Source organism: Lampetra planeri, chromosome 31 (assembly GCF_965212315.1).
Source record: "Lampetra planeri chromosome 31, kcLamPlan1.2.h2, whole genome shotgun sequence".
In the NCBI taxonomy this organism is placed as follows: Eukaryota; Metazoa; Chordata; class Hyperoartia; order Petromyzontiformes; family Petromyzontidae; genus Lampetra; species Lampetra planeri.
The window spans coordinates 986,082-1,058,170 of NC_136137.1; the positions used below are offsets into that span (position 1 = coordinate 986,082).

Sequence of the window (72,089 nt, forward strand, 5' to 3'; positions counted from 1 at the left end):
TACACACGGCTGTAGAGTATTAGGTTAAAATTTGTATGTACATCACGTTTTTTTTCAAGAGCAGTAGAAAAATGCATTCTTTTGGCAAGTGATACAGCTTTAAAGGTCTAACGTAACAGCAACGCTGTCAGCGTTCACCGTTTAAATACAGCCCAAAACTATTCATACAAATCAACGACGGTGTCACACCAACGCATCATTTGAAACCGGCGTTTTACAATTTTACCCATAAAGCAAATATCGTGAGTTCTGAAGGTTTCCTGCCCCAAACAAGTGGCGAATCAAAATATACTTAAATGTGTATATGTTGGACGATTATTGAAATTGAAAAAAAATTCGTTGTTTATAATTCAATGGTGTCATTGCCTACACTCGACTAAGCCAACATTAATAGACCATGACACCAAACATCGTCAAAGCATTCTTCGTCTAAACGTCAGCTGTTAAAACAGCCGTTAATGTGTCCACGAATTTATGAAATTAGTCACTTTGCCATCTGCGTAGACCTTTAAATCCTCTAACAGGTGGTTGTGGTCACACACACACGCTCACCTTAAACAATATCACATTCAATATAAAATGGAAAATATACATGGGGTTTTTTTTGGTAATTTTTTTCTTTAACGACGAAATCTGATTATTTTTGTTGTCCTGTGCAAAAATGCCTCGATATACGTTGTACGATGGTTTGATTATTGCGCATTCCACGGTAGCAAGCTTTGCGATCACACGAATAAATAAACATGAAAGGCAAAAGCGTTTCCCACTTTCATTCACCAAAAGCTGCTCATCCGAGCCGCGGTCCGGATCTATAGGAAGTGATCATCGGTTGGATCTGTACGCAGGAGAGCAGCATCAATGGATTTCAACTCCAATGCATATGCTATGGATGCATTGGAATGCAGACTTTGCAGTGCGGTCCTACTTAGAGTGTGAAAAGTAGGGAAAGAAGACGACACTTGGGTGAATAAAGTTGTGCTGTGAACATCGTTGTCCAATTTTTTTAAAATTTTGCCCGCGGGAGGGAAAGTGGTGCGTCGATAGGAACTGTACAAAATACAGTCCGGCTGTCTTCCACATCCTGCCTGATATGTTACAAAGTTGATAATCTTCATTAGTCGTCGACCAAAAACGTAAGCGTATAAACATCGGCGGTTACATTCAAAGCCCGAAAGACAGAAGAACGTTTTAAAAATATATATACATGCAATCTTCTACCAAGACTTCCTTACAAAAATTATAAGCCAGATTTTTCAAAAACACTGAAGATGCAACTTTGCTCACGACAGCCAGATGCTGAAGTCGTCTCCAGGCTACATTGCTGTGAAGTAGCGAGGGAATATTGTTTGACCGTGCCACAATAGTGCACTCACACACGCACGGTGCAGCGTCGCTTCGTGCCGTCCCTTGACCCTGTGCAGACACGGACACGTGTGGAATTACGACGTCGCTAATCCCACAAGCCACGCCTGTTATGTTGGTAAGTGCCATCGTATATATATATAATGTATAAAATAAAACTTTTACAGCTAACCGAGTTTTACATAATTTAACAACGCCTCTCTTATTAACCCTTTCACAGCCCACGTATTACCCTGCAGCCAGACACATTTTAAATGTGCAAACCTGGTCAGTTTGATTTTTGGTATTTTTAAAAATAATTGTCCATAATAGGGGCATGACCCTGATCCGTGTGCAATATTTATTCTTAAACAAATTCTGCTACTGAGTTGGCAGCGGCAGACGCGTCACCTGTGTGTGTGTGACCAGCAAACACAAAGCTACATTCTGTCACGTGCAATATCTGGACCTACCACGGGAGGGCCTCGGTAGCTCCCGCAGAATCGACAGGCCTGGCCGTGAAAGGCTTAAGAAGCAATCTGCATCTGCTAAAACAAAAATAATTAGAAATTATGAAAATGTGAATGAGACACGGAAGTTATTTTTAAAAATAACAATTTATAATATTTGCAAATTGACCAACTGGGACATTTAATATTTGCAAATATTGCAAATAGTCTCTCGGACTGCAGCAGGTTTTGCAGCCTTGATACTGATGTGGGTAAGGCTTCAGGGTTCTGGACATTTTGCTGTCCGATTCCGCTTCACCCATCTGTGGTTTAGGATGGGTTCACGTTTGCTGCTGTCTGACGGGCAGCTCCGAGCCGTGGTGTTCCCTCTGCCAGCGGCGGTGGCGCAGTTCTCGAGTGCGTAGGAAGTGCAACTGCACAGGACGGCTCACAGGGGTCCTGGTGCCAGGCTACGAAAGGAGGAGGGGGGGGGCGTAGATTTACCGGTTTCACTTCACAGGGCGGCGACAGTCGCGACACGGCAGAGCGGTCGCGCATTTGCCACTTGAGCCCCGCAGGCGCCCTGGTTAATACTGCCCGTGTATACTGCATGCCGTCTGCTTCACAGTGGACATTCAAGATAACGTGACGTTATTCATTAAAAGAGCAGGTCACGTGTGTCGGCATCATGGTCCAATTTTGCCAAATGTTAAATTTACCCATAAATCACAAAGTGTGGAAAACAACTAAATTGCCCCCCCCCCACCCCCCGCGAGGTAGCATACGCCTGCAGACTTTGTGATCCTTGCGCTATAAGAATGGTGCCACAATCCCAACATACTCATGGTTTAATGATTTATTTTCTTTTCTGGCACCAGAGCCCATGCCACTCATGCTGCGCCCACTGCCCAGCAGAGACGTCCCCTGCACATCCCAGGCTGTGATCATCGCGTACCCCCAAGCATGGCGGTTTGTGCCGCCCGCTGTTTGTGGAAGGCAGCCCGCTCCGCATTTCACTCGGCACCCGTGCCACATGGGGAGACAAATCAAAGTGGGGCCGACACGGAGAGGAAATTGCTCTGCGTTGACGGAGTTGGAACGCGGTCACGTGGCGCGGGGTCGTGAATCGCGGAGCGGAAGCCTCCATTTGACCGTGGCAAGGAGAACGCTTCTCACGAACACCGCGTCCGTCCTGCCGTGCGCTACATCTATGTGGCTTGGTGTGTGCTTTTCAAAATCTTTGGTGCGTCCTGGTGGCACACTCCACCTCTATGCAACTTGCACGAAAAAAGTTAACGACTAACAACACTAAAGTGGGTTAAGTCCAATCAGCAGTTGTCAAAAGCAGCTTGACGATAGTAACGTGGAGTCAATATTGGGTGGCAGCCCTGGACTCGAATCCAGCGGCTCAGTGCTCTGACACGGCCCCATACTTTTGTGAGCAACCTAGAAATGTTTACGTCATATACTCGAATGATATGGCCATTGTGACCGGCTACAAAACGACAATCACGGGGGAAGAAACATCTATTTTAAGCAATCCCTTCCGCTCGTCTTCTTGCATCCATGACCGTGATTCAAGTGAACAGGCTTTCGTGTCAACAAAAACTCCCCCCTGTCCCTTGTGCAGGCATTCACATTGTAGTTGCGCTATGTACACATCTAGACGTGGGCGACGTTTTTTGTTGTGGCGTGTCAAACGCGACATTTAAAAACGTGTCTCTTGCTTCGCTTCATTTGCCGACGTCGTTTTGCAGCGGCGGTCCAGAAGCACCCCCCCCCCACCCCCGAGTTGACCGGCTTCCGAAGTTGACCGCTGGCGGCAGAGTCACGACGAGTCGGCGCTTTCGCTCGTGCCTGGAAGACTCGGGACGGACTGCCAGCGCGACGGATTGGAGCGGTCCGAGCGAGCGCCGTCCGCGTGCCGGAACGACACGGAAGAGCGGCGGGCGGAGCGCGCCGGCGACGCCTCCTGCCGCCCCGCGACCCCCGCGACCCGTACGGGACCGGCGAGCGCTCGGGGGGCGAACGTGCACGGCGTGAGCGGCCAGGGCGGGCAGGTCGCGGCGACGGAGCCTGGGCTCCAGGCGCCGTCCGCCGGGAGATCCAGGGGGTGCGGCGGGGCCCTAGCGGGGGGCGGCGGAGGGGCAGGGGGAGGGGAGGAGGCGGGGGAGTCGGGGGACGGCGGCGTGGGCCCCGGCGACGTGGGGCTGTAGGCGGGCGGCACCGGAGCCACGCGCCGCTGCAGCAGCTGGATGATGGAGCCGAAGTCGGTGGCGATGCGAGACTCCAGCCTGCAGGGACGAGGAGGAGGCACGCGGCACCGAGTCATGCACGTGCACGGCCCTTGTTGTCAATCCAATGCCCACACTTAACCACCCTGGTCAGTGTGGGTTGGGTGAAGTCACGGAGCACGGACGTGGAAGCACAGAAGTAGAGAACAGCTGTGGATTTTGCTACACTGCACCTCGACTGCCCGTCCCGCAGCCACGCGGCAGCCTATGGACAATGGGTTTGTGCGTGGTGGGCACCCATCCCTCCAGCGTCCAGGCTGCAGCATGCTTTAGCTTCCTAGGCCCGGTGGTGTGGCCACATGCTCGTGCATACACAGGCGCGCACACGCAACAATGCACGCACCGCTACACGTGCGAACATGCACACGTGCAATATACACGTATGTTTACACGCACACATAAACTCACCCATCCACACATACATACATGCACACATACATTCTATACATGTATACACAGAATTATTTATAAACACATACACACGTACCCATATCGTGCATGCTAACACACACATGTGCAAGGTGATACATATACCAGCCCCACGTAAGGGGGAGCCAATGACCACGCCCAGCTTCCGTTACAATTAATTTCCCACACACACTCTGCTATTTACTTCTGAGCTAAATCCAACCCATGCAGGTTGATAATTAATTGACCGCACCTGTTGATGTGCGTCTGCAGGAGCTCGATCCGGTCCTCTATAGGCAGCAGTCCGATCCGTAAATCCGCTCCAGTCTCCGTGTCCAACAGCCCAGTCCGCTTCTCCCCAAGATCCGCTCCGCCGGTCGCCCAGAAGTTGTAAACCTCCGGGACATCTGCGTGCGACCAGGGTAACAGGTGAAGCGGAGCGAGCTAGAATCCATCTGAGAGGCTCTCTGCACCGACTGGCTTGTCCAGTTGTAGCCTAGGAATCAACGGGGTTTGTGTCCAGAGGACAACCACCGTTGACTTCCAGCGGCATGGTCACCCAAACCCACGCTGACCAGCGCGGCGAAGTATGGCCAAACTACCCCCGCGGCGTGGGGCGGCCTTCGCCAAGCAGTGCCTTGACAGAGGGCTGTCAATTATCATTCATCGATGATACAATTTCCGACCGTGTAATGTGACACTCTCGTTGACACCGATGCTGAAGGTGACGATGGCGCACCGGCAAGGAGGTTGCAGCGGCTGCCCGAGATGGCCCCGCTGGAGAAGGGGTCCTTGCTGGCGGGCGTCGAGAAGCCGTCTGCGTTGCCGTTGACGGTGCCCGTCTTGGGCGACGGCGACAGCTCCAGGAGCTGCGTGGACGCCCGCGCCACCCTCTGCGCCCGGCTGCTGGACCTGGCGGCGAGCGCGCAGCCCCGATACACAGCCGCAGCCACCGCGGGCTCGTCACACTGAGCTCGTGCTGCAGCACCACCGTCGTCACGCTCGCGAAATACAGCGGCTCTAAGAAGCACACCCAATCTCCCGTGCACGCTTGCTTTTGATGCCCACAATGACCCCCATGAACCTAAATGAAATAGTTCAACATAACGATCAAACACCAACAGTAAACAAATCACAATGTCTCTCTATTCAAATGAGCAAAGGGACTCTGCGGCCCTGATCCAGTCGTTGAAATCCCACGTTCCCGTGGAGGATGGCAGTCTCTCAACGAGATATCCGTGCTGCCGAATTGCCGCAAGGCGTCGTTCGTTTGATCACACCCTGGAATGTAATGGAACGAGTTGGCCGATGAGGAGGCTTTCAACTTCCAACCTTCCCATTGCGGGCCAAGGGGTCTGACCGCAGCCGTGGGAAGCCTCGCCGTGGCCCAAGACTTGTTCCCCCAGAGGGTCCTGCATGGGGCGCTTGAGCGAGTAGGTGACGGGCGGTGGACCGCTTTGCCCGGGGCTTCATTTCCACACCCAGCAGGCCACATCTGGTGTACCTCTCGCTATGGCTATGAGTCGCGTGCCACTCAATTACAGTCTACCGGCAATGCAGGAAATATTCAATCAACCAGAACATCCTGCAGCGCAGGACGATTGGGAAGGCGCTGCGCTTCACAGAAGGAGCGGGGTGTTGTTGCTCCGATGTGATTCCTACCCAGTTAAGTACGGCATCACACCGTGTACGCCCTCCCGCTCTAGGCACTTTCGCTGCAACGTATTCAACCTACCGATGCCCAGTCCTGGCGAAGGCACTGTGTACTATCTCGCCATCACGTACTTGAGAGGTAGAGAGCCATTAAAAACCAACATTGTTTACGTTGCACAGTGAACATTCAGGCGCCATATGATGCCCAAGTGTTAGCGTCCCTGACTGGCTGAAGTGTTTTTCATGGCTACTCCATTAATGTTTATTTCCCAACATACCGTACCTATGGTGACTATTTTTATGCAAGTGTAAAGTATTTTTTACGTGATAAACAACTAACAAAAATACATATAGTATAACAGACAAGATAATATATCTTAACATATCAATAATAATGACTTTATTTTCACACCGATGGTTGTGCAGTGTTGACGCGCACATTACCATCCACCATCCCATCTCGAGTAGGAGTTTAACACGTGGGCTTTCGCCACCAATATTATCCATAATAGAGGTTTCTTTAGGTGAGATCGTGTAAATATAAATGTGTGGTTAAACCCGCCACCACCAGACACAGCCAATTATTAAGGTTTGTCACGTAACCAAACGTGACAATTCGTGACTAGTATGAACCGCGTCAATGCCTCTCATCGTCGAAAGATTGTGGCGCAAAAAACTGCTGCTGTTACCCGGGCGAGGAGAAGCTCACGTCCCCGACCTCCGTGCGCTTCCCCCGGGCCTGCTGTGCTTTGGGCCGGTGGTTACAGTTCCGCGTCTGGCCGTCCGTCCGCGATGTCACGTCGCTATCGTCATCCTCGATCCGCTTCTTTTGTTTCCCTGCGGACACGGGACGGGCGCGGATCCATGATTAAAACCAACGGTGGCGGCGCGATGGGTGGCTCAGGGCGAGAGTGCTCGGAGATAAACCGCAGCGGGCCAAGAGGGAGTTATCGACGGCCATTTATTCGTGCAGAAAGGCCTCAACGAGTCTCGACTCTTTTTCAGGAGGGTGCTGCATTGGTTAACGAGTTGTTGGCCTCATCCTAGAGGAAACCGGAGAAAACCCAAACTCGGCGTAGATCCACCACACTTGGAATGTAACCGGGCTCCACCGACCCATGACGGGAACCTTGCCTCGAGCACAGGCACGTGACTTGGACGCACCCCGGTCCCTCGGCTGTTTCCGTGGCGATGCCTCAGAAGCACACCAGGCAGGGGGTGGCAGTCGCACCGATAGCCTCCCAGATATGTTCAGACTAAGATTTTTCTTAAATTATGTCGAATTGTAAAAAAGTAACAAGAATAGTCAATACTTCTTGATGGATATTTAACTTAAGATACAATCAGTGTCACAATTTGACAATCTGATGATACATTTTCTTTGGCGGAACGAGTGCCTTTATAGACACTAGAAACCGCGTGGCACAATTGGGAGCCCTGGGTGTGTGCCAAGGCAACCCCACGCGACCCCACATGACCCCACACGAACCCACACGACCCCACACGAACCCACGCGGCCACACGCGGCCACACGCGGCACCACGTGACCCCACGTGGCCCCACATTGCCCCACGTGTGGCTCCATGCGGCCGGCCGTACCGAGGCCGACTTTGTTCCACAGCGACGGCCGCCGTCTCCTTCGCCGTGACGCCGCACCCTCCCCGCTGTCGCCCGAGTCCTCGCTGGAAGAGTCGGGGATCATGTCCACCTTTGGCCGGGGGGGAGAGGGTCGTGGGATTAATGTGACGCCAATACACGACACAGACGCACCGCGCCTAATCACATCACGAATATGATGCTTGTAAACGCAGGAAAGTCTGACAGCTGAGCCTCATGAATCTGTTTCAGGAGGATCGCTGTGTAGATTCTAAACGATTGAATTGTAGATAATTTTTTTCTAATTTGGCCTGTGACACTGGCACATGGCGTCTTTAACGTCCATTGTGAAGCAAACGGCACGTGGTTTGTTATGGTTGTATGTATGTTGAACTTGTGATCTCGTCAAGGAGCATAAACCATCACAGGAACTCCGGTCATCCTCGCAGCGGCCTTTGGCTGACCATCGAACAAAGACGGTCACCGCATCGCGTGCTTTCAGATGCGCTTCTGCGGCCGTCTGGAATGTTCTTCCTTCCGATATTATGAAGCCACTGGAGCTGTACACTTTTAAATCTAGATCGAAAACTATTTTCTTTCTGAACGCTTTTTGTGTTTAGTTTGTTGTCCTTCCCCCGCACCTCCATTTGATACTGTTGGATACGTATGGTACGAAAGAAGTTCAACATACACACATCGCATACATGCTTCCGTACATACATACATGCACACATACAAACATGCAAACCCCGAGACCCGAGCTGCCCGTACGTCGCGCAGGTTGAAGGTGATCTCCAGGTTGCGCCAGAAGCACTCGGAGAACTCGGGGTACATCTCCAGCACCTCGCACAGGTCCTCACGCAGGATCTTGTGGAGGTCGCAGTACGTGAGCGCCCGCACGTCCGCGTTGGACTTGCCGGGTTTGCTGCACACATCCAGCGGCTCGCCGAAGATGTCGTTCTTGCCTGGAAGAGAGGCGACCATCGACGCACAAACGCGTTGGTCCAACAAGCCGTCGATCCAGCGGTTAACACGCCAATCGATCAATCCATCAATGTAGCAAGCCAGCAAGTCAACAACCAACCATTCACTCATCCCATTAATACGTAAAGCCATTAACCAATCAATCCATCGTTCAATGAACCATGCATACATTTACCCAACAACATAACCATCAGCCAATTAAACCATTAACCCATTCAACCTTCATCTCAGCAACTCATAATTCCATCAACCCATCAGTAACCAATTCAGCAATGCATTGACTCATCAACTTATTAAGCCATGAATAAATCAATGCATCAGACATCTACTCATCAACTCAAAGTGAGCATTTCCTGGGTAAACAAGCGTAATAATAACTATAATTATTATATATCGGCTGATTACGGATTTTCCCACATCTCCCCTCTGCATCTCAAACTAAACTAAAACAAAATTATTTGATTTGAGCAGGTAAGGCCCACGAAGCTATACAGCTCTTTTTCAGAAGTGACCTGGCACAAATGATAGCTCAACAAAGTGGCTCATCATCACGTGGACATTTATAGCAGCCAAAATACTCTAAACGTCTGATGTTGATTCTAAATGTGGAGGGAAATAACGGAGGAACCGGAGAAAAATCCACGCGACCACGGAGAGACAAAGAACACGCAAACTCCAAATATACAGCAGGTGTCAGGGTCGGGATCGAACCCACAACCTCCTGCATACCAGGCGAGGGAGTTAACATCTCCTAGCCACGTGGCACCCCCATCTCCCCCCCGCATCTCCTAGGAGCGGACGTCCGCCCTGCGCCGCGCACCGAGGATAGCGACGACGATGTCCTCCCGCATGATCTCGATGGAGCCGCGTGAGATGAAGTAGAGCGCTCGCAGGACGTCCCCTGCATGCACTAGCGTGTCGCCGGGGGGAGCGTGCGTCGTCTTGAACTTGAGCGCGAGGGCACGCAGGCAGCCCTTGCTGGCGCCCTGTGGGGGGCACGCAGCACGGAGGGGGGGGGGTCATGGAAGGACGTGGTGAATGAGGAGGAAAGAGGGAGTTAACCCAATGATCACGCGAACTCCGGTCATCCTCACAGCAGCGGCTTTTGAATCGCCATCGAACAAAGACAGTCATTCATAATAGAGTTTTTTTTTGGGTTATATCGCGTAAATATATAAATCTGTCGTTAAAACCCGCCACCACCCGACACAGCCAATTAGTAAGGGTTGTCACGTAAACAGAACGTGCCAATTCGTCATGAGTACAGCACACCGGTGTGTTGGAGAGCCAAGCAACAACATTTACAATCTGAGTACGACGTTTCTCCAATAATTACAACTAGCTTCATCAGGCGACAGCCAGATTGATAAGTTTATGAATGTCTGTTTAGTTTGTTATCCATCCCCCGCACCTCTGATTAGCACGGTAGGCTACGTACGGTGCGAATGGAATTCAGCACACAAACACGTGCATACTCACAGCCCTGTGTTGTTCAACTGTACATCAGACTGCAAGCCAGCCACTTTTTTATCAATTCCGTAAACTTTGTCGGATTGTACTTTTGGTAAAAGTTTTTAGAATGATTGGGGAGCGACCCTGGTCCACGCGCCTCATTCGTCTGCGACAGATGTCGCCACCAGACGGCAGCAGACATCGCGCCGCGCGTGGCCCACGGGTCTCAACCTGCAGGGGCAACGTCGAGAGCGGCCACAGGAGGGACGATGGCCCCGGTCGTGAAAGGTTTAAATGTCGCTTTCTATGCCGAATCGGGAGAACCACTTCATCACAGCCACGAACCCACGCGTCGCCGCCGCCGTCACTCAATATCGGGGCTGCGCTTCCCATGCAGTGCGTCACGAGGCACCCTCAGGGGACCAAGGGGACCCTCCCCCGCCGTGACAGCTGTCCCTGCGAGCGACGAAGTGGACGCGGCACTGGGAGCGATGTTGCGCCGTGGCTGCCAGGTCAAATTCGGCAAAGAGTTTGTGCCGGGCAGCCAGCCCACACGGAGCACTCTTTGAGAAGAAAGCCACGGGATCTTTGGCGTCCACTGCGGATTTGACGGAGCGCTGCCACGTGGACGCGGTGCCCCACGCACCTTGAAGGCCCTGCAGTTTTCCAGAAGCGTCCGGTTGAGATGCAGGCAGATGTCGGCCTGCAGGCAGTCCGGGAAGCCCTTGAGCACCTGTCGCGGCACGCACACAAAGATAAAGGTCCCCGCACAGCCTTAGCAAACTTTTGAGGCAAGTGCTGTTAGCGAGTAATTATAAAGACGAGGGGGTGGGTGGTCAGCACCACGTCCTGCCGCCTTTGTCTCCCTTGTAGGGATCATGACACACCACGACAGTTTAGGCTGAGTCGACCTAGGCGCAGGACCGGTTTAGACTATCGTCACTGGTGTTGGCCGTGAGTGTTCATCGAACTTGGGTCGCTGGTTTCGTAGAGCATCGCGCTAACCGATGCACCGCTGCTCCCCACATACACACACACACGTGTGGGCGACTACGATCCACTCTGTGCATCGTCTAACAGCGGGATTTCAGCTGCTCGCAGAGCCTGACGGTCCACTCCGCGGTGTGCAGCCCCGGGGAGATGGATGCCGTGCGGAGCCCGTGTGTGTGTGCACGTGTGTGTGTGTGTGTACGTGCGTGTGTGTACGTGTGTGTGTACGTGTGTGTGTACGTGCGTGTGTGTACGTGCATGTACCTGTGTGTGTACGTGTGTGTGTGTACGTGTGTGTGTGTACGTGTGTGTGTGTACGTGTGTGTGTACGTGTGTGTGTGTACGTGTGTGTGTGTGTACGTGTGTGTACGTGTGTGTGTACGTGTGTGTGTACATGCGTGTACGTGTGTGTGTACGTGTGTGGCGATGAACACGCACGGCTTTTTGAAAGTCAGCTGCTAGATGAAGGCCTCTCTGCGTCGCGCGTGGGTGTCGTGCGGGTTATTTGAGGTGGGTGGCACAATACGCGGGAGCGTGATAATCACGGTGCGGCAGTGACTTGGCAGCACTGCCCGATGCTGCCGACAATGCAGCATAGCGCAACAGTCCCCTGTGTTATGGTGGTTGCCCATCCGGGCACCTTACCCACTCACTCAGCAGCCCAACCTCTTCTCCCACACAGCCCACCCTCACCCATCCACGCACCCACCCAACCTTCTCATTTACCCATCCACAACTCGCCCACCAACCAACCAACCTCACCTGACCATCTACCTCCTCACAGACCGACCCCCCCATCGATCACCCAGGCAACCCACGAGTCGTCACCCATCCGCCATCCTTCCCCACCCACTCAGTCACCAACCTGTCGACTTGCCCAGACACCAACACACTTCTGGTTGTCTTCTGAGCAAAAGTAAAGCGTTCCAAAGCTTGGAAGCATTTATGCTCCTGTTTACACGTAGGCTTTCGTGACAAATATCATCCATAACACAGGTTTTTTTTGGGGTTATATTGCGTAACTATAAATGTGTTGTTAAACCTTCCACCACCCGACACAGCCAATTAGTAAGGCTTGTTTTGTTGTTTTCGTGACAAACCTTACTAATTGGCTGTGTCGGGTGGTGGCAGGTTTAACGACGCATTTATATTTACGCGATCTAACCCAAAAAAAAACCTCTATTATGGATCGTTGCCCCTGTACAGTTCCCTTTCTGCCATAACGTGCACCGATGCCTTCTTTCTATATTGAGGGCGATGTTGACACGTAAAATAAAGATCGATCGATGGAACCGCGGCGGCGCCCCTGCGCTCACCATGTTCATGTCGATGCCGTTGGTGTAGGACCACGCGTGCTGGAAGTACTCCTCGAGGCGCTGCCGCAGGGGGTTGGGGATCTGGTGGAAGCGGATGAACTCCTTGACGCGCAGCATCTGCGTGTGGTAGCGCGCCGTGCCGGTGTACAGCCGCTGGATGATGGCCGACACGTTGCCGAAGATGCTGGCGTACATCAGCGCTGCGGCGGACAAGTGGGGCGGCGGTTAGCGGTGATTGGCGATGGTTGGCGCGACGGTTTGCGACGGTTGGCGATGGTTAGTGCCGGTTAGCCACGTTTGGCGGCAGTTAGCAGCGGTTAGCGACGGTTAACAGCGGTTATCGAGGGGATGACCAAAACGCCCATAAAACTGGGACTTTCCGTCCTGCAAAGGTGGCCGAGTGGCTCGGAGGGCAGAGTGCAGTGCCACTTGGCCGTCTGGAGTGCACTTTCAAATGCGCTTCTGTGGCCGTCTGGAACGTTCTTATTTCCGATTTTAGGAAGCCACCGGAGCTATGAACTTAAAAAAAAATCTAAATTGAAAAATCATTTCTTGAACACTGCTTTCTGTGTTTAGTTTGTTGTCCTTTCCACGCACCGCCGATTAGCGCGGTTGGCTACGTACGGTGCGAAAGAAGTTCAACATGCGTACAATTATGAGCGGATTGAATGTCTCCTATGATGCAACACAGAACGGCACATTTGGAATACAACTTGGGTGGGAAAAGGTAAACACCCACGGTGCTCTTTCACTCCCCGTGATAACCTTGCGTCTCCCTCTCTCTGTCTAAACTTGTTACTCCCTGTTGTGAATGGAACGAGTGAGTGAGGATCATTCACGCTCGATATTAAAATAGATTAAGTGCATCACCGAGTGTCCTACTTCAGCAGCTGAGACACAGTTTGTTCTTTTCTGCAACAGACACTTGACTACGCTTTGTTACGTGAAGTTAATTTTCCGTCCGTTAAATTTTCACCATTCTATGTTTGCGGGGCAGGTAAAGTGAGTGGCACCACCGCGCGCGATGTCACCAGAGGTCACCCTTGAAGACAAAAGGCCCCTGCTAGAGGAGTGGGAAATGGACACCACGGGCTCACGTGACCCATTGGCGATCGAACCGGGCGTTGCTTTGATTAAGCCGAGAGATGCCACGCGCTTTGGTTTAAGCAACCCAATTAAAACATAAATATACAAATGATGGACAATGTGCTCATAGTTGTGTATGGCTTGGGCCACGGTGGTAGATTTTACGCCACAGCCCTCTCTACGTGGATGATGCAATGACAATATTAGGAAGCCATTGGAGCTATCCACTTTAAAATCATCTAGATTAAAAACTAATTTCTTTAGAAATGCTTCTTTGTGTTGTCCTTCCCCCGCACCTCCCATAATCATGGTTGGCTACGTACGGTGCAAAAGAAGTTCAACATACACGCACGTACACACGTACGCACGTACAAAAACACCGCCACCGCTGCCACCAATCAGAATCGAAGATTGCCATTTCGTTGCGGTGGTTGATGAGTGCGGTGCGAGCACCGGCGAGATGAAGTAAGGGACAGGGGTGATTAGACGTCAGAGACAGGGGTGATTAGACATCAGGGACAGGAGTGCGGGAGCTGCCGCTGGCGAGCGAGGAAGCGAAATCAGCGAGCGGTGGGCGGGGAGGTGGTTGGTGGGGAGGTGGGCGACTGACATCCGATGAGCATGACGCAGATGGAGAAGATCTTCTCCGAGTTGGTGTTGGGTGACACGTTGCCGAAGCCGACGCTTGTGAGGCTGCTGAAGGTGAAGTAGAGCGCCGTCACGTAGCGGTCCTTCACCGACGGGCCGGCCGCCGGGTCCGTCGCGTTGTACGGCCTGCGGGCGGCATCACGCTCGCTCACTCACTCGCTCACTCGCTCACTCACTCACTCACTCACTCGCTCGCTCACTCACTCGCTCGCTCGCTCACTCGCTCACTCACTCGCTCACTCACTCACTCACTCGCTCACTCACTCGCTCACTCACTCGCTCGCTCGCTCACTCACTCGCTCGCTCACTCACTCACTCACTCGCTCACTCGCTCACTCAATCGCTCGCTCGCTCCGTGGTGCCGCCGTTCGCTCACCCGCTCATTTGCTCATTTGCTCGGTTATTCAGTCGCCCCATTATATCCTTTATTCATTCATTCACTCACGTATTCATTTAATTGCTTTTATTAACTGAATCGATTTATTAATTAAATCGTTTGTTCATTCGTTCACTCATTCAAATGGTAATTAATTAACCCATTCGTTCTCGTGAATAAATTAAATTGGTTTAATTTACTCTGATTCATTCATTCAATTGCTCATTTATACGTTCACTTATTCTCTTGCCCATTCACTTGTGCTAATGTACCTACCCATTCAGTAATCATTAACACATTCAATCTCTCAGGCAAATTTCTGCTGATAATTAATTAATTCACTCTCCCTCATTCATCAATACAATTTATTCACTCGCTAAATCAAATGCGTATTCCCTCACTCGCTCGCTCATTAACTGAACCTCTCGTTCATTCATCAACGACTTACTCAAATCTCTCGCTCGTGACGAGCACCGAGAAACACGCACGGCGCACTCGAGGCGAGCGACACTTTCACTCGCCTGTTGATCTGCTTGCCGAGCGCGTAGAGCCAGCCGATCTGCTCCATGGTGTAGGTGCGCTCCACGTTGCCGATGGCGTACCAGATGCACGCGAGCCAGTGAGCGATGAGCGCGAACGTGCACATGAGCAGGATGAGCACGGCGGCGCCGTACTCCGAGTAGCGGTCCAGCTTGCGTGCGACGCGCACCAGCCGCAGCAGTCGCGCCGTCTTCAGCAGCCCGATGAGGATCGTCGTCTGCGGGCGGGCGGGGGGGGGGGGGACCAAGGGGTCGCGGGGGTCGTGTGCCAAAGGGCAGAGATGGGTGGTGGCGGCAGTGGCTGTTTTACAAAATAACTTTTTTTTCTTCTTCCCAATTACAATACCAATGACGGTAATACCCCGGTTTGTATGTGTGCATGTTGACATTATTTTGCATTGTACGCAGCCAACCGTGCTAATCGCAGAACAATCGAAGCACTAAAAGCATTCTAGCATGTCTTAACAAATGAGTTTTTAAATATAGATGGTTTAAAAGTGCATAGCTCCAGTGGCTTCCTAATATTGGAAGGAAGAGCGTTCCAGACGGCCGCAGAGCGTTCCAGACGACCGCAGGTCGAATGAGCTAACCCTACGGCCCTGGGAGCATCCAATTATTTATGAATGAATAAAGCGAATCATCTACAATGGCAAGGCTCACCCCGAGTCCCGAGGTTCTTATGAGGAGGAGGATCACGCTCGCTCGGGATGTTTGGTCAATCCCACTCCTGGCAGTTTGGCGTCTCGTGGAAATAAAGCGGGATAACCCGGAGAAATCCCACGGTGCACACAAGTCGGGGAGACATCTCAGCCCTGCGACATCCTGGCCACGTCTCTCAGTCCCACAGCGACAGCACTTGGCAAGCCCTGGGGTGGTCACTCATCCAAGTTACTAAGCAGGTGAGCTCCCGGGGTCTGACGAGACGGTGGCGCATGCGCGGCAGCCTGGAAAGGTCATCAGTGTGTATTATGTAGAACATCTCTCCCACCGTACGTTGCCAACCGTGATAATCGAAGGTGCGGATTGCTGGGGCTCGCTGGAAGGGGAATATCGGCTTTTGATTATTTCAATGAGACTACATTTTGATCTCATTATATAACGTTTTTGATCAAATAAATAAGTAAGTTACGTGGGTTGAATTGAGAATGTATTCAGCTAAACGATACATTCCGAATGTTCACATACATTACACACACATGCAATGTCATGTACAGCACGCAATTCAATTCGAAGGCGTCAATAAGTGGGATTTGTTTGCGCGTGCGTGGATACGTTCAAATACAGACTCCCTTCCTCAGTGTTTGCCGATTATAATTTGGCCGGTTGATTAAACGACTACAGCTCGATGTCCTCTTTGTGGATGTACCGCTTCTGTTTCAAAAGAGGCTTTAATTTACGGCGGAACGCGGTGTCCCGACGGGCCGAATCGATGGACATCGAGGGGGCGAGGATGCGACGGAAGGTGAGGGCACCTCAGAATGAGAACCTTGATTCACCCTGGGGGAATCCGATGGGCTACTAAGCTCTTTGTCACAGATGTCCAGTGTGGGCGCCAAACTCATCGCAATTCGATGCTGTCCGGCCGTGCGAACGCCCTCGACGGGAACCGACCGCTAATCCAATCGCGTTGCCATCACTTCGGCGTAATCTCTCTGGCGACGCGTGCGCTTCTCCCCAATTGCTCGGCAGGGCGGGGGGTGGGGGTGGGTCAAGGTTGAGCGCCCGAACCGAGCGCGGGCCACGCGGGCAGTGGCGCTGTTGTTCTACGCGGCCAGCGAAAAGTGCAACGGAATACAAGTGAAGGCGATGAAAGTTAATCGGCGGCATCAAAACAGCGATGGCCGAGGGGGCGGGCGTCTTCGGAGGGCGCACGAGGGGGGGGAGGGGCGGCCAGCACCACGGCCGGCCACCTTTGTCTCCCCGGTGGCGAGGTTTACACCAGGTAATCATTTCAGACTGAGTCGACCGAGGGGAGGCCCAGGACCGGTTCAGGTAATCGTCACTGGTGTTGGCCATGAGCGGGAATCGAATTCGGGTCGCCGGGTTCGTAGCGTGGCACGCTTACAGCTACAACCACCGCTCTCCACACACGCACAGACGCACGTGCACACGAGGACAAACCTCATTGGAGCCTGAGCCAAAGATGAGCAGGTCGAAGGGGATGGCCGCCACCATGTCGATGAGGAACCAGCCCTTGAAGTAGTGGATGGCGATCTTGCCCGGGTGGCTCACCACCTCGTCGTTGTCGTCAACGTACGTCGTCCGGAAGTTGATGAGGATGTCCACGATGAACATGATGTCCACGAGCAGGTCCACGATGCTCAGGGGGTCGCAGGCGTAGGCGCAGCCCTGCCGCTGACGGTCGACCTGCAGTGGCAGACGTCTCATTCGCTTACTACACGGAGAGAGAGCGAGAGAGAGAGAGAGAGAGTAGACAAGCGGTCTTCATTCATCACCACGCAAGAGCCACCAGGAGCCGGGCAATCGCTTTTCTCACTCGTGTGCACCCTCCCACGGGCTCTTTGATCACCGCTCTTGCCTCTTGCGTTGGCCCCGATCTTTGCCGGCCTCCTAACACTGGGCTCGACATCGCACGCCACAACTCCACGTTTTGACGTGATTGCCCGAGCCTGCTCATTACTCTTCACCCGCGTCGTTATGATGTCTTTTGGGGTTTCACCGACTCATTAATAATGCACACGCGCTGTCATCTCATTTGCCTCTTCCAAATTACGCCAAGGGCATGCAATGCCGTCTGAAATTGTCTGAAAAGCCAAGCCGCTCCACAATGTATCGTGGAGAGCCTTACGACTCGTGCACGTGCTTGTGGGCTGGCTAGGGGGTTGTCCAGGGACACCGCCTCTCTTTGCCCAATTGCTGCTCGTGGGCACACAAAGGAAATGACACAACTGAAGCAAACTCACCCACGCACCCACCACAACTTACCACCCACCCACCCACCATCACTACAACCAACCACTCACCAACTACCACAGCCAACCACCCATTCACCACCACCACAACCAACCACTCACCAACTACCACAGCCAACCACCCACTCACCACCACAACCACCCACCCAATAACCACCACCACAATCACCCACCACAACCAACCACCCACCCTGATTCAACAAATATTGCTAGACAACTTGATCCGAAAGTCTCCTAGGTTCATGGACTAAATGGTTATTCGGTTTTAAGTGGGGAGATAAGATTCACGCGATGTTATTTATTTACTGCCTTCTAGCCCGCAATTCTCCACGACGGCACACCACAAGATTTGTACAACCTGGTGGGTCCACTGAGTGGGCCCCATGGTGTAAGTGCGCAGCCTTTGTTTCATGTGTCTGATTCTGCTGCTGAGACTCGTCGTTGAGAAGACGTGTTCATGAACACACCGGTCCGGAGGACCCACGGCCTGACGGACGAGGGAGTGATTGCGTGGGTGTTTGCGGTTGTTCTGCTATCGTTTGACACGAGGTCTGCAACTGAAGTCAGAGGCGGGGCTAGGGACACGCCCATTACTCGTGACATCAGTCGGTACAACGCGAACATCACAGCAACGCGCCGTCGACACGCGCCTTGACCCGTTCGTTGCGTTCGATGTCAGCAGCAGGGCTCGGTTCGGCTTCCGCAGTGGAAAAACAGGGATGGCCCGGTACTTGCCCGGCACGGGATGGCGCAAACGGAAACTGGGCACCTGACTCTGATGCAACTGAACCCTGAGGCGCATCCCGACTCAACCCCGAGCGGGCGCGGATGGGTGCCGCGCTTCCAGCTCACCTGCGGGTCGTTGAGCAAGAAGGCGGCAGAGAAAGGCGTGAAGACGGCGGTGTAAATGACGAGCAGCAGGATGAGCCAGTCCCACATGGCCTTGAAGGGGCTGTAGTGGAGGATGGTCCATTTCTGGATGCGTGGGGCTTGAAGTTTGTACTCGGGAAGGACGTCAGCTCCCAGAGAGAGGACCTGCACGAGGCACGAGGCACGCGGGACGTCACGCTCCCGCTCTCTCTCTCACTCGTCGTCACCCACAGGTCAGAGAATTCCAAGACATGTGGCTTTGAAATGATCAAAAAGGGTTGAGGATGGGATGATTGCGTGATTGAGGTGTGAAAAACAGAGCGCAGAAAAGTAGGAACAGATTAAGTGAACGTTAAACCGAAAAGTACACAAACTCAGAAGAAAAAGAAGATAAATTGTTGATAGATTATTTTTTTTTGTGTGGGAAAGTATGGCGTGTTTGGTGTCATTTCTTCTGTGCCACGATGGCACAGAATGTTCCCCCGTAATCCCCATCCGTGATGGAATTTAATTACGAGAAGATGTCTGTTCGCCTGCCCATGTCCTCACCATAGCGATCTGCCGAAAGTTTGTCTTAATATAATACATTAATCTAGGCTAGGTACAATGTGGCCTAAATACACAAATGACTCCTGCGTTGTGCTCGTACGAACTGAGTCGTCCCCGACTCTTCTCAACAGGAGCTCCAAGCTTCGTGAATGATCAATAAAGCGGTTGAAATAACAAAGCGCAAGAAGGGCCATCGCAGAGGCGTGCGCCTGACAGTGATTTTCAACCGTTTTGACGTCGAACTGCGAATCTCCAAACCTCAAGTGGGACATCCGGGGACACACACCGCTCAGGCGTGCGGCGTGTGAGCGTGCATGCACGAGAGCCGTGCGTGTGCTTTCTGAGATTTGTCCCCTATCAGTGAGCACACGGCGAGCGCCCGATCCACGTCCCGCCGCCGTCGCTTCCGCGGCCGATGGCGGCGGCCGCTCAAACAGAACGACGGGCGGCAGCCTGCACCGCCGCGGGAAGGCACTCCCCGCTGAAACAACCAAAACAGAACGACGCCGGTGAAGCGGTCGCCGTGACGATCGCGCCTCCTCGACCCCCCCAGGCGATCGAGCGCCTCCACGGCCGCGCTCGCCACGTTCGCAGCGGCGGCGGCGGCCCCGGAACGTGCCGGGGCTTAACGACCGCAACGGAGCATGGCGGGCGACATCGATTTCCTCCGACGGTCGCCCCGCGTGCCTCGGAGACGCGCGGCGGGCGCCGCAGAGACACGAAATCGATGGGCACCGACGGCGAGAGACGCCGCATTGATTCGATTCACGCCGGGCGCTGCGCGCGGGACCCCGCGGGAGAATCGTGTCCATCGCGTTAATGCGTCTGCAGCGACCTTCAGGGTCGCGAGCTTAATTCTGGCCCTGAGATATCTCAATCTTTGCCGGCATTCAAAGCGCCTAGTGCCGTGTTGCCTGTGCGTGTGTATCTACAGGTGCACTACAGTAGAGACTGTGCTGTTTTTATACAAAATTAAAAATCTTTAAGCTTTGATTGATTAATTTTACAGAGCATCTATCATAAGGGAAAGTCATTGCGAGTCTTATTTATCCAGGGTGGATTTTATGAGTCTCAAGACTCTTGAGGAGGGTCCTGTCCTGCATTTGGATGTTTGATCCTCCTATTATTTTTTTGATTTACAATTAATTTTGTCTCCGAGGTGCTGTACATCGTCAACGGGGGCGCTTTTTAACACTCGTTCGCGCGCCGGAGATGCCTGTGGGCAGGCTGTTGCGACAAGCGCAGGGGTGCGGGGTGCATTAGGCCCACCCACGGCCGAAGGAACGTGGCGTAGCGAGGCGGGCGGGCCGGGTTGACCGCCCCGGCCGACGTGACTGACGCTCGCCCCAAGAGCGACTTACGGCGCTTCGCCAGCCCACGTGACGTTTCGCTTAGCGGCGGCTGGAGGAGGGCAAAGAGGGCCCAGTGGGGGGGAGGTGGGGGGGGGGGAGCAGGCGGTGGGGGGGGGGGTGTGCTCCCTGGTGGGGGGGGGGGGGTGTGCACTGAGCAGGACGTGCGCCCCAGCCTCCCGCTTCACCAGGTGGCGAGTTATACCTGCTGCAGCGTCGAGTCTAGTGCCGTGACTGGAAGCTCCACAATGGGAAAGGCGGTTTCGCTCTTCGCATGTCGCTGGATGATTGCACCAAAAGAAAAGGACAATAGACAAATGTTTTAAAAATAAAGAAGCAAACGAATGAATCACAAGCACGCGATGCTAACACAGTGACCACCACCAGCAGCAGACCGCCTCATGCCGTCACGCTGCACATCACAAGCACGCGCACAGCACCCGCTCGGCAGCGTGCGGTAACACCGTGAGCAGTTGGCTGCGGAGAAAAACGTCGCACCCGCAACTTGTACCGCTGCAATGTGCTGTGCAGAAACATGCAGAGTGTGTGTGTGTGCACGTATAGCTACACGTGGCGCACAAGTGACCTCGCCACCAGGACAATGCTGCGCATTCTTTGCGCGTAAAAAAAAAAAACCGGAGATGCATCGAGCAGCGATTGGCGACGATCCGATTCGAGTTTCAAGTTGACCGGGGCGAAAACTCGGAGCAGGGGACAGGGCCCTCACTTGCGAGCGTGGCATGGGGCATGGGTCTGCCGGCAGTAGGTAGCAGTGGTTGCAATGCACGGTCGCAATTGTGTAATTATATAGGCCCAATGGAGAGCAATCGTGAGGCGTCTGTGAACGACGACACGAAAGGACCCCCATTGACTGTGAAGAGCCACTTGAACGCGCGTGTTTAGACATCGAAAATCACTCGAGCAGTGGCAGTAACGCGACAACTCGTCCGTTAATCACGGGATGCAGCTTGTCCTCAGCTGCAAGCATCCTGGACAAAATCACCTCCCTTGAGAGTGAAACGATTTACATATTAATTTTATTCTTTTGCCAAGAGCTGGCCGCGTGCTTTCTACACTGGGCAGTAACACCTGTGCTGCACACACACACACTTGATCGGTCTTTAAAAGCCAATGAAGCCACTGGTCGAGGCAAGACGCTGCTGTACCAGTGATACGAGATTGAAAGGCAGTCCACACCAGGCGATCCTCACACAACAACAACAACAACCGCCATTTGCCACCAAGTGGCGGTGACGTCACAACGGCACTTGTGCCCGGCTAGGTGCGAGGGGCCGGTAACCCCTCCACATATCACGGCCTTGAACCGGTAAGCTCGGTGGAGACACCCATCCAAGCTCGTGCCGGGGGCGCTGGGGAGGAAGGGGGTCTCTGTGACGCCGTCTGGTAAAACCGCAGACTCTAACCCAACCGCTGGCAGATGCACCACCTGTGCCCCCCACTATGCCAACTTGCTGTGTGTTAGCCACCCGCCACTCCGCTCGTTGTTTTGAGTGTCGGTTCTATGCCCTCCGCTGTTGCTGGAGGGCGGCTGGCTGCAAATGCCCAGAAAGCGTCCTTCATGAGCCTCCTCCACAGAGGCCGAACGTGAAACGCCTGGGACCAGTCGTCCGCAAGTCCACTCAGCTCCATATCCTCCTGTATCACATTAGTCCATATCGTCTATAGCTAGTACCGTGGCCATCTAGCCCCCTCTATCCGGCCAAACAAAATCTGTTTGGGGATGCGGTGGCTGGGTATGTGGTCTAAATTACCGAGCCGACGTCGCCTTGCCTGCCAGAGCTCAGCGATACAAACTGGTTAAACCCGGGATGGATCGTAGGCAGACCAGACTGAATATTTGTAACTGGCGCAGATGTTCCATTTGGGCGGTCCACGTTTCGCAAGCATAGAGAAGGACGGGCATGACTGTGGCTGAGAAGAGCTGAAGCTTCGTATGGAGTGACAGACAAGTTCGCTTCCACACAGCGTGACGCAGCCCATGAAAATATGCCGCCCGACTGAGTCGGAGTGAAACCTCTGCTGTCAAACCAGAGTTCATTATAGCACACTGCCAAGGTATGGAAACATCTCCACTCTCTCCACAACTGCCCCATAAACCTCCCCACAAATAAACTGCCCTCAAGCGCGCACAAAGACAAGGATCCCCGGCATAGCCTTAACAGAATGTAGGTGCAAGTGCTGTTGGCGAGCACCTATAAAGGCCGGAACACGCACATACGTAACTCGTGGAAGCTCTCTCCAAAAAGCCTCCTCCTCACGCCCCCCCCCCATCTTCCCTCTCTGCTCATTCTCGACCCTCCTGCAAGTTTCTCCGACTTCTCCTCTTCACCAATCCCATCTCGCGCTCCTCCCCCCCCTCCCCCCAGACATCCTCCACTCCCTCGCGCGTTCTCCCCTCGAGACCGCTCGGCCAATCGCGTGCTCCGACCTCTGCACGATCGTCCGACGGCAGGTGGAGCTATTTATACATTTACGTCGGCGTTCGGCGACCTTTACGCGATTAAAACAATAAAGAACCCAGTCTAATTGCAGTGGCATCGCGAGACACGCTGGCGAGAAGTGATTTGTGTGCAGTTGAGTCGTGAAGACATTATCAGCTCGGGGGGTGCGGAGGGGCAATCGGTCACGGGGTCCCCAGCGTTTGATTTGTCTCTCGTGGTGGTTGTAAAGGGGGCCCCGACTCGTAGCTTTGGCCACCGGGGGGGGGGGCAAGGCACCCCCCTGCCCCCCCACGCCCGTGAGGCGACTGAGTTAGCACGACTTCACGTGTGGTACAGTATTCAAAGGCGCCCGTCATATTTGTTCCTGCAATGACTGCGTCTGCGCGTTCTACGTCGTTGATTTCGCTGTCAAATGACTTATTGTGTTTAGTTTGTTGTCCTTCCCTCGCACCTCCGATTAGCACCGTTGGCTACGTACTGTGCGAAAGAAGTTCAATTCACACGTGACGATTCATACAAACAATTGTGCGTTGACCCGAGCAAGAGGGGAATTTTTTATAGAGGGATCGCCAGACCCCGAGGCTGCAGATCCCATCACCTTTGCCTCCCAGGTGTCTCCCATCGCCAATTACACTGCTGGGAAAAAAATCAAGAATTAACAGAAGTAAGTAAATGAAAGTGCGCAGTTTAAGTGAGCCACTGCACGTTCACACTCTTTGCAAAAACAAGTGTCAGTTATTTTCTAAAATCACCACCTTGGATTAACAAAAAAATCGATTTAATATATATGAACACATATTTGTGAAATCCAAACAGTTATCGTTCAAAGTAAGTAGACTGGGCTTAAATCAATGCACTTTAATCTCTTAAGTAATCACAACACGCAGGAGTGAAGAAAATCATTAGTTTTGCGAGTTTAACTCCTGAGTGAAGATAGCAAAATAAACAGAAAAGCACCGCCTTGCACAACAAGAGTTGTGTGGACTCAACACGGCCCCACGTCTCGAGCGGGTCAGCACTTGATGCCGCCACCCAGATGCCACCGGTTCTAATCTATCTCCCGGTGCGGCAGGTGCAGCAGCAACAACGGGGAAAGTTTCACCGCCTCTGTCCACCCAGATGAGCACGCTTGGCTACGGGTGGCTACGTACGGCGCGAAAGAAGTTCAACATCATACATATTTATTTTACACCTACTTGACTTTACCGATAGAACCAAAGAGTAAGGATCCCTGCAGTCACGAAAACGTCACATCTAGATCATACATACAAATGGGAACCACAGTTAGTCTATCGGCAGGTCACGCATGGTGGGTTGAAGCGTGGGTACCGCCACCTCTTCCAGGATTTCCTGGCCGGTGTGGAAGGAATGGGGGAAAACCCCCTCGACAGAGGCTCTCTAAAGCTCGCACCTCGAGTTGGAGGCCAGTTTCGCCGGCAGTGGCGTCAGTGAGCAATTGCAGGGCTGCGCCTTCACCCAACGCGTGTGTGGGAGTCATGGAAGGAGCAGATTGTGATGCAAGTTCTATAGGAAATGGGAGCTCGAATATGGATACCAAAGATAATATTATTCCATAGCATCCGGGATGAACTGCATTTAATACGAAAAAAAATCGTAAGGAAGCTCTAAGCATGTGATTGATAGTTTGAAGACGAATTTCTTGAAAAACATATTTTTGTGTTTAGTTTGTTGTCCTTCCACTCTCACCTACAATTAGCAACATACATAGGATACATGTGGAGCGAAAACGTCGGACAACTTGCTGAACATCATATGAGCACATTTCAATTGTTCTATGGGCGCCGTTGTCGCAATAGGAGATACGTCCCATTCACGATGCTCGTTAGTAGTGAGCAGTGCACCACCCTGTGTCAACGAACGGCCCCAGACAGATATTACCGCAGAGCGACTTCTTTCATGACTGCTGCTACTTTTAATTACTGGCACGGTATTGGTAATTAGGTATGGGATCCCTAATGATCAACTGTTAATTACTCGACTTAAAACTTTAGTGACTGCAGGAATTCATATTCTTTGGTTCTTTCGGTAAAGTCACGTAGATAGAAACAATAATAATAAAAATAATAAAAGTGAGCGTACTGGCAGTCTGTCTATAATGTAGACTGTAGCAATGGTTATTAAACTGAACCTGAGTGAGTGTACTGGCAGTCTATAATGTAGACTTATTCTGGTTCTTTCAGTGATACAAATAAAATAAATCCACGACGTTTTGACCGCTGTGTTGTGATCTAAACGTCGTGGTTTTTGTGTTTATTTTTGTATTTGTATGACTGAAAGAACCAGAATAAGTCTACATCATAGATTGCCAGTACACTCACTCAGGTTCAATTTAATAACCATTGCTACAGTTTACATTATAAACTGCCAGTACGCTCACTGAGGTTCAGTTTAATAACCACTGCTACAGTCTACATTACAGACTGCCAGTACGCTCACTTTATTTAATTTTTTTCTATCTACGTAACTTGACCGAAAGAACCAAAGAACATGTGAATGACTCGTTATGCAACAATTATGTGACGTTCAGACTGACTGGCGGTCATTGCCCACACAAAGGGTGGCGTGCACTTGGCCGAATGTCGAGCGCCTTCGATGTGCTTGACTTGACGGCGTGCAAGGGCGGTGGTGCCCGGAATGAGGCGACAGCTGTTTGGTGACAACGAGCCGCAGCCAAGCCGTGGAGAAGGGATGAGTTGACACCGGTCGCGGAAGAGACGAAAGTTTAAGCCGAAATTTCAAGCCATTTACGTTTATATCCTGCTCAGATAATCCCCCTCCCCCCCGTCATTTAATCTAAAGCCTGCGAGGGTGGAGGCATTAAGCACGGGGTGCTGCGAGAGGATTTCAAAGCGGGTCTCTAAGCGGTTTGCAAACACCAGCACATTAGAGTTGCCACGCGCCACGAAAACCAGACGCAACAATTACGGCGCGAGGCCCAGCGATAGAGACGGGTCAAGTGAATGTAATGAAAACCAATACTACATATTAAATACTAAATATTAAATACTAACTACTAAATACTAACTACTAAATATTAAATACTAACTACTAAATATGAACTACTAAATATTAAATACTAACTACTAAATACTAACTACTAAATATTAAATACTAAATATTAAATACTAAATATTAAATGATAATATTAAATACTAACTACTAAATACTAAATATCAAATACTAAATATTAAATAATAACTACTATATACTAAATATTAAATACTACATATTAAATACTAACTACTAAATACTAAATCCAAATGCTTGCAAATGAGCCGCGACTGCACATCGTATGGGGGATCTCAGCAGCTACATGCCCAATACTCAAGTGTGTTCACGAATGAATCTGCAAAAACACCTGCGTAACAGACGCCAACCCAACAGCTGTGGACCTCTACGACTGAAAGCGAGTGCGGACGGAGAGGAAAGGAACGATGCCTTCTTGTATAACCTGGCTCTGGATCGGGCAGGTGGGTCGTGAGAGAAGTGGGTGGTCGAGGGGAGCACAAGACCGAGAGGAAGAGAGAGAGAGAGCGAGAGAGAGCGAGACGACGTTGAGCGAGGAGGAAGACAGAGGGACACGGGGGGAGGGAGTTGAGATCCGTAGTGGATGTGGCCGCTCGCGCTCTGCCGCTGACTGATAGCGGCGGCTCGAGGCGCGCCGATCCGGGCCGTCAAACGCCACCACGTGCTGTGGCTCGGACCTGAAACGTCTAAATCACGGTGCCGGTTCAAGTCGGGAGCTGTGACATTTTTATTTCAATGCACCCCCCACCCCCATTTTTTTTGAAGTCTCTAATTTTGTCGCGTATATTGATTAACATTAGCGCTTAAACATTGCGGCGTCAAGAATGTGAACGTAAATATTTTATTTGTGCATTTTGCAGCTTTAACTGAAATTAACGCAAATATGATTTGTCGTTGGGGGGAGTCGGAGAGATGAAACTAATAAATATAACACGATCCACACAGAGACACCAACATACGTGTCAACACAAACCGACTCGCAGACAGATGCAGGTAAGCACGCAGCACAAACTGTACACAGAACAAACGCAACCAGTACAGAGGCAAAGGTGCAGCCCTGCAATTACCTGCTCACACATCTGCTGGTGGAAGGGCCTCGAGTGGGCTGTCTACAGCTTCCTCGAGTGAAGGGTGTTTGGCCTACTCGTCCACGCTGGCCAGACGGCTTGGAAGAGGTGGGATCACCAACGCTCTACCCTACCGCACACGACTTGCCGATCATCCAACATTTGGTTGAACCCATTTGTACTGCCTGCCTGGGCAAAGGCCCCGGGGTGAGATTCAAGAAGCCCGCAGCATTGCATCAGCTGCCGCGACCTGGCAAGTCACCGAACTGCGGTGCACAGTGCCGACTCAAACTGCCGCGCCGGGAGACCGAACCGAACCGGCGACATTCTGGCTCGCCAGACCAGCGCGCCAGACGTGATTCCACGCAGCGTGAGAGTCGCGCTGATGCACTTGCTAACAACACTAATGTATACTGCTTATACAAAATCCCCGGGCCATGTGACACGCAAAAAATATAATCACGGAGCTGCAATGGGATGGAGCAAAAACACACGGCGCGCACACACAAATCCACTACACCCCCACCAACCCCCTTCACTGCACCCCCACCACCCCCTACACCCCCACCACCTCCACTACACCCTACACCTCCACCACCCCTACACCTCCACCACACCCCCACCACCCCCTACACTTCCACTACCCCCCCACCACCCCACCCCCTACACCCCCACCCCCACAACAATGGCCTCACGAGCCCCCCCCCGCACGGGCCCCCCGAAGGGCGTCCTCCTCCCCCTCGCCCCCTCCCCCCCCGGCCGCCTCGCGCGGCGCCGTCCGGCAGCAAGCTCGCAGGAGGCACGGACACTCGCTGTGGGTGTCAGGGCTGACGATTGAGTCCAGCAAATGGCTTTCTCACACCACTGCTGGCAGAAAGGCTTCCACTAGGGGGAGCTGTATAGAGCCCTTCGAGGATGTTTGGCCTACTCTTCCTTCCTGTCGACCCAAACAACTGTGCCGTACCCCATTGATGCTGCTATCTGCTGCAGACGTCGTGTGATTGGTTTCGCTTCTCGAGATAAGCCAGTTTGAGGCACAGTCGAAGACGCAGGCTGCTGAGCCTGGACTTGATCAGGGGCAGGAAGCTGACAGCACGGATGTCTGGGGGGGGCAGGGAGCTCCAAACCGTGGGGGCAGCGGAGGTGCCACCTCCCACTCGGCAAGGGTTGACCGGGCGAGGGGTGCTCCACTTGCATCACGGGTTCCATCCAAACCTCCTTCACGTCAGCATCATGCCGCTGCTGGCTGGAGAGTTCCGTTTTCTCTCTCCCGATTGTGGACGTCAACATCATCGCCGCACAAACAAACGTTGATCCTCACCGAATGGCGACCTGTGCGTGCATGTTCCACCCGCTGCTTTGCTTTAAGCCGTAACAATATGCGGTTGCAGATGATTGCTCTAAAAACCGTTTAATAATCATCTAATCCACCCCTTTTCATAGGTCAGTATCATTTCGACTAAATGGGTTGAAAATGCTTTCAATACCGTGTCAAATTGCTCCTTCGCGTGGCACGGGAGCGAGTAATGATGTTGGCCGGCATGGCCCAGCAGCCCACTAGTGGGTGCCCCCCATTGCCCCCCACCCCCCCCCCCCCAGGTTCCACCCCCCCCCCCCAGGCATGAGTTTGCTATTGCACGAGGAGACAGCAGCAGCCAAGGGCTCGCGAGTGAGTGGAGACGTTAGGGGACCTTTCAAGAGGGGGGCCTCCTCGGTGACCTGGCTCGGCGTTGGGCCCAATCGAGGCAGCACCGCTACGAACGTTGTTGTGGTTGTTGTTGTTGTTCTTGTGGTTGTTGTTGTGGTTGTTGTGGTTGTTGTTGTTGTTCTTGTGGTTGTTGTTGTTGTGGTTGTCGTGGTTGTTGTTGTGGTTGTTGTTGTTGTTGTTGTGGTTGTTGTTGTGGTTGTTGTTGTTGTTGTTGTGGTTGTTGTTGTGGTTGTTGTTGTTGTGGTTGTTGTTGTTGTGGTTGTTGTTGTGGTTGTTGTTGTTGTGGTTGTTGTTGTTGTGGTTGTTGTTGTGGTTGTTGTTGTTGTTGTTGTGGTTGTTGTTGTGGTTGTTGTTGTGGTTGCTGTTGTGGTTGTTGTTGTGGTTGTTGTTGTGGTTGTTGTTGTGGTTGTTGTTGTGGTTGTTGTGGTTGTTGTTGTTGTGGTTGTTGTTGTGGTTGTTGTTGTTGTGGTTGTTGTTGTGGTTGTTGTTGTTGTTGTGGTTGTTGTTGTGGTTGTTGTTGTGGTTGCTGTTGTGGTTGTTGTTGTGGTTGTTGTTGTGGTTGTTGTTGTGGTTGTTGTGGTTGTTGTTGTTGTTGTGGTTGTTGTTGTTGTGGTTGTTGTTGTGGTTGTTGTTGTTGTGGTTGTTGTTGTGGTTGTTGTGGTTGTGGTTGTTGTGGTTGGGTTTCATTTTTCGGTCTCTGCCAACCGCGACGAGCGGCAGAGCTGTGGTGCTCAGTCAGGTGGTGCCGCTTCGGCGGAGCGATGAAGTCAGCTCGCGCGTGTGGCTGCTCGGCGGATTGTTGCACCGCGTGACCCTGAGAGATGGAGGGACCTTGAGAAGGCCTGCATCTAGCAGTGGACTGACCAAGGCTGATGATGATGATCTAGCAAGTTAGATTTTTCAGTTAAATTTGCATAACTCAACTCTCGATGGCTGAGATTTGTAAACGTAATTGGTGAGTGACACCGGGTGAACTGATTCTGCAGAGTATGAAAAAACTAAGAATAGGTTTTACCCTTTCTGGCAATAAAACAGGTGTTAAGATGTTCAAACACTAAATATAAACCTTTTGCAAGGAATCAAGTCTGCGTTAAGCACACGTACTCGTGGTGAACATGCAAACAGACATGCTCTGAATTTAGACTTAAAACTTTCGTGACTGCAGGAATTCATATTCTTGGTTCTTTCGGTAAAGTCACGTAGATAGAAAACTAAAATATAAATTGCTCTGATAATTAATAGATGCATTACTAGCTTTACTACCCGGCATCGCCCGGGACTTGGATTCTTGTCTTGGATTAATAGACGGCCTAGGCGGAGGGTTGGGGGATGCATGACGTCAGCAGGCACACTGCGTGACGCTGCCGCATGCGGTGACATCACAGATGTGACGTCACCGCTCACTTGCCGTGCAAAATATATCCATTAATGCGCCCCCCCCCCCCAAATACAACAGTCTATTTTTATACTTGTTGCATTGTGTATAGTCTGTAAGCTACCCACATGGTACATGTCAAGTTTGTTGCATGTTGGGAAGTATGCTAAACATTTCGAACAGACACACATTCACAAATTTCCCTTTTATATTTGTAGATATTTGAAACTGATTGGCCTACACCAGAGACGGTCTTCTTTAGGGCCAAGTCTCACCAGTGTCAGACCAGAGAACGCCAAAAGGCGAACAGCACAAAAGCAATGCCACCATCAGGGCATTTATAGCTCGGGATGAGCAGCCTCAACATGGTCCTTTGATTCTGCAGAGATTTACAAAATGAGCCGAGTGACGGAGGAGTCAATCCCAGCCTCTGACAAATTCCAACTCCCCACGCGCCCGTACGGGCAGACCAACAATTCCACTGGTGACTCGGCAGTCAGTCGGCTGGCATCTACACAGCAACCTGCAACCTCACACTGAGTGCAGGGAATTATCACTGCACGTTGCTGAAACTTCCACATCGATTGATTGTTTATTGCGTTGTCAACTCTATGAACTGTACAAAGGGTAAAGGTGCAGCCCTGCAATGTGTTGTTCATCCCGCTGCTGGCAGAAGGGTCTCCACTCGCGGCAGCTCTAGACAACCCTATCTCTATGTTAGTTGACATTCGTTCGCACCGTATGTATCCAGCCGTGCTAATCGGACAATATCAAGGGTATTTAGCCCACCCTTCCACGCTGGGCCAAGACAACGGTTTTGTAATCGGCGGCGTATTACCCACCCCACACTTCACCCCACCACCACCACACGACCTGACATTGAACCCATTGGTACTGGCTGCGTGGACAGAGGCCCCCGGTAGAGGGGACTTAAAATAATGCGTGGACCATTCCATCAGCGCCGGGAGATATAGAATCAAGCTGTCGAGCTCTACGTTGGCAGCCCAGCCCGTGATATAACCCTTGCACCACGGCCGACATCCAATGGATCCGTGTGGCCACTGGAACATCGATTAGTTACATTTTATTATATTTTACGACAAATGCGAATCCCGCCAACGCAGCCAGCCTCATGGGCAGCTGTGACGTCATCGTCCTATCCTTCAGTGCATCGGACACAGCTGGATCCCGAGAGGTCTCGGGCACACGGAGTCTACTGGCACGTGGCACAATTGCTTTGCAGCGTCCGCCCAGATTAGCACGACCCGATTCATGGGAGGCAATGTTCTTGTTAGGGTTATTTTTATTGTACGTATTATGACGTATTATGACTGCGGTAAAGTCGCCAGTCGCCGTGACCACGATTGTCCTCATCGTCATACTTGTGGAGTCATCATCACCGGCATCAGCAGCAGCCCTCCCTGCCCGCTGAGCCCTCCCTGCCCGCTGAGCCCTCCCTGCCCGCGGCACGCGTCACGGCATGGGGGGAGCGGGGCCCTGTGATGGTAGCGAAGCGAACGACGTCACTGGCAGCTCGGGAGGGTAACCTTCAAGTGAGTTTTGATAATGCCTCCCCCCCACGGAGTGTGCGAATCAGCAACGTTACCGCAGCGAGTTGTGCTTTTCACGACGTTAGTTTTGTTTTAATTTGTGCTGATAAAGGTAAAAAGTACCTCTCCTGCTTAACCACCCAATTCTATTTACGCGATCTAACCCAAAGCACCTTTATTATGGACATATACTGGACGTTACCCAACCACAAGCGACCCACCAAAATCGCTAACTGCGGTGAACCCATTCTTACTGCCCGGTGGCACCAATCGCATCAACTGGCGCGCCTCGTACGTTCAGTGCGCTCACCGCTCCACCGTAGCACCATCCCCAAAACATAGCGACATCAACTAAAACAATTTTATAATAGTACGCAAATTAAAATGTAACGAGAATGCGGCATTATATGTAAGCACGTTTTTTGTTGTTGCTTGGCTTTGTACGGAATAACTTTCTCGTCTGCTTGTAAATCTGTCCCAGGGATACCACCGCTAGTCAGCTATTGTCCTACAGATCGGGCTGTCAAATTCACGGCTGCGTCACTGCTCTCGTGGCTGCAGAGGACGGCGCTGGCTACCATCGGCGGCACTGCAGCCAGTGGTGGAAACTCCACGTGTCTATGGCTGGCACCAGTCTACCCTCATGCGACAAACACCGACAATTCTATTTTACAGGATCTATGATCGTTTTTACAATATCTGTAATCGGGTATACAAACGCTTGAACATTGTTGAATGCGGCAAACCCCTGACACCGTGAAGATGCAACGCCTACTATTCTCATACCCGATGCTGCAAACTCAAAACTGTTCACGTAACTCCAAGCCACGGACAGAATAGACATTGTCAATCAATGCAAAGTTTGCTACAACTCACGTGCGATTGAAGGCTAAATATCGCATACAACCAAGTAGAGACGCAGTCTAGGGGCTGTTAAAATACTAAATAACAAACACACGTTCATGGTTGACTCTTTGAAACACAAGGCGATATACAAATGACTCCAATGATCACTCCACTGCCAAGTGAATAGTACACGCCGATATTAAGAATGCGCACACACATTAAGGCATTGGGTAAAACATCACTGGCAGGACTTTCAGAACCGGTCCTGAGCTTATGCTGAGGCTTAGCGGAGTAGCTTAAGTGTCACAATTCATCGCATCGGATCAGCAGCATTGGATCACGATCCAAAGGCAACTCTGCACCGGTATCGACATTCAGATGTCTCCATCAACAGAGTTAGGTTTGCTTCAACCAATGCCGACAAAACTACGCGATGTTTGAGTAAGAGACGGCTCTCTTGTAAAGCTGCAGACACACGCGGCGCGATGTCTCGACACAGAACGCAGTCGGCACGATGCGAGTCGCCTGCGGTACTCACCTCCTGGGTGACGAGGCTGGAGGCATGAGAGCGCTTCTTCTGCTGCTGCTGCGGCTCCAGTAGCTCGTCACTCTCTCCCAGTAGCCCGTCACTCTCTCCCAATAACCCGTGACTCTCTCTCAGTAGCCCGTGACTCTCTCCCAGTAGCCCGTCACTCTCTCCCAATAACCCGTCACTCTCTCCCAATAACCCGTGACTCTCTCCCAGTAGTTCGTGACTCTCTCCCAGGAGGCCGTGACGCTCACCCACTAACCCGTGACTCTCTCCCAGGAGCCCGTCACTTTCTCCCAATAACCCGTGACTCTCTCCCAGTAGCCCGTGACTCTCTCCCAGTAGCCCGTGACTCTCTCCCAGGAGCTTGTGACTCTCTCCCAGTAGCCCGTGACGCTCACCCACTAACTCGTGACTCTCTCCCAGGAGCCCGTGACTCTCTCCCAGGAGCCCGTGGCTCCCACCCACTAACCCGCGATTCCCACCCATCTCCTTCCAATCCGGATCCATCTCCTCTCATGGCCCTGCGCTCGTGCGAGACGCCGCCACGGCGAGACGAGGCGCACCGCCGCCCATTCCCTCCGCCTCGTCTGGGACCCTCTCACCACCACCACCTCCCCCCACCACCTCCCACCCACCACCACCACCTCCCCCCACCACCTCCCCCCACCACCTCTCACCACCCACCTCTCACCACCACCAGGACCCCACAAAGTGACGGCGGTCCCAAAAGCTGCTGCTGAGTTTGCTCAGCCGCTCTCACCCCCTCTCCCCCTCCCTCTACGGATGCCGCACAAGCTCTCACTCGCTCTCCCTCGCTCTCCCTCCCGTGCCACGCACCCTCGTGGGAGATGCTTCACATGCTCATTCTGACATCATGCGAGGGGAGTTGAATAACAATCGATAAATAATAGAGGGAGCCCATCGCCACATGCCACTCGCGCCATCGGCGACGGCTGCCGCCTACAAATAACCCAAAGTGAAGCTGCGTTACCGACACGCTGTGGTGATGCCGTCACAGACACGTGCGTGTGTGTGCGTCTGTGCGTGTGCCAGATTTACCTCGTTTACCCATCATGTACTTAGACTGCGCTTTTATCAATGCGGTGAAAATTCGCCCGTGAACTCATCTAACGACTCTGGCGCAAGGAGGCAACCTCGAGAGAGAGAGAGAGAAGCAATCTGTGGGAGACGCAAGGGGGGACTTCACCACGCAGCTCCGACACGAAACAACGAGTTGATAACTTTCGTTCCCGGGTACCACTGCGGCTCCCCCTGTACCACCCCCTGCTCCACCCCGCGGCTCCCCCTACTCCACCCCGCGGCTCCCCGGTGGACGCTGCCCCGCTGTCCCTGTGCTCCCGTCTCTCGGACTCCGAATGGACAGCAGCAGCAGCGCCCGTCCCGTCCAGTCTCCGTCCACGGCGTACAAGAAAAATCAAACCCCGCAAACAGTTTTCCACTCGTAAGCGTGACGCACACGCGGAGAGCTCCCGTTGAATTGACAGGGGGATTGACGAGGCTTTGATTTTAGAAAAAAAAAATTCTATAAAAAGGCATCAGCCACCCCCCTCCCTCCTCCACGACCCCCCCCCCCCGCTAACGACAATTGGTCGCAAATCGAGAGCCTCCCTGTCTAATCATCTTACGGGCGATTCCTTCGCATGGCTGGTACGGATTAGAGACGGGGAGCCCAGTGGCACTGATGTGGAGCGACATGAATTCACTGTGTGTGTGTGGTTAAGCTTACCTCGTGTTCAAACCAGTTTGCCTTTTGGGTATTAAACGATTCAGCTGGCACGCAGAGCCCGGGCCGTGTCTTGTCAACGCAACTACTCGAGTCCGTGAATGTGAAATGCGATTACAAAAGAGATATGCGCGTAAACGTTAAATCCCGATTTGGCATTGTTTGGTATTATTAGAACGCCGTCAAATAATGCACGAAAACAAAGAAGGCTCTGTATATATTTGTGTGTTTTTCATAACGGGTGGACGAAGCGAACATTACTTTAAATATTGGAAATTATACCACACAATTGACGTTTATTGCCCTGCACATGACAAATGCCGCACAACAATCGTTTCCAAGGCCGTGGTTCAACCATGAGTGATGTTTCGCCGCCAAGAGCATAATGAATGCATCGCGACGGGCGCTTGGAAGATCTTCGGAGGACTCGGGAAAAAAAATATCTGCCGGCATTATTCATGTCTCCATTAAGTTACATCCAGCATTTGTTTAAATCTCCTGGTGTTTTCTTTGCAGGGCCATAAAAAACTAATTTCCCATCACTCACGAATGTCGGTCGAGGACATAACAGCAACACCCACTGACGTCCACTGTAAACCACACTGCTACCACCATGCACATCGCCTTCGGCAGGGAGCTGCAGTCAATGTCATCATCATCATCAGCTATGATCTATACACTGCTAGACGAAGGCCATCTCGAGCTAAAGGTCATCTGTGGCGTGTTTCCTCATTTCATTAATTTTCACCAACTGGTGTCGTCCATCAGATCTCCTGGCGCGGCAGGAGTAACAATGGGGCAAGTGTATTACAACTCGCTTGTACCCGCCAGGGTTCGCCGCGTGTGCTGGGGTCACGTGTGGGGACCTTAGCGCCCTCCGAGGCGTCTGTCTGGCTAAGGCCATGGGCCTTCCAGTCGGGGGGCATTCTCCAGAGCTACGGCGGCAGGGGCGCGAGAGAGACATTGCAGGGCTGCGGCTTCACATGCTACCTGTGTGGCACGGTTGGCTACGTACGGTGCGAAAGAAGTTCAACACACGTGCAATGCGTTTGGTCACTTGTGACAGATCTTCTCTCGTGACGGCGAGGGGCGGTCAACTGGAACCGCAGCTGACTATCAACGCGACGGCCGCTGCTTTGTGGAATTGACGAGAGCTCTGTGGACACTGAATGGCGACGAGAACCCCAACTGCGAATGAGCGACGCTGAACGCTGCAAAGTTTTCGCGGAATCCTCCTCGCCCGACAGCGGCCTCATTATCGGTGTTTCACGGCGCCTCGGCGCTCGAGGGATTGGGGGGGCAGTGCTGGATGAAGCTAGTGCGGGGCCTGTAGCATATGTTATAAAGGGGCCCTAAATATAAAAAACACATGAATATTAAAACGCAACATTTTTACTTGCATAGTAAAGTAATTGTATTTTTTAATTTGCTATTCAGCCACATAATACGACAAATCGCTAACCTTAAACACCCAGTCGTTCATGAAAGTTGAAGGCAGTATAGTACTATAGTAATAGAGCAAGTGCAGAATCACTGAACCGGAATTGATAGCTTGAAAGCATTTAGCGCGGGGCCCTTCAAAGTGCGGGGCCCGTCGCTACATATGTAGCTACTTTTGCTATTCGGGCTGCCCCGGCCCGCTCGTCGTCCCAAAGGGCCGATTCCAAACACTGCGGAGGCGAGAGGGGCGAGCGATCTGGCGGGGGAACCGCCCCCCCCCCAACCCCCCCCCCTGGCCGTGAGCGTCACAGCCATTTGGATCTTCTCTGGGGGGGGGGGGGGCAACTCCAACTCGCACCACGTGGCCCAGGCAATCGGCCACAAGCTGAGCTCGCGCGGCAAAACAAGAACATCAACAACAAGCAACAACACAAAGACCAGGACAATTCTAGATTTGAAGTTTTCGTGACTGCAAGGATCCATACTCGTTGGTTCTCTCGGTAAAGTCACGTAGGTGAAAAAATTAAATAATAAATAAATTAATTAAATCACGACGTTTCGATTGCAACACAAGCAATCATCATCAGGTGTGACAACCACAGCAATAACATGTTTTACTGAAGTGGGAGAGATGCCGGAGTTAAGGGGTTTATATAAGTCAGAGGGCGGTGGGGGGGGATAAGGGGAGGGGGAGCGCTGCGTGTGCGCTAGGGACTGGGACGTGAGACTGGGCGGGGGGGGGGAGTGTTCGTTCAGGTGCAGGCCCTGCAATGTTTTTTTTTTCTCATACCACTGCTGGTGAGAGGGTCTTGTCTGGAGGGAGAAATAGAAGGCCCATCTTTTACTTCCCTGCAGCCTTGCACCCCTTTGGTTCTCAATCATTAAATAAATGCACAATGTTAGCGAATGCAAGAGTATCTGTGCCCACGTGCCTAAGTTGTGTTTCGATGATTTTCCTTCTAAAAACAATGCGGCCATGCCTCGCACCCCAATAAAGGGCCTCTCGCACCTCCAGGGGGTGCAGGGTGCACCCCAGGGTCAAGAGGCGCCGCACGAGGGGGTATCTTGGCCTAATCTTCCACGGTGGCCACATCCGATTAGCACGGCTCGCTACGTATGTATATTGAACTTCTTTCACAGCCTCCGTAGCCAAACTAATTCCACTATTTAACAATTAAAAAATATAATATACAATAAAATAAGGTGCCTTGTGGCGGTCTCTGAACAAAGTCTGCAGCGTCCCGGCGTTTGGCTCTTTCCACTGCCCGTGTGTGGCTCCCGAGTGCCGCGGGCAGGCGCTCTGCACGGTGCCGTCATCCGCATCAAAGCGCGTCGAGCCGGCGCCGTGCGCCTCCCAGCACGGCCGTGTGTCCCGTGCCGACGCGTCGGAGTTACGTCACCGCACTATTCGTGCCCGTGGGCGTGCGCGAGAAATACGTTTGCCTTGCGGGTCATGTCCAGAGGATGTGCCAGCTATTTGTCTCGATAGATAATTGGCAAGTGTCCGCCCGTCACGCTCTGCATCTCCCAAACGGTACGTGGGAGGAAAACGTACACAGAGTTGTGCAATAGGTCTGTATATATACGTCACATCTCTCTATATATAAACATTGCTTCATGTTTAAATGAACACGATGAAACAAGCAAAAAAACATTGATCTGTTGGGCATGGCACAGGTCCGCAGCCCCCTCGCACTCTGAAGCCCCCAGTCATTCATGATAGAGCTTTTTGTGGGTTAGATCGCGTAAATATATAAATGTGTCGTTAAAACCCGCCACCACCCGACACAGCCAACTAGTAAGGATTGTCACGTAAACAGAACGTGCCAATTCGTCACTAGTACAGCACTAACCGGTGTGTTGGAGAGCCAAGCCACAACATTAACAATCTGAGTACGACGTTTCGCCAGTAATTACAACCAGCTTCATCAGGCGACAGCCAGATTTACTAGTTGGCTGTGTCGGGTGGTGGGGGGTTTTAACGACACATTTATATATTTACGCGAACTAACCCAAAACCTCTATTATGGATGATATTGGTTACGAAAGCCTCCTACGTGTTAATACCCAGTCAACCTTTGCTCAGCGGGAGGTCGCTCATTCTCCTTTGCTGCCCCCACAGCCTGCAACTCCCGTCCGCCCGTCGTCCGTGCTGTCCATGTGTAGCCCAGGCTCATCACCCGTTGATTATCTTCTGGCAATTACCATTTTTTCTTGAGAAATTAGTGTTGGGGATACACACACATCTCCTTCTCTAAGTGATGCACGTCCCACTATTTGGCATGGTGTGGTTGCATTTAGACGAAGTATAAAATCTCAATCCTGCTTTCATTGTATTGCATGATTTGCAGCTTAAATCAGAGCTATACAGCCAAAGCAAATGTCAACGCATTAATTCGTCGTGAAGTCGATGTTTGGGCCACCGTGTATATCCATGACATGGCCCGATTCCGTAAAGGATCACTGTCGGTGATGTGTGAAAGGTTCGAGGTGGCCAAGTGGCTCAGAGCATGGAGACCCTGGGTTTGAATCCAGGTTTCAACCGCAACGCTATTCATCCGCTCTCTCAAGCGAAGCCAGTTTCATAGTTTTAGCTCGGTCGACAATGACTACCCAAGACATTTGACAAATTCAGTTTGATGTTTCGCTCAAATTGCCTAAATTCCAGCTCGGATTTGGATTTAATCGACACGGGACAAACACTTTGCACGAGGGGGGGGGGGGGGTCCCAGCGTGGATGAAGAGGCCGAGTGAAGTGGATTGAGAAGAAGTTCTGTGAGGGGTCATCTTTCGGGGCCTTTGTCTGACACAGGGCGATGCACTGCCAGCTTCCGGAGTTGCACTTGCACAGGTCTTTGTCTTAGGGTACGACACCAGTGACTCAATCAGAATATCATTTTGGAAACAAAATATAAAACATTGCTGTCAAATTGAAAAGTGTTTACAGCACGGATGAGCATAATGCACGCTTATAGTATTACAGCAATCTACACGCATAGCGCTATTACGTCTGTATGTGCATGGTCTGTATTAGATGGAGGTATTGACTTTGCTCCTGAATCAGGTTTTTACACATATAGCACTGAATGCGTAAGGCACCATCGCCCTCTGCTGACAGAGTTGCAATTTTACACGCGTATCGGTCCATCGTGCGATGTAGATACATTCGCCTGTACCCTGGGAGCCTCAGCTGGGTCTCGTGACTCGCTATCCGACGGGAGCTGCCAGGTTTTCGTAGCAGTCAGCGATGATGGCTACACACATCATATTTGAATTAAGTGATTCTCGAGTAATTGTATTGTTTTAGTTTAGCAAACTTGGACCATCACGCTGGCACGCAATGTTTCCACTCTTGCGAATTACGGCACGGGGGGATCTTTGACGTCCACTGTGCAGCAGACGGCGCCGACTATTGTTACGCTTCGTACACACACCGCGGTATAATCCAGCGCGGCTGTTGGATTTCGAACCGGGAAACCTCTGCGACGAGCGGCGAACGGCTCAACCGCTTGGCCGCGTCTCCTAGGGGATGCTTTCAGAGCCAGGACGCAACCTTTGACCGCGCGGTCCCTCGTGAGCACAGCGCACGCCACCAGCAGCGCGCACGGGCCACGCTTCGCGCGCTACCGGACGAGCATTGATTCATAGCCCCCTGCAAATTGATGGATTTTTTTTCCATCAATTGAGTTATTTTGGTCACCAGTTTAAATATATATTGGCTGCAGGGAGTCGTGAGCATTGGGTGTTTGTGTGCATGCATACGTGTATGTGTGTGTGTCTCTATATGTGTGGGTGGAGTGGTAGTGTCGTAGTTAGCAGGGTGCACTACACACCCGACGAGGCGAGTTCGATTCCCACCCACAGCCAACACCGGTGAAGAATGATCTGAAACGGTGCTGGGCCTTCCCCAGGTCGACTCCGCCTCAAATGAATACCTGGTGCGGTGTGTGAACATTGCTACTCGGGAGACAAAGGCGGCCGGGCGTGGTGATGGCCACCCACCCAATCATGTGCCATGCCGAGCTTCACAGTTCGCGAACAGCACATGCCCCAAAAGTCAGTGAATGCTACACGAGGGATCTTTATCTTGTCTTTGTGGTATGCGTTGTGCTTCTTGTGCCAACCGTGTTGTGTGTCACAGCCTTCTCGTGTTTCCCAAATTCTGCCTCGGGGACGGCGTCGAAGCCACGCGAAACGAATCGCGATTGTTTACCATGTCCGCACGCGTGCGCGTGGTGAGGCTCGAGAGGCACAAAGAGAGAGACGAGAGAGATCCTCATGGAACGACGAGACAATGATCATCCATCTCCATTTGCACGCACGCACGACGCTTCACCAGGTAAATCTACCTGTGCGGATGCGACGCGCGCGCGAGCGATGCAACACGAGCCAGGGTATTGTGTGCCCCCTTTGTTTATCTGTGCACCACGGTTGTTGATGCAGAGAGGCCTGTTTACTCGAACAATACTCAATAGACATCCTCCTGCTGCTATCGCGGACGTATTATATTGCGACAATGAGCCCTGTGCGGGGCCACTACCACGTGCATGGCTTCTGCTGCTGCTGCTGCTGCGTAATTTCATCGGTAGTTTTCTGCCAACACGGAACGCCATATGTTCCTCGCGTGCAGTATTCCCATGCACGTCTGCCGCTCCGTGTGCAACATTCTGCTTACTGGGTAACACAATCAAACTGCAATTTTCGCTAATGGCACGATGAAATTAAATTACTCACAAATGGAAAACAAAATGTAATTGAAGAATGATTGATTGCGTTGGGCTTGTAAAGTATAAAATGTAAAATAAAAATCACGTTAGTGGATATGCCCGACACTTCGTTTCGTTAACAGTGTCACGGAGTCCCGAGACACACATTTGCAGAAGCTTACCGCTTGAGATATTTGGTCCATTCCTTGTTCTAATCACGATGGCCTCCCCAAGCTGAAAGGGTGATTTGACAATCCTTTACTCATGTTCCTAGGTTTGTCAAAGTACGTTACCGTATTTATTTACCCAGGAATGCCTCACTCGCCGAGTCTCGGTAGTAGGTTTTAAGGGGGTCTCGCCAAGGTACGCAGTAGGGGGCGATGTTGCTCTAATTTTCCATCGAGGATTTTGTATTTTGGCCAAATGTGGACCGTGACGCTGGCACACATGGGCGACTATTTTTCAGACGTCATCGGATCTTGTACACTCGCATGTGAAGCAGATGAATGTTTAACGTGCCCGCCACAGTATTAACCAGGGCTGCCCTGGAGTGCTAACCGCGGACCTCTGCTACCAGCTGTAAAACGTGCTGGCGCTCTAAACTATTAAAAAAATGTTCCCCGGGCAAGGCCCACTGAGCAATAGAGCTGTTTCTTTCAGAAGCTACCTGGCCAAAAATGATACCTCAACGAAGTGGCCTGTCACGTGGAAATGTATAGTAGGAGCCAAAAACTCTAAACGCGTGTTTTTTAAATGCGGAGGGAAAACCCGGAGGACCCGGAGAAAAATCCATACGACCACGGGGAGAGCATGCAAACTCATAATATACGGCAAACTCCAGGGTCGGGATCGAGCCCACAACCTCCTGTATACCAGGCGAGGTAGTTAACATCTCCCAGCCACCGTGGCGCTCGACCCTGCTACTTGCGACGCAGCGCCCAACCGCACGGTGCAGGCGCGCCACGTCGCTCGCTCACCTGCGTGACCTTCTCGGTGACGTTCTGCGTTCGCTCCTTGACGCGCGGGGCGATGAGGCGGCGCTCCGAGGTGGGCGGCGACACGGGCGAGGCGCCCGTGTGCAGCTCGGCCAAGTTGAGCGTGAGCTGCGGGAGTTTGCTCAGCGCCCGGTAGCGCATCAGGTCCGAGTCGGACGTCGAGTTGAGCAGCGGCGGCTTCACGTGGTTGCCCGTGCCGCCCTCCGCCGCCCCCACTTTGGCACGGGCCAGAGCAGCGGCAGTAGGCGGGGGCGGGCGGGGGGGCATTGAAAATGTGAACGAGAAACGAGAAACGCGTGAGTGGAACTGAGCGAGGCGCAGACTGGTGGTGGGGTCACGTGATCCGCAGGCCGAACCAGCCGTCCAGGATCATTCTTGCACTAATTATGTTTTAGCGGCCTTAAAATCATACAAAGCAATACAATTCGGAGCTTAACTGCAATGCAAGTTCACGTATTTGCATCTTGTTCATTTTACACGCTTGCATTGGTTGTTACGATACAATCGCTGTATTGCAGCATCTGAACGCTGATAATTAATGGATAGATACAAAATAATTCTGAACATGAAATGGAACATTGCCCCAGTTGCCATTAAAACCATTTCGTGGATTGGAAGGGCGCCAATTAGTTTTTTTTGCAAATTAACTTATACTTAATTATAATTATGAATAACCAAGGGATAACACTTCCGTCCATGTAAACAAACGCACAATACATCTGAGCGTAATTGAAATTAATTTTTTTGTCTTTATTCGTTTTAAAAAATGTTGCATGAACTAACAATGTTAATTGCATTATAATAACATCATACGCATCTCTAATAGGTTAAATTAATATTGCAGGGTGCAAACTGCACATTTTAATCGGAGCACTGATTAGAACGGACGACCTCAAGCCGCAAAAACTCAAGGCCCGTTATTGTTCACGTCCATTACGGAAGAGGTGAAACAAAAAACAATAAACCAAACACGACCCGTTTGGTCTCGGCGGAGTGCGAAGCGTGCGGAAAGTGGGAGCCGCTCACTCGCCAACTCCGCTCTCGCGCGGACGCCGCCGGCACGCCGCTTCACGGAGTCGGCCACGTACGGTGCGAAAGAAGTCCGACATTGTGCGTGCAGAGCGCTCGCAACTGCGTTTCGATACGACGTTGAAACAACAACAACGATACGAACGGGAACGTGAGTCAGTGGAAAGGCTGCAGGCGCAGGGGCGTGAACGCGGACCACGCGAAGGCCAATAGCGAGGGACTGCCATGCGCGGTGCGGGGAGACGAACGGCACGAGTTTCACTCGTCGGCTACGATGATGGCATCACGACACAGTGGCTAGTAGAAGAATCACTTTGTGGCTAAAAAGGATGCTGCTTTTTCTTCTGCTTTCAAATTAACTTGTAATCAATGAAAAATAATCGTAATAATAATAATCAATAATCTACTCCTGTACCTTGTAATTTACCACCCCCAGGATGGTGACCGCTGTGAGCAGTGGCTTGTGCGCAATGAAGTGTCCTAGCGCGGATGGCACGGGCCCTGGTGCAAGGGGATGCAATGGGGGCCTCCGACCTATTCCCTCTCCTCTCGGCAGCCCGGCGCCTGGGCCCCTCGGAGCCGTGGGTGCAGGCGGCGCAGCTGCACCGCCTGCACACTCCATTGCCACGCCACAGCAGCCGCAGGCGCTTCTCATCACGCCCCCCCCGACTGTATCCAAAACCTCAACACACTCGTCAATAACTCCCCTACCGTCTGCGTGTAATCGGCGACGTTTCTTCAGAGCACACAGATGACGCTGTGCACGAGGGCGATTTGGGGCAGAGTTCGTGGCGAGTGTGTTGCACGTCGTTGTGCTTGTGCACTGCTGGCAGCACCGTGTGAGGAATGAATGTCCGAATGTTTTAAATGTCATGATCTGGAAACCTTTGGTCGTGTTTGCGCCAACAAAAACGGCCCGTCGGCAGATGTCTTATCACAAAGCATTTCTGCAAAGCCGCGAACGAAGGTTAATTAAGGGTGGCGACAACATTTGTGTTGTTGGTCTTGGGGGAAATAGGCCAAGAGGCAGAACGACGCTGCTTGAAGACTTCACTAGAAGGAGTCTATCGAGTGAAATGAAGGAGACAGCTGAAGATCACAAGAACGTAGGGACACGACGAGGGCTACAGACGAGGGAGGGGGGCATCCTGCTGAACCAAGGAGCTTGCTGGGTTTGTTTGTCGCGATATTGATCACGAATCTCATCAAGGCGTTTGTTGAAAAGTCCCCCGGTGAATCAGCTTCCACAACTCTGCCCGTTCCAGCCATCCGACATCTCGTTATAAATATATAAATAAACATCCTCGTAATTTTTATTCTGAATTTTCCTACACGAAGCTTCGACTCGGACAGGACGGAAGGAGCTGCTCGAGCCAAAGATCTGTCGAGTGAAGAAGAGAGAGAGAGAGACTCTTTTATCTCGGTCCACTCCGCACGTTCAAGTTCCTCCATAGAAGTCGCTGAGGCAAATCAGCGTGCGCTCCAGTCTGTGTGGATGGTACTTGGGGTTCCAGTTGACTGATTGTCTCCGCCTTGTCAAATCATAATTTCTCGCCCTTCCTTTGCAAAACAATTTTGTCACGTTTTTTAATGTTTACGACCGATTCCTGTAACGTGTACCGATATTCGCCGCCTGTATCGCGAGCTGTGTAACCACGATTGCAACTAACAGCTGCACTGTATAACATCTGTACCCTCGCAAGATACCCGTGAAAGAAACTTACAGCTCATTGGGGCCTTCCTGCTGAAATGAAATGTAATGTAAAAAAATCGAATATGTAAACCGTATTTATTTAAAATGTAATATCACCCCCACTCATGTGGGTATCAATACATTGTACACTAAAATAAAATGCGAAGACAATTAAATCATGTTGAAGTAAAAGCCATGAGAAAATAACAAACACTGAGGCCTGATTCACCGCCGGCAAGGTATTACAGATTACAAATTACATTTCCTCGTTCCATTTCATACGTAGGCTTTCACAGCCAATATGATTTATAATAGTTTTATGGGCGGTAAGGTTGTATCAGTAAAATTGTGTGTCGTCACCCGTCCTCCACCCGACACGGCCACCAAATAAAAGTGTCACGCGAATCAAAGCTGCCAAATGTCGTACTGCTTCAGCAGCACACCACCGGCGTTGTTGTTGTTGTTGTTTTGTTGTTGTTGTTGGCCTTGGAGGGGAATGTCAACGACGTTGAAGTGGCTGCAGACGTTTCACTGGAGACCGCATTCAGCACCATCAGGTTGTTAACGGGAGCTCACATCTCGAGAAGGACCCAGTGTAGATGTTGTGAGACCGCTCCCCAACAACAACAACACAGGTGGCGCTGCCGAAGCAGTAAGACATCCGTCTCCTTTGATTCACGTGACTCTTTAATTAATTGACCGTGTCGGGTGGAGGAGGGTTTACGACACACATTTTTAACCCAAAAGAAACCAATTTTGTTCACGAACCAAGGAAGCGGGCAGTTTCAGTCGCGAAAAAACCCAATTCCTGCCAGAGCAGGGGCAGGGGGGCGCCCTGCGCTGACGACGCAGGGCTGTGCCACGCGGAAACCTTCAACGCTTGACTGGGAAAGTTGCATGCAGCAGTTGTCTGGCAGTTGCTTCTGATCACCGTCTCACTTGGCCGCCGACTTATTTTTTACTTTGCCTTGTTTTGGTTTTTGTTGTTCACTTTGCTGACATTTGTCCACGTTAATTGATGGGTTTTGCCACGATTCTTGTCTCTCGCTTGTCTGATCGGCATTTAGTCTCATTATTTTCTTCCGTTTTGAATATTTAGTTTTGCATTGATAGCAGCATACTCTTATGCAATTCACTTCTGATTGTTGTCTAACTCATTTGGTTGGCAGGTTTTTAATTTCAATTCTCCTTAGTTCGTTTATGTGTCTTTCATACTTTTCGTGTGTTCATTGTTTCATTTTCTTGCGAGCCTTGTTGAGGTTATTTTGCATTTAACTGTTCATCACTAAGTGGACACATTGCGTGCGCACGACTGCCGTAGTCCTGCATTTCTCTGCCCGATGCCAGATCCTCATCGACAAAAAGAGAGACGTCTGCTCTCCAACTGTTGCTCTCCCGGTTGAAGAGTGGCCGACGTGGACCCAGCAACCTGACGATGCCACAGCCGCCGCCGCGTCTCACCTCGGAACGCCCCACGCGGTCTCAGCCGGCGAGCAACGACGCGTCGATTCGCCCGCTCTGAAATCGATTCTTACGACACACGTGTCGAAACTGCACGTGCGCAACATCGATTATGGGCGATTGCTTATTATTATTTGCGTATTATAACCGGATGTCACGTTTAGGCGCATGGGACAATCAAAACAGTGCGAGCGAGACGAGAATGAAGCCAGAGAGGATACAAACGAAATTGTACAAATGGGACAACATATTAAATAAATAAAGAAACCCCCGTGACCCTGTGTCATGGCCCCAAATCAAGTTTCTGGGGTGAGTGGGGGTGAGTCGGTGCATACCTCATTTGCATGCACACGTCATTAAAACTCCCAGGGGTCAGCGTGAGCAGTGGCTGTGGTTTTTCTGCGAAGGGTCGGTGAACTGCGGGGCACCTTCATGCTCCCGTTGGGGATTGACTTTCAAGTGGCCATTAATATCCGTAAAATCCGTCAAAGAACCTGGCATAAAATATGCAGAGGCTGCACTCGATTGGTGCATTATGCATGGAAGACAGAAGCACGTGGGCTACATTATTTATCTCCGGCGGCGATCGCGGGGAAGGTGAGGAGAGTGCACGCAGCCCTTAATGATGAACACCACCTTCACCCGAGCTGAACCAAACCTGACCGCGCAGAGTCAGGTGTCTTATCCGATGTTATCGGCTCACGCACATGGGCTCTGCCAAGGGGCATCGCTTACCTAGTAATCGCGTGCCGACGGCGCACGCCATGCGGAGGGTGCAACTTGAAAGTTCGGAAGAGAACGTGGTAGGAAAGTTCCACTGCGCAAGGCCTTCGCGGTTGTGTTGTATGGCTCTCCGGTGCCAAACAACACGCGACACAGTCCGAAAACACATCGGCAGGAGGGTGCCGTAGATGTAATCTGGAGGACGACGCATTGAGACTGTGATCGATGGGACGTGAGCGCAGGTGCTGGAGGAGGGCAGGTTAGCCGGACGGACATTGGAGCGGCTCCCAGAGGCCAGCGACCTCTGGGAAGACCTCAAGCCAGAGACGGTAGTGGTGGTGAGCAAGGAGAGCTGTTGGAGGTCACGTGTTCTCTGCGCAACAGCTCTCAGGAGGAAGACATCAATGGCGAGGTGCGGTGGCATCAACGGCACTGGCCATGATGCCCTCTTTAACTCGACTAACCATGATACGGACTATTAATAGAGTCGAGCCACAATGCATAAAGATCTTTGGACGTGAACGTGCCTGCGGTGTGTGCCGCCCTAGCATTGCACAAGTTACATCAGTCAGACGTAGTCCCTTTGACACGCGCGGGTGATTCCGATAATGTGAAATGGGCCACATTTCTCTGCTCATTCACCGGGGCTGTCACGGCGCTCACGCCGTCCCCAGCGAGGCCAGTGGATTGACAGCGCCCCCCCTCCCCCCCGGTGCATACCGGGTGGAATATAAAAAAGTGCCGTCGCACGACGTTGACCCATCGCGTCCCGGCACGGACCGGAGTGGCGCTTGCCGGGGGACGAGTTGATGACGGCTACGATTTACCGCGTGACCCCGAGTGAACTTTACTCCAATAGCTTCTTTTACAGCGGCCCAATAGAGAGACAATCACCCGTGATCCAGTCATCCATCAAAACGCGCGCGCGCAACCTCCTGTTCATCCGCACGCCACCGACATCATCCGTCCAATTTAATGTCAAACCGCTTGAATAACCATGAAAGGATAACCTAAAAAAAAACTCTTCTAAAAAAATTACGTTTAATGATGTGATCGCTTACCGGAGCTGGAGTGGCGGGTGTGGAAGCTCCGTTTGACCCTGTCGCCCCACGCCCCAATTTCCACGTCGTCGACGGAGGAAGCTCGTCGCAAACTCCGCACGCTCTCGCGTGACCTGGCACAACGGACGGCGCGCGCGCGAGCAGCCTGCTGAGAAGCGGTCGTGTTCACAGCGGTGGTTCCCCGCGCCCCGCGCCATCGCCGCGTCGCGCGCTTTCAGATGCTCGCTTCTGCGGCCATCTGGAACGCCCTTTCTTAGAAAGCCACTGGAGATATGCATTTGTAAGATCCAGATTGAAAAATAATTTCTGTAGAGCTGCTTTTTGCAGTTTGTTGTCCTTCTCCCGCACCTTCGATTTGCGCGATTGGCTACGTACGGTGCGAAAAAAGTTCAACATGCAGTACATAGAATATAGCTGGGTAGATTTTTTTACGACTCAAGTAATAATAATAATAATGACTATATATGTGAATGAATTTACCCAGGAGAGTCTCACAAGAGTTTTTGAAGAGGGTTCTGCATTGAGACGTTTGGCCTGTTCTCATGTTGCCCAGAGAATATCTGGCGGCCATAGCAAGTAGAGATAACACTCACAGGCGCACACCAACGGACCAATTCTCTGTCCCACAATCTGATGGCCACATTAGAGGCGAGCGAGTTTGGGAATCGATGTTGGAGAATTCGGAATATTTGCGTGGTATCATCATCACAACAGTGGGCATCAAATCAGAGCTCAGCTGCACTTGCTACGCGGAGGGTGACCAACACAGCCGCCTTCGTAGAACATTCACTTCAATCGAATCCGTATTGGTGAGAAAAACTCACCAGAACAGAAAAACGCCATCAAGACATGAACTGCATGGGTCAAGAAAGGAAGGGAACGGCAGCCATGGCGACAAGACGGTACCTGGAGCGCGTGAGGCTGGAGCTGGAGCCCCTGAGGGGATGGCCCACGGCGAGGCGGTCGCGGTTCCAGCGGAGGAACGGATAGGGCCCCACCTCCATCTCGGCCTGCGACCCGGACTCCTCTCCCGCGGCCGCCGCCGCCGTCTTCCGTCCGCCGGGCGTGGGTACGGCGTCCGGGCTGAGGTTGAGCGGCGTGGTGACATCGGCGTCCGAGCCCTTGCCGGAGCAGCGGTGGCGGCTGACGCTCGCCACCATGGCCATCGACTCGGGGCTCTCCCCGCCGCCGCCGCCGCTAAGGGCCGAAGCGACCGCGGCCTCGGGGTCGCGGCGGGACAGCGAGCGCCGGCTGCCGGAGAGCGCGCGGAGGGACGGGAGCCCCAGCCGGAAGGGCAGCCCCGAATCTGCGGGGAAAGGGCGGCGGTGGTGAGTGGCGTCGTGGGACTCGGCACCCGCGGCGGTCAGGCCGCTTGCCGGAGGTGGTGAGGGCTGTTTCAGAATCTGTACTCATCCTGGAGAAATCCCATGAGCTATGAAGCTCTTTTGCACGGATGTCCAGCATCTGACCGCATGTCGCCACGTCAGTCGTGCGGATTGGTGCACGTGGGTAGCATCGATATTGAAGCGTGAGACATATTGCTGCACGGCCCTCGGCTGACTTCACGCCACCACAGCCGACAGCAACACCCGTGTTTTATGCCCATCCAAGCTCTATCCAGGTTCAACGCTGCTTAGCTTCTGATATCTGACGAGACCGGGCACATTCTGGTGATTAAGTCATCATGTTTGGTGAAAACGGGTAAGGTAAAAATGCACCTGCAGGCCTCCAACACTCCAGAATTCACTGAGGTCTCATTGAGTCGCCACCGTGTTCATGAATGTGAGTGTGTGTGCATCACACAGCCACAATGGGATTGTCGAAAATTAATTAGACACTTAATTAGACACTCTGTACACACATTAATCCATTCAGAATGTAATTGTCCGAATGCTTACAGACGTAAGATGCACATTCCGAGACGAGCCTAACTAAACCACGCACACACACACACTACACACTACAACACTACACACTACAACACTACACACCACAACACTACACACACACACTACACACTACAACACTACACACTACAACACTACACACTACAACACTACACACCACAACACTACACACTACAACACTACACACTACAACACTACACACCACAACACTACACACCACAACACTACACACTACAACACTACACACTACAACACTACACACCACAACACTACACACTACACACCACAACACTACACACTACAACACTACACACCACAACACTACACACTACAACACTACACACTACAACACTACACACCACAACACTACACACTACACACCACAACACTACAAACCACAACACTACACACCACAACACTACACACTACAACACTACACACTACAACACTACACACCACAACACTACACACCACAACACTACACACCACAACACTACACAGCACAACACTACACATTACAACACTACAACACTACAACACTACACACCACAACACTACACACTACAACACTACACACCACAACACTACACACCACAACACTACACACTACAACACTACACACCACAACACTACACACCACAACACTACACACTACAACACTACACACCACAACACTACACACCACAACACTACACACCACAACACTACACACTACAACACTACACACTACAACACTACACACTACACACTACAACACTACACACCACAACACTACACACTGAAACACTACACACCACAACACTACACACCACAACACTACACACCACAACACTACACACTACAACACTACACACTACACACTACAACACTACACACCACAACACTACACACTACAACACTACACACTACACACTACAACACTACACACCACAACACTACACACCACAACACTACACACCACAACACTACCCACTACACACCACAAAACTACACACCACAAAACTACACACCACAACACTACCACTACACACCACAACACTACACACTACACACTACAACACTACACACCACAACACTACACACCACAACACTACAACACTACACACTACAACACTACAACACTACACACCACAACACTACACACTACAACACTACACACTACACACCACAACACTACACACTACACACTACAACACTACACACCACAACACTACACACCACAACACTACACACTACAACACTACACACTACAACACTACACACTACAACACTACAACACTACACACCACAACACTACACACTACACACCACAACACTACACACTACAACACTACACACCACAACACTACACACCACAACACTACACACCACAACACTACACACTACAACACTACACACCACAACACTACACACCACAACACTACACACCACAACACTACACACTACAACACTACACACCACAACACTACACACTACAACACTACAACACTACACACCACAACACTACACACTACAACACTACACACCACAACACTACACACCACAACACTACACACCACAACACTACACACTACACACCACAACACACCACACCATAACACTACACACCACAACACTACACACCACAACACTACACACTACACACCACAACACACCACACCATAACACTACACACCACAACACTACACACTACAACACTACACACCACAACACTACACACCACAACACTACACACTACACACCACAACACACCACACCATAACACTACACACCACAACACTACACACCACAACACTACACACTACAACACTACACCACTACACACCACAACACTACACACTACAACACTACACACTACAACACTACACACTACACACCACAACACTACACACTACAACACTACACCACTACACACCACAACACTACACACTACAACACTACACACTACAACACTACACACCACAACACTACACACTACAACACTACACACTACACACCACAACACTACACACCACAACACTACAACACTACACACCACAACACTACACACCACAACACTACACACTACACACTACAACACTACACACTACAACACTACACACTACACACCACAACACTACACACTACAACACTACACACTACACCACTACACACTACAACACTACACACTACAACACTACACACTACAACACTACACACCACAACACTACACACTACAACACTACACACTACACACCACAACACTACACACCACAACACTACACACTACAACACTACACACCACAACACTACACACCACAACACTACACACTACACACTACAACACTACACACTACAACACTACAACACTACACACTACAACACTACACACGCAGCTGTGGGTCCTGGTGAACACACAGGTGAACATTTACACATTCTTTTCAACCAAGCCAAGTAGTTTTTCACAAAGGAATGAGATTGAGACTTTAAAACGTCAGCTGAATGGATCACTTTACATCTCAACACGACCTCCGATTGAAGCCGCCCGTTCTAACTTAGCGCTACTTTAATGTAACCCAAGCGGCGTTGCCGTGTTTTCCCTTCTCAGTCTCGCAATAATCTTTGATCAGCCGCTCGTAACATCCCAGGGACATCTAGAAACGTTTCCCCCGAGCGGCATACCGCGCTGACAATCTTGCCAGCGGCTCCCCGCGTCTCACGCCCGTTCCGGCAGAATGTTCCCGCTGCAGCGGAGAGGGTCTTTGACGCTGCCGCCGTACACATTTCTCTGTAATTGGAAGGTTTATAGGCTATTAAAATTCGAGACAAGGAGACAATTAGAATGAAATCCGGAGAAAACTTTCTCATCACGCTGACTTAGCAGCAGCAGCAGCCGCGCTACGCTTCTGCCCGTGCAGAAAGCGGGAGAGAAGAACCGAGGGCGATGTTAATGAATCTACCTTGTTACATGTTCTACTCGCTAGAGCACATGGCGACCAGGCTAATTGACAGCTACACCAGTATAGCTATTGTTATAAATAGTTGTTCTGAGGATGGGAAGAACTCGGATACTAAAGTGTGAGCTCCCACTCAACAGCATGTGGACCATCGCTGATCCCTCTTTATAATTCTCGAATAACTTGAACATGAGCCGTGGAAAGGTGACTTTTTTCAAGTGGGGGGGGGGGGGGGTAGGATATTCGATGTTGCGATGTGCGGGCGATGCGGCCCCAGTGTCAGCACGCGGTGAATGGTGCCGGTGGGTCCCCCGAGACCCCCGCCCTGGGACTCGTTGGTGCTGCCCCGGCTGCCCCTGGATGCCCCTGGGGAGATCGTTGTCGGTGCTGGGGTCCACGCGTTACCCCTGGGGCTCGTTGCTGTTGAGCCCTGGTTACTGCATCCTCCTGCGTTTGACCTCGTCGACCCCGGGCCAGGCTATGCACTGTCACTCCTCTCTAGTTCCTCTCGGGCTCCTCTCTCTCCGGCGCGTGCGTGCTCTCACCTGGCCCAGCACAACGCGTCTAGATTATTTGGAGTATTTGGCTGCTATAAATGTCTACGTGATGGAAAGCCATTTCGTTGAGCTATCATTTGTGTTCTGACCCGCCCCTCCTGGACATCTGTGAAAAAGAGCTTTATTGCTCATCGGATTCCTCCACTCTAAATATTCAGATTCTGAAAAAGCACATTCCCCCCCCCCCCCCCTCAAAGCTCATTTGACCTTCTCGAACGAAACATTTAGACGATACAGACATTGTCATTGTTGCTGTCAGCGGCAGCGGCGAGCTTATTCCACGTTGTCAAAAAAAGAGGAAGCTTTATTGGAAGTGATGTGCGTTCTTAATCTAATCTGGCCTCTAAGAGGACAAACTGAGCCTTCGGCTAAACAGAGTGCTCGACAATAAACGTTCATGTAGATCTGTCCCAATGTTGGCGCACATCTCTCTTGCCTGCACCCTGCTCACATCCTGACTGGGCACCGCGTGTCACTGTCGGCGTGTCACTGTCGGTGTGTCACTGTTGGTGTGTCATTTCGGCGCTACTGAAAGTACGGCAGCTGCGGTAAACTCGAGCCGGCACTGCCGACGCTGAGCGCCACTCCGCACCTGGCGAGTCGCGCGAGCCACAGCCACACCAGTTGCGTCTTCCCCAAATGTATCAGCGGCAATGGCTGTGGGCCCTCGCTATCGACCAGGAGGCCTGTGGATGATTCCCGGCCATGGCTGGCATCAGCACGGCGAGTGATATCTGAACTAGTCCTTGGCCTCCCCGATTCACCGGCCAGCACTGACCAGCGTGGTGAAGTATGATCAAACAGACCCCATGACCGACACTGTTATGAATTAAATTATGCTCATAGTAAATTGCGCTGTCTTGAGACAACACATTTCCATTCAGAGCGATCCAGAGCTCAATCACTGGCCGCATCCTTCCCGGCCCTCTGCTGGACTCGTGTAGGCGCCGTGACGAGTGACCACAGATGAAACGAGTGCTGTGCTGGACGCGGTGTGCAGAGCGTGTAAATAGTTCCCCGTAGCTGACCCAGACAGATTCAGCTCTGGAGCTACCCCTGTGGCAATGCACGACGCTATGAGCAGAGTCACCTGGACAGCATCGCTCGTCACACGAGAGAGACGGCACGTTCCCCTCCAGCCCCAACTCCCCTGCAGTGGAGCCACCATCCCTCTCCCACGCTGGTCAAACGGTGCCGCCCACTGGTCTACTTTGGTCATCATGGCTCCCGGTGCAAGGAATTAAATTCCGAATAAGCCCCCCACCACCCTGTGCCATTCCCTCCCCCCTTCGTAGCGCCCGTGGCTGGGGGAGTCTTTGGCCACTGGGGGAAGGGAGGGGGGGCTCTGCGCAGTTGCACTGCCTGCACACTCGATAGCTACGCCACTCGTGCCGCGACCTCCCCCGCTGCCCCCCCCCCCCGCCACACTCAGCTCGTTGTTCTCCCACCCGTGCCAGGCGTGCGCCCACTCACACGTGGGGAACTTGGCCCAGCCCATGGCGCGCTGGTTCCGGCTCTCCAGCTCCGGGCTCTCGGCATCGCACACCTCCTCGAAGTCGAGGATGAAGACGACCACATCGCCCTCCTCGTTCTTCACGGGGATGATGTGCGTGGCGCCCAGGAAGCACGATCCTGGGTGGGAGAGACGCGAAGGCGGCAACAGCGGGGGACATTCTCTCGGTCGATCGATTCCGCTGCGACGCGTCGTCTCGTCGTCACTGACGAGACTCGACGCGAGACGCCCCCTCGAGTCACGCGCACTGCATGCGCGTGACACGTGCGGTGGGACACCCCCCCCCCCCACTTTACACGTGGACGCACAATGTTTGACGTGCATTCAACGCACCAGCCGCCCAAAGAGGTACTCTCCACACGGTGACGCACTTAACGCACACCAAGCACACGCAAATCGCTCGCAAATGCGATTTGCGAGTGCAAACACCCGAAAATCACTGCTCACTCGCAAATGGCACGCGCAGTGGCTCCCTCACACGCAAACACACACTGCTCACTCACGAATCACTCACACTGCTTCCTGCTAACTCATGCACACACGAATCATACACTTACTTCTCACTCACACACAATTCACTCACTGCTCACTGATGATGGAACACGTGTGCTGGTTTCTGTATTCTCGCTTGGGACACACATTCCAGAATCATAATTAGGATCTCTATCTATGCTGGAGGAATCCGATGAGCTATGAAGCTCTTTTTTTACAGATGTCCAGTAGGATCGTGTCAGAAGTTAGAACAAACAATACGAAGACACGATAGGAGTGCAAGGTTTACGAAATCTAAGCAAATTATTTAAAAAGTAAAACTAAATTTGTTTTACCATTTAAAAAATTTAAACACATCAAGGGTTTAAACTACGAGCCCTGAACACGTTGACCGGGTCCAGTGATACAACGAGTGGTGTCAGAACGAACCCGCGATGATGCGGTCAATGTAGCACCACGATGATGACTCCCATCGTGTTCACTTCCAGCGAGCGCCAACGCACGCGGAACCACGTGACTATTATTCGTGATTCATCGTCACCAGCAGCCACCGCCAACAAATCAAAACAACAACGTTCGGCACAAAACTAAAACGGACACGAGCAACAGGAAAAGTGAAACGACAACGGGTTTCTCTGTTGTATTTTTTGGGGTCGTGTTCGTTTGGGATGGTGTCCGACGTTTCGTTCCAGCTGCCGGGAGCCTCTTTGTAAACAAGCGCGAGATGAACTAACGTATTCTCATGACCACAAACGCTCCGACCACCATGTTTTAAAGCCCGAATTGGGAGTGCGTCGTGCATCATAGCAAGGGTCGTGTGTGTGCGCGCGCGTGACCAGATGTGCAGCAACGTCGTTGATCCTTGATACCCGTTTTAGGGCGCATCTTACTTCCCGGTGCATCTCACTCTCTCCGCAGAGTACGGTAGCACCAATGGCTGCGTGGACGTCTGCCACCTTCTGGTGAAACATAAACGCGATGAGAATGTGTGGACAGAAAAGGCACCCCATTTAGCTGTGGGTTATGGTATTTGTATTCGTTGCTTCATCGTCATCAGCCATGGTCAATCCACTGTTGGCTGCACAGTAGAGCATAAAAAACTCAATTAAGTTCTGATACACGCACACCGATGATACACTTCCAATATCAGCACAGGTCAGATATCAGGCCGCTTCGGGGCATTCCGGATGGTTTGGTCGCAAGGCACTGACCACAACCTCACCATTGTCAACACATCACACTGCGATTGAGAACACGGGCACACACATGCGTTGGGGAAAGCTTTCCTAATGCACGACGCAAATTGCATTTTGACAAAGCAGCAAGCTCATCAACGCAATTCCACAGCCAATTGTCTGCGCTGTTGTTGGGGCGAGTGTGACTTTACAGATTCCGTTGCAAAGCTGCTAAAGCCCTCGCAGCAGATGCGATTTCTGATCACAGGAGCCCTTTACGCAAACATGCATTGACCACACCCCCACCCTCCCGCATAGGAATGGCAATCATGAATTTAAGCCTTCGCTATGGATTTGTGCGTGGGTCGCACTGTGGCTTACAGCACAAGCAGTTGTTGTTGTTATTTGGAAGCATTTGCTGCTCTCTTCATGTCAGTGATTTCACAGCAGAGGCAGCGGAGGTGATGGGGCCCTGAGCGCGAAGGCGCCTGTTGCACAGCGAGCGCGCCTGGGGACACGTGGCGTGTGCGCGCAGATGTTGTTCCCGCACAGGCAGCGCTTGCGGCATCCTCGCATGGGAAGACCTTCACTGTCATTAATCATGCACAAGCCCCTTCCTTATTTGTCAGTCCCCTGCTGCTGGGCGAAGGCCTCCGCCGCATGCCGAGTCAGTCACGGCGGGGCTGGTTTCCGTGCTTCAGCGCGCTGGTCGCTGCGGGTTGGTTATAGCCCGCAGCGCGAATGTGGTTGCCAATCTAAAACCGCGGACCGCACGGACACGCCACTGACCGCTTCGATCATTCTCCGGCAGCAGTTCAAAAACGATTCACCACGCGGCTCCTGCTGAAGCCGACAACTGGCTCAGTCATCGATTCAGGGAATGAAATCCATTCCTTAGCTCACGATTTACACGCCTCGCGTCAGACTTGCTCGTCACGAATAACTGTATTTTATGTGTGTACGCCGCATGGAAAATTAATTGGGTTGGCGCGACCACCGCAGCCACTAGCAGCAGAGGCAACTGCATTCACCACACTGGCACACGCCCGTGCTCACAGCTCTCGCGTCTCATCCACTGCTGGATGAGGGCCACATTCAGCACAGTGCAAACACAACACTGAATCAAGAATCAAAACGCGATGCCAAATTGTAGATGATCGAATTCACCCAATGTGGAATTGGCCAAGTAACCAAGGCAGGGCCCTCTTGACGAAGAGTCGTCAGACTCGCAGGCGTTTGTCGCAGGTAACAGAAGCACACGAGAAGTAAAATAAAAACTAAAAACAACACCAGGTGGTTCCCCGCCGCTACGCTTCTTTCGAAGTTGCAACTCTTCGCCTGGGGCATTCACAACGAAGCCTCCACATTCTCACCGCTCACGTGGCTGCTCGGTGATGGAACGCGAGGCAACAAATCCGTTTCCATGGCTTGACTAAGCCCATCATCCCTCTCGGGTCGATAAGTTGAATATCACCTGTGGCAATGTCAACAGTCGTTGTCCTACGGGCCGACTCGCATCTGCTATAGAAATGTGTAAAGTTTCCACCACTGCTTCAGGGGATGTAAACGGGAGATGAGCAGAGCACTCGCAACGCTCGTATGAGCAGGAGATCACTGTGACTTTTGGCTAAGATTACCACTGAACTATAAGTGCCTTAGTCTGACTCTATGAGTGACAACCGTTGAAAATGAACCTTAAGCAGCCTTAATTACCTTCAGCCAAAATGGCCTTTACAAAGGAAATGGCCAAACATCCCAATTCAGAACCGTCCTAAAAAAAATGTCTGAAGACTCGATGAGGGTACCTTGCATATATAAATGGCCTCATTGTTGTTAGAGTCTATAGCCCTTTGCACACTGAAGTGTCACTTGGTATATGTGTCGTGACATAGATTTAGCTACGTAGCAGCATCGCGCGGGCTGACCGGGAGGTCGCGTCCTCCCTGTCTGGTGTGAATCGGTATCCGCAGCGACCGCGTGCGCTCACAGTGATGAATGAGGCGCCACACGTCCGCGCGCGTCAATGGCGGAAACAGATGCAAACAAAGCATTAACCGAAGCAAGGCTCAATCACAATTAAAACGACATCCGAATTATAATCCTCAGGCTAAATCGCGTATAAAAGTAGGTCACAGAGATGAGAGATTTAATGAAACTGTCATTCGGCAACACACTCAGTTATTTTCAAGCCCAAAGACTTGATTATACAAGGTGTTTGTAAAGATATCATTTAATTTTAAATAATAATGCTTTGACTGATTTTCATTTCAAGTTTAGCTTCCCAAAAGTCCTTCAAAGTCCCTCTCATCCGCATCTTTATTTCATCATTTTGACCACGGTCTGCCTTCAATAACTGCCCCAAGGTACACGTTCGTTAAATTGCAACTTGGAACGCGCCCAGAATTCGGTCACTCTCGTCGTGAGGGAACGGCTCGGAGGAGCCGGTGCCAACAACTGGCCAAGCTCTGCGTTCCTCTGTGTTTCAAGGTGTTTCAAGGTGTTTTTGGCCAATCCATGTAGGAGGAAGCCGGAGCACTCGGAGAAACCCCACGCGTACGAGGGGGAAACGCTCGATCCCATACAGACGCAACGGGCGGGTTTCACACTTTCGCTGTGCTGCTGCCTCCTCCTGGCGAGCCGGGGGATGGTTTCTGGTCGACGCTCACGGGAAGGGAGTTTCACAACATGACTTGAACCTTGTGGCGCGACCCCGGGCTCCCATAAGCCCCCGGCTCTCGCACAAACTGCGTTGAGACGTCATTTTATGTCTGTTGAAGGCGAACGACACGACGATTTATTCATCTCGACGAGCTCTACACGATGTGCTAATCTATCTTGATTTGAAGCTTTCATGACTGAAGGAATCTATGCTCTTTGGTTCTTTCGGTAAAGTCACGTAGGTAGAAAATAAAAAAAATGTAAAATAATATTTTTCAAAGTTCTGTTAAGGGGCCGTCCATAAATGACGTCACGCGATTTTGACCCCCCCCCCCCCTTTCGTCACACGGCGTCACAAAAAGGCAGACCCCCCTCAAATATGACGTTACAAAGCTCTGTCCCCCCCCCCCCCCAAAAGCATATTTCTATTTTGAAAATAAAACATGCTTCAAATCGCATTAAACTATTGTCATTGTAGTGCGTATTTAATGTGGCGCTGCACTCTGATGTTGTAGGAGAAAACATTTATTGAAAAAGTTTATATAATTAAGTAGAACGTGTTGTCTATATTTATCTAAAGTTGCGCATTTTGATGTGACGTCACATTTCTCAACCCCCCCCCCCCCATCGTCACACATCGTCACAAATGTCTGACCCCCTCCCCTAGGTGCGTGACGTCATTTATGGACGGCCCCTTATGACTACGGCAATTTGACAACGACGGGTGCTTGGTGAAGAACGAGAGGATTGATTTCTGGTGGGTCGCGGCGTTGATGTGCGCGGTGGGACGGCGTCGCCAAAAACAAATAAATAAATTACGATTTTTACCTCCGTTTATTGGGCACCCCGGGGTCGCGCCATCAGGTTCACTTTTACGATCCTGCAACCCTCGCCTCCACAGTGCTGGGCAACCAGCGTGTGCCCTCACACGCCAGGCTGTTTTGTCTTCACAGCCGTGTACCTCCGGCTGGTACCTCTGAACGAGTAAAGTAGTATTTGTTTTTAAAACGCCACTTAAAAGACGTTTCTTGGAGAAATCCCACGCAATAAAATCTCTCAGCAATTTCCCCGTGTAGTCTATTCGTCTCTGTGACATGATGCCTACAGCACTATTGTTACACATTAGGCGGGGTGGGGGGGCGCCAGGTGTGTCCCTGCCGCGATGGTGTTTGTGTCAGGGAGCGCTGCCCCGTCACGCAAACACGGCGGCGTCAGCGCTCCGCACGCCGAGAAACAAACGAGAGGGTGGCTTTTGCGGAAATCGCTTTTTCGAGATGAAAGTAATATGAGGCCAGCCCGGCGTTTTGCCTCCCTGTTCGGCTCCGCAATTCATTTCCTCCGCGGCGCCCTCAAGCAATGTTTGTGGAAGATATTGCAGGGCGAAGCTCGCATGAATCTGCAAATAGATAGAGTGTTGGAGGTTGATTTCTTTTAGCCTTTGTTAGAATTTCACGCGAGCCACAGGTGTGGCGACGGGGGCAAAAACAACCGCAAGTGCGTGTGCAGTGGCGGTGTTCACGCGCGAGCAACCCCAATTCGGCATGCGCGGCGCACGAGTGGGAATAAAAACAAGGCGGGAGATTCCCGCGTTCAGACGTCTTTGCAGGGTGCACCGACTCTCCGTGCAGCGACTCTCCGAGCCACGCCAAACGCTGAGTGCAACGCGGGCAAAATACTGCACAGCGCCCGGTTTGAATGTCGCCGATTTTAATGAAGTCAAGTGGTGGAGAGGTGGTGCAGTGGGTAGCGCATAGTGCTATCCACCCAGTGTCCTGAGTTTGATTGCTAGCTTCAGCTGACATCAGTGGCAAGGGATATCTGGACCAGTCATACCCCCCCCCAGCACCACCCCTTTACTGACCAGCATGGTGAAGTATGGTCAAACAGACCATGACCAACATGGCGTGGGAAGGCCCTCATCCACCAGTGGCTTGACAATAAGTTGTACTCTTGGTTCTTTCGGTAAAGTCATGTGGAAGGGAAATAAAAAAACATGTAATTATTATTTTATTATTTCCCTTCTACGTGACTTTACCGAAAGAACCAAGAATATGAATCCCTGCAGTCACGAAAGCTTTAAATCGAAATGAGTTGTACATTACGAATTATTATTTTTAGAATCATGTGCACTGCAAGCTCACGCCACGTTTACGTCAGACCACGGATAAACGTGATTTAAAAACGAAATATAAAAGGTAACACGGGATGCTGAGGATTTATATTTCAATAAAAATGTATGAGCATGAAAGAATCCAGATATGGGGAAAAAAGATAAAAATGACGTTCAATCATTTATCCAGGAGAAGCACACTGAGTTATCGGACTCTCTTTCAGAAGGGTCCTGCATTGGGTTTTAAATTTTAAAATGTTTTCAGACAAGTTATGAGTATTTATACAATTGAGAGGAAATCAGAGCACCTGCAAAAAAACCCCACGCGTGCGAGGTTGCAACGCTCCATCCCTGTACAGAGACGAAAGTAGATGGCGATCAGTCTACTTGCTCTACCGCCTTCTCCTGGCGAGCCAGGGGAGGGAGTTTTACACGAGATCTGTGCGGCGATCCACCAAGCCTCGCTGCCTGCACAGTCATGCTGCTCGCACTTGTGGCGTCTTTCACGAGCGTCCTGTGAGCCAGTCACTCGTGAGCGCCACTGTCGTTCTTGCAGGACGAGGCAGGGCAAGCGTTCATCCGGGACGACGCACAAAAGCCCATCAGTAATAACCTGCGGCAATTCCGCGGGCTCTCTTTCACAATGTAGCGACCGGCTATGAATGAACGACAACCTCGCGCCTTTTCTGTAATTCTCTCTCTCGATTTCAATTCCATTTTCCCTCTCTCGTTGCTGCTGCTGCTGCTGTCTGCAGCAGCTGCTGCTGCTGTTGTTGTTGCGAGCTCTCTTCGTAAAACGACACGGGTCACCACATAAACTAAATGTCTCATTAATAAAGAGCACGCGGCCACCCACGCAGCAGTCACTGCAACAGCATGGCACGGGGACCGTGAGTCCTGCACATACCACAAAGACAAAGATGCCCCATATAGCCTTTTCGTGCGAGTGCTGTTAGCAAGCACCTATGAAGGCCGACACGGCAAACGAGGGGGTGGGTGGCCAGCACCACGCCACCTTTGTTTCCCCAGTGGCGATGTTTACAGACCGCACCAGGAACTCATTTGAGGCTGAGTCGACCTAGGGGGAGTCCCAATGACCGGTTCAGATAGATCGTTACCGGTGTTGGCCGTGGGTGGGAATCGAACTCGGGATGTCGGGTGTGTAGCGCAGTGCGCGAACTACCACACCACCCCCACACACACAGAGACAGACACAGAGACAGACACGATCTGCATCCACCACCACCCCCACACACAGAGACAGACACAGAGACACACACAGACACACACAGAGACACACACACACACAGACACACACAGAGACAGACACAGTAACACACACAGAGACAGACACAGAGATGTACACGATCTGCATCCACCACCCCCCCACACACACAGACACACACAGAGACAGACACAGAGGCACACACAGAGACAGACACAGAGACAGACACAGACACGATCTGCATTCACCCCCCCCCCACACACACAGAGACACACACACACAGATAGACACAGAGACACACACAGAGCTGTACACGATCTGCATCCTAGCAACGGCCGCGCGGCAGAGCAGCGCCAACGCGTTCGCCAGGGAGCGTCTCGGCACCGTCTCGGCACCGGTTTATTTTTAACTCGAGCGGCGGAGGCTGCAGATGGGGATGGCAGCATCCTCGGCGGAGAAGGGGGTAGGGGAGAATGGATGATTCGAGTCGGTGGGAGATGGTGTTGGTGTAGGAGAGGGGGTGGTTTTTGGTGGTGGTGGTGGTGGTTTTTGGAGGGCGAGGGTGCGTTGGGTGTAATGCCACAGCGCGGTGTGACTGCGTCCAGGTGCAACTCGCGTTTTGCGGGTAAACTCGGAAACGACAAGGGCCGTGTGCGAGTGTCTGCGATCAGTCTGAACGTCCGGCATGCAGGGCCACATGTGGACGTTCGCGTAAGAGCAGGGCAACATTCCTGAAGAACAGCAGCGAGACACGAATGTTTGGCCAGGTTAACATCTCTCGCGCTCGCTCTCTCTCTCTCTCAAACGTCTCCTTCGAGAGGGCTCTGCTTTGCAATATTTGTGAAAGGCATTTTTGATAAATAAAGCACTTGCCATCTTTCGATTTAAAGCTTTCGTGACTGCAGGGATTCATTTTCTTGGTTCTTTCGGTAAAGTCACGTAGAAGGGAAATAATAAAAGAATATTTTTTTTACAATAAAATTCTCACGACGTTTCGATTGCAACACAAGAAATCGTCATCAGGTGTGAAAACCACGTTTTCACATTTTCTTGCTGTGGTTTTCACACCTGATGATGATTGCTTGTGTTGCAATCGAAACGTCGTGAGAATTGTATTATTTTGTTTTATTATTATTTTGTTATTTCCCTTCTACGTTACTTTACCTAAATAACCAATAATACCTGTCATCTTATATATATATTGATGTATTAAATAACATTTCATTATCATCACTTTATTATTTAACACTGCACTTGCATCCGTGAGGTGGCTCACTTCATTATTATTTTTAATTATTCCACATTTTGTTTTAATTCAGCGGATCTCCCCACACACGGGCATGCGTTGATGCGAAGTGCGTGCAGGCGAGCCCTGCGCGGAAACCGGCACTCAAATTGCATCCGAGACCGGTAACGATCTATCTGCAAAGTCGTTCCGTTCGCCGCATTTCTCGAGTCATCCAAAGCGGTGCACGCATTTCACTTGTCGTGCAACCTTTGCAGCGCACGCGTAGAGTACATCCCGCCCTGTGTACACAAACAGCGTCGTTTGCATATTCAGATGATGATGATGTATCGTGCGTGTGCACGAACCCAATCTTACTGTAATAAAACATTATAATGAAAGGGGAAAGGTAGATGAAGACGTGGGGTCATATTTTGTACAGTATACGTCAATGCATAACTCACGTTAGAATTGCATTCATTAAATCCGGGTGCATTGTATTATTAGAGTCGTAAAATAAATAAATGAAGACCCGTGAAATTCTGCAGGGAATTTTAACAATGCGGAATTTGTCGCCCTTAAGAGGTGACGCAGTCACGGCAGGTGGTAAAGATTTTTCTTTTTCATTTGCCAAGAATCACGAAGGGCTGCCACGTGCAAGCCGCTGCACAGAACGCGGCGGAGGAGCAGGAGAGTGAAGTGGTCAACAGAGCCGCGCCTGGATCGTAGCACCACCACCACCGCTCGCCACTCTGCACAGACCACCCGACCGCCCGCTGCTACCTGACCAGCCACGCGTCAAATATCGCCCGACAGAGAATCACCAACAGGATGAAACACATTTAGCGATTTTGTTTTCATCAGGTAAGGCCCACGGAGGTGTATCGCTCTTTTTCAGAAGCGACCTGTCCACAAACGAGAGCTCGACGAAGCGACTGATCATCATCATTATCACCACGTGGACATTTATAGCAGCCAAAGACTCTCAACCAGGGGTCGGCAAACTGCAGATCCCACAGCCGCATGCGCCTCTCTGCGGAAGGCTTCGTCGCGTAGGGAGGTTTTCACGTGCATTGCTGCTCTTAAAATCGTGAGTTTTGTACTCGCCGCACTTATTTACAAGCCCTGCTCCGAACGCGCGATGTTGATTCTCAGTGTGGAGGGGGATAAAAACCGGAGGACCCGGAGAAAAATTCATCGCGACCACGGCGAGGACATGCAACTCCAAAATATACATGCAAACTCCCGCACCTACGTAGGGTGCGAAAGAAGTTCAACATTGTACATACATACAACAGGCGACAGCGTCGGGATCAAAACAAAATCGGGGCGCCGTGAGCTTCTGTGTCACCGAGCTCGCTGCGGTGGCACCACGGCCACGACCTCGTTTGCAGCAAGGGGGTGGAGGGGGGTGCACGACACAGTCAACGTCAGGCAAACACGAAACACTCAGCAGATCGAGTCACGGTGCAATCTGCTTCTGTCTGTCGTGCATTCTGCTCTCGCTCCCCGTGAGAATGTGCGACACAAAAATGTAGAAAGGGGGCCTCAACCTTCAGTGGGTGGAGGAGGAGGAGGGGGGGCACACCCCCCTACAGCCCCCCCCCCCGCACGCTGGAGGGGAGAGGGGATCGCGTGGGCACAAGGGGGGGGGGGGGCACTGTCCGCCTCTGCTGCCCCGCACTCTCGCTGATGTCACCATCGACTCGCGTGGGCGACTGCTGCAGCTGCTGCTGCTTGCTGCTGCTGCGCCGCCACGGCAATTGTCGTGGACGCACACGCGGCCTCTTGTTGTTTAATTATTACCCCCCATCCTCCCTCCCGCTCGCACCTTTTACAGGGAAAATAACGGCGCGTGGAAATCGGCGTGTTTGTAGCGAGAGCGAGGAGCGGTTCCCTTGCCCGTGGTGCTCCCAAGGGCTGAGAGGGGGGCACATGCTGCCCACAAGACACTTATTTCCCGGCCCCCGGCGTGCGCTGGTGGGGGGGGGGGGGTAATGTGAGTCCACGTGTAACCGCCGAGCCAGCAGCCACGGCTCCCGTGTCAGCCTGGCTCCTGTGGAGCCTGTGGAGCAGGCAAGAGCCCTTGCACAGAGGGAGGAAAAGCGGCGCTCATTAACGTCAAACGACACCACCACCACGTGGTAGGCAGGGCCGGGCTAAGGCTATGAGGAGCCTAAATACTATATGTATTACATATTGCAATTGTTATTCATTAAGTAATCAAACATTTATTTGCCTATGTAAAATTAATGTATTCGGCTCCAAGGTAAATTAATACAAAATCACGACACGCATTTATTACAAAAAACGTCTCCTGGCTTTCGCTGTGGCAAAGTCATAATGATGTCATCGTAATCCAAGGGGCCTAAAAACAAATATCATGCCAAGTAGGCCATTGTGTGCATCCAGCGACCATGCATTCACGACCGGGTGCATCGTTTGGAGCTGCTGGAAGTGTCGGATTAAAGGACCGGTATCTAACCCATGCCACTGACATTTGTGGCTCAGAGCACAAATAAAGCAGCTAACTCCCCTGCCCCCTAAAATGTATCGAAATGTTTTTGAGGAAGGGGATGTGACGGCAGGTCAAATGAAGGCGGTGTTGTACTCATGGTTTCAGCAGCACGTGACGGTGTGTTCTCTGTGGCGCTGTGTCGTGTGACGGCTGTTCCGGGCTGACGAAACATCCACAGTGGCAACAACATGTGACCCTGGTACAGTAATTGGCCTGAGGCATCACATAATCAGTGACATCATCTTAACTGTACCACGATTTTTTTTCTGTCCAGCATATTGCTGGGAATGGACTGAATGGTCTGTATTGGATTTTTGCAATATTATTTACAATACGCTATTAGGCTTAACGAATCTTGCAGCAGAAACTCACATCAAATGACAATTTAGTGGTGAAACACACATAAAAAAACCTAAGATTTCCTGTGCCTAGTCTGAACAAATATGAACGCATTTAATGTTTGTTTCCATTAACAACATGAAACGAGACTCGGGCCACGTGATGACTCCGAGTTGGGGGGGGGGGCTGCTAATTGAAATGCAAACCGAGCCATCACCCCCGCCTCTCCAAAAACGACCTCGCTGTTCTTTCTGCACCGTCCTTCGCAACCCCTTCACCTCTTCATTCAGGGCATCCGAATGACACCACTTCCGTTTATACATTTCACAATCAGAATCTTTGCCAAACATCGCAACGGAGGGCCACCCTAAAATGAGCCTCAGAAAGTCTTCCCGAGTAAACCAGCAAACAATTATTTTTGCGGGAAGTGAAAATGTTTGCCAAAAAAAATATTGAAAAAAATTAACTGCTAAACGAACCGTCGTATGCCTTTGAAATCACTTCGCATCATCATCATAACAACAAATAAAAGCATGTGCCCCATTTCAACCCAGGGCATTAAGTGCCGCGCGCAATTACCCCGGCGACGTAAATGGCTTTAGCGAGCGCGCGCCGCGCATAACAGTCCGGCACTTAAGCGAGTAATTAGGTGGCGAGGCTGCTTGGGGCCATGGGCCTCCGACCCAGAGCCTGCCCACGCGGCTGAGCAATCAGACGGGCGCTCCGCGTGCGGTTGAGCACTGTGTGCGATGGCATCCGCCTTGTCGCCAGGATTCTGAAATGCGATGGGCACGTGCGCCGTGTGTCCCTTGGCAGGAGGCTGGTGTGAGACTGTGATAACAGAATCTCTTTTTCACACTGGCACAAAGGAGCCATGCCGGGGCTGTGCAGAGCCAGTCCGGCACAGCTCGGGAGCTGCCAGGTTGTTTTTTCCACTGCAGAAGCCGAGCTGTGCCACCGACGTCACTCGAGTCGTGACGCACGTCGATAACGCTTTTAAGTTCTGCCTCCGACGTCACACGGCGTGAATATGTCCTTGTTATATTCTTAGGTTTTTTCGGTAAAGTCACGTAGGTAAAACATCAAAATTAATAAAAATAAAATAAAATAAAAAATCACGACGTTTCGGAGGCAACACAAGTCTCCGTCATCAGGTGGGACCGTCACAGCCGGATTAGCTGCATCAAGTGAGGCAATGATTCAAGATGTAATCCCTTAAAAGCAAGTTGAGGGGGGGAGGAGAGGGGGAGGGAGCTCATCAGAATGTGGTAGCCAATGAATGGAACGTATCGGGAGGGAGGGGGGCGGGGCTCAAAGACGGCACGACGTGCCACGTAGAACGCATCGGGAGGGGGAGGGGGGCGGGGCCAAAAGGATGGACGACGGCTTGGACGCGGTTTCTGCTGCACACGCCAACGCATTGGACAGAGAGGGGGAGGGGAGGCCTGATACACATGATAGAAAAAGAACGAAAATGCCCATGTTTATACCAATGAAGAGAGTACTGTTAAACACTGGGGATGTTAACACTCGGTAAAGTAAAGTAAAATAGTGCCTGTCAGATAAGATGGTCCAAAAAAGTGTAATTAAGTCTTTTTTGCGTGGTTGATAACATCTTTCCAATGATTACTAAGTTTGTACCCATAATCACGGTTGAAATTATGTCTGTGTTTGTATATTTGTATGGCTTCGTGTTTCAGATCTGACTTGTGCTCGCGGACACGATCAGAAACATGACGTTTCGTTTCTACAAATTTGTAGACTCTACAAATTGAGTTGCATTTGTGGTGATTGCTACATTGGGGAAACGAAACGTCATGTTTCTGATCGTGTCCGCGAGCACAAGTCAGATCTGAAACACGGCAGAACTGATTCTTCGGCCGTTGCCGATCATTGCTACAACTCGGTGGGCTCTCAGGAAATTGTCTTTTCCGAGACCAAGGTTCTCTGCAAACCTCCCGGCTACCATCAAAGGTTTGTACACGAAGCCATACAAATATACAAACACAGACATAATTTCAACCGTGATGATGGGTACAAACTTAGTAATCATTGGAAAGATGTTATCAACCACGCAAAAAAGACTTAATTACACTTTTTTGGACCATATTATCTGACAGGCACTATTTTACTTTACTTTACCGAGTGTTAACATCCCCAGTGTTTAACAGTACTCTCTTCATTGGTATAAACATGGGCATTTTCGTTCTTTTTCTATCATGTGTATCAGGCCTCCCCTCCCCCTCTCTGTCCAATGCGTTGGCGTGTGCAGCAGAAACCGCGTCCAAGCCGTCGTCCATCCTTTTGGCCCCGCCCCCCTCCCCCTCCCGATGCGTTGTACGTTGGCACTCCGTGCCGTCTTTGAGCCCCGCCCCCCTCCCTCCCGATACGTTCCATTCATTGGCTACCACATTCTGATGAGCTCCCCCCCCCCTCTCCTCCCCCCCTCAACTTGCTTTTAAGGGATTACATCTTGAATCATTGCCTCACTTGATGCAGCTAATCCGGCTGTGACGGTTCCACCTGATGACGGAGACTTGTGTTGCCTCCGAAACGTCGTGATTTTTTATTTTATTTTATTTTTATTAATTTTGATGTTTTACCTACGTGACTTTACCGAAAAAACCTAAGAATATGATTCCTTGCAGTCACGAAAGCTTCAAATCTAGAATTAATGTCCTTGTTAGTCTCATCCCTTGGCCTTGCTTCACCTCGAGCCAGATTCAGATGTCTCGTGAAGCCATCGCATTATGGTTTGATCGTGGCTCGGCACGGCAAAGAGCCAGTGGAAAACCACCCGTACCGTGGGGGCACTGCGCTGGCTCAGATGTGGCAGTGTGAAAAAGGGTACAGTATAATATTCATGATGGGTGGTCTCTCGTCATTTATCTCGAGCGCATCAACAGCACCCATGTGGAATTGCGTGGCTCGGATTTGTGGCAGCGCCAGGGTTTGGGCTCCGGCGCCGCGCAGTGCAAGAGCGGGCGGCACTGCCGAGTCCGTGTCACTCGCGAAGGCGGTTAGCGGTGGTCCAGGGGGCTTACGGGAACGCCAATGGCTGTGTCAGAGACACCGAGCCCCCTGCACCGCTCAAATCCCGGGTCCAAGCCTCAGCCACCCACATGAGGCGCAGGGCGGCTCGCAGGCCAGAGGCTGCAGGAACAGAGCCACCAACTCAATTTCTCAAGTGGCTCAGTGGGGAAAACTAAATCAAAATAGGGCACCTCTTTAATGGTCACGATGGGTAGCGCTACGGATGGAACCAGGGACTCTTATCAGAGCAAGAGTAGATTTTCGCTTGACCACCACTACTAAAAGGTGTGAGATTCTGGATAATGATAGGGGTTAGTGGACAGGGGAGTAGGTGCCAATTGACTTAATTGTTAAAAAAGGATGTCATTTTAATTTGTACACTTTACTGCGACGCACTTAACGCACATTAGCATTTGAATTAGCGAGGGTGTTATTGAGATAAAACAGTGCCGCTGGGTCGAGAGACGCAGATGGGTTCGACACATGGCGAGGCTAACAAAAAAATTTCCTACAGTTAATTAAAACCGTGTAATTAATACTAATTAACCATTCAAGTAAGGAGATATCGGTTATAAATAGCTCTTCATTTTTACCCATAAAAGGATCGCAACGTAACCCGAGCCGGATTACTAAACCCATTGTCCTCGGCGTGTCAAACAAAATGGCCGCATGTCCTTCCCACAAGGCCACAGCTGCGTTTCGTTAATCAGCTGTCGTGGTCACACTCGCCACACACGTCCCCGACACCAGCACGCTCGGCTCCCTATCCACAAACACTGCCCCCCCCCCCCCCCACCTTGCACCGTGGCCACGTCGGCTAGCCCCTCACCACCGAGACCACAGTGGGTGGCATGGTGGTCACACTCGTGCATCAGCAAGAAGGCCCTGGTTTCAACATCCGACTCGGGTGCTTGTTCTCTGTGGAGTTGATATGTTCTCCCTGTGTCCTGCGTGGGTTCCCTCCGGACTCTCTGGTTTTCTTACGTAGCAAAAAAAAGGCGTGCATTGTACCTGGTATTGACCAAAATATCCAAAAACTAAAACATTACCTGCAAATTACTCGATTGTGATTCGACGTAGCAACATCACTCGCGACTGTGAAAAATTGGCAGGACCCTCCTGAAGAAAACGGATTATTGAAACTCCGTGAGGCTTTCGTGGGTTAACAAGCGGATCATAAACTGGCACTGCCACTAACAAGTGACCACGGGCACCAGCCCTGGGAACTCCATGATTTGTCGCAATTCAGAGTCGCGATTGGAAATAAAAATCCAAAGTCTTTTTTTTTTTCAGAATGTGGTGAGTGTAGCGGCCTAGAGTGTATATCGGGTTCACCTGAACCCAGTATACATAAAACATATACTATTTGTAAAAAAACGAGAACAAATATTAGACATGTGGTGCAATGCATGCTTCTCTGACATGAGAACTGATAATGGATGACACAACGCATTGTTACACCCCTAATAAGCTTACGTTAACAGACAGTGCGCCGATCAGAGCACAACCGCGAGTTGATTTAGCGTGTTCGCACAGGAACAAAGGACTGTATCTGTGTACGGTGGGGTAAAGTGTGGGTACTCCCAACTCTTCCAAGACCGGTGACCAGCATGGAAGAGGAGGCCAAATTACCCTCTACATCTCCCTCTAGCGGAGGCCCTTTCACAACCGGCAGTTGAGTGAGCAAGCAATGGAAGGGGTGAACCTTTACCTCGTAACCGAATGCATGGCCCCTCGGTAAAGGTCACTGGATACGTTTCACGTGAACCCGACACTGGTGCATTGTGGTCGTGTACAGGTTGCTCTTCACACAGCCGATACCGGTGGGTGGGAGGCCAAAAACGCCACCGCTTCTGATTCACGCAAAGGTCACAATGGATCAGCAGCTCGTTACCGCGTGTACGAGTTGAGCCCTCGCCCCGTTTTAGTCACTGGTCAGCCGCCGGGCCTGGCCTCGACAGCAAACGCGGCACTCACATTACGTCAGCCGATACGTCAATCGACCGGGTACATCTGAAGCAGAGTACGAGGATTGGCAATCCGCAGGCCTCTCTCTGGGATTTGGTCTCGCTAGGCCCCCGATTTCCCCCGGCGCTCCCTGCAGCGTGTGATCCTTCTTCACGGCTCC

At 51.4% G+C, this 72,089-nt stretch overlaps 1 protein-coding gene across 1 annotated transcript; it reads right to left on the reverse strand.

The window, feature by feature from the left end:
- Positions 1–3,618: 3,618 nt before the first annotated feature.
- Positions 3,619–55,299, reverse strand: LOC144729015 (voltage-gated inwardly rectifying potassium channel KCNH6-like). The gene is made up of 18 exons (XM_078608848.1): positions 55,147–55,299; positions 49,180–49,579; positions 48,274–48,386; positions 42,289–42,521; positions 21,039–21,113; positions 18,918–19,100; positions 17,254–17,499; positions 15,115–15,350; positions 14,180–14,343; positions 12,484–12,683; positions 10,824–10,910; positions 9,546–9,711; positions 8,513–8,706; positions 7,745–7,853; positions 6,835–6,982; positions 5,232–5,404; positions 4,746–4,899; positions 3,619–4,084 (listed from the first exon to the last, which is right to left on the reverse strand). The coding sequence occupies exons 1-18, from the start codon at positions 55,169–55,171 to the stop codon at positions 3,619–3,621; spliced, it is 3,372 nt and encodes a 1,123-aa protein (XP_078464974.1). The 5' UTR covers positions 55,172–55,299.
- Between the last annotated feature and the right edge of the window lie 16,790 nt (positions 55,300–72,089).

Excerpts from the sequence above, each read along its gene's own strand:
- LOC144729015 (XM_078608848.1), bottom strand. The coding sequence starts at position 55,171 with ATGGGCTGGGCCAAGTTCCCCACGT. Across the intron at positions 10,911-12,483 it reads ACGGCATCGACATGAACATG|GTGCTCAAGGGCTTCCCGGA; the intron begins GTGAGCGCAGGG and ends GTGCCGCGACAG. Across the intron at positions 4,900-5,231 it reads CCGCTGCAACCTCCTTGCCG|ATGTCCCGGAGGTTTACAAC; the intron begins GTGCGCCATCGT and ends GGTCGCACGCAG.